This window comes from Dermacentor variabilis, chromosome 4 (genome assembly GCF_050947875.1).
Source record: "Dermacentor variabilis isolate Ectoservices chromosome 4, ASM5094787v1, whole genome shotgun sequence".
Taxonomy (NCBI): domain Eukaryota; kingdom Metazoa; phylum Arthropoda; class Arachnida; order Ixodida; family Ixodidae; genus Dermacentor; species Dermacentor variabilis.
The window spans coordinates 84266914-84321758 of record NC_134571.1 but is presented as its reverse complement, the minus strand read 5'-3'; the positions used below and the strand labels follow the sequence as shown (position 1 = coordinate 84321758).

The window sequence follows — 54845 nt, the reverse complement described above, 5'->3', positions numbered from 1 at the left end:
CACCGTTCCCCAGCACGTCGACGATGATGGCGGATTTTTCGGCAGGCGCTTCCAAACGTAAGCTGCAGTGGCTTGGCGCTCGTATAGGTGTTAGGACACGAAATATCGGCACTCATATAGGCAGAGTTGCTGCTGCACAGGCTTTAGCAGGGGCGTACCAGAAATCGCAAGAGATCTGACATCTCTCTCTCTCTCTCTCTCACTATATATGTGTATGAATAGGTGCACTTAAAGAAGCACAAATTTATTTCGACGTACCAGTCAGAAACCGGACAATATGTATGGGTCACCTGTCGGAGAATATGAGAATTTACAAGACCTCATAATAGGAGACAGTTCAGTTTCACAGACTGAGTCCTCTCGCACCACCAAAATTCTGGCGTCTCTTGGTGGCGCAATCTTCCTTCGTGTAATTGTCGTATACTTGACTATCACTATAATACTGCTTCGCCTTTCCGGCGAAACTGCAGCCTCTCTCTATTTTCCTTTTTTTTTTCTGTGAGTCCGAGTATAAGCGCTGCTGCGAGTAACTGCTGTTGATGCTGATTTCGAGTGAATCCGGCTCAGCCTCATTTCGGTTCCTGAGTGACTTATACAGGGTTCTCCACGCTATCATGCACCAAGACTTACAAAGAGTAGTAGCGTTACTCCATCCGCCAGTAATATTTTTGTTACTGAGATTTTTTTTCGGTAATTGCAATTAATTATCTAACTTGAGAAGTACTGTTCTAATTATAAAAGTGTGAATGGGACATTTGTAAATACCCCCAAATTATTTCTAACTGCAGTGTTTTCAGCGGCGTACTAATTGCGTACAATTTTTTTTTTCCGACTGGCAAAGAAACCTCACGAAATATGGAAAATACCACGTTACGGCGCTCCCACCCGAATTATAAAGCAGCACCCTCAAATAGGCTGATTGAAAGCAACTGCATTGCCTGTCGCAAACCCGAAGAGATAGCTCATCACTTTGATAATGGTATGGAAGGAGAACCAACAGCAGGTCTCGCGTTTCGCAGCTATTCCTTCCTCTTATATATACGGCACACTTATTATGCGTCTCTCAAGACAGGCTGATCACATTGATGACAAAAGCCCCCTTGATAATGCGGCCAAAGCGCCGCTCTCACCGCGCGCAAAACGCGAACGCCAGTGTAATGGGCATAGCCTGTTTCAAAATCCCGGCTCTGCTCGCACCACATCGAAAGAGTGCGCACGCAGCTACACATTTCGCGCCAGATACTTGCTTCGGACCAAAGCTAAAGTGAAGGTTTTATTTTTCATGAAAGTGTATGCGTACTGCAAAAACAGGTTCGTGGTAAAAAGAATCTTTTGTCGTTACCAAATTTATACTTAAAGCAACTGATTTCTAGGTTTTTGTTCTTACGAGACACGACAAATCCTTTCTTGCGAACAGTTATTCAAGTCCGATTGAGCAATGTCTTACCTAACTTTGTTGTCTCGATGAGGGAGGGTGGGTGTTACGCAACGAGTAAATTATTACGCGAGGTGGTCGTAGCATTTAGATTTTTAAACCACCACTTTTCCATAGAATATTTGGCTACAGTCAGTCGTAAGCGGATAAGCTCGGATTTAATAGATATGTTCCCAGAACCATTATATCGATTAATGTACCGCGAAGGCCAAGGGAAAGATGTGCTAAAACGTGTGAAACGAATGATTGTACCAGGGGGAGTGAAAACATTTTTTTTTAACTACATACTAATACCTTGCCTGTGAAAACATGGCTAGAAGAAAGAGGGGACTATTTACCATGGGGGGCTAATTGTTTGATTTGCAAGAAACCAGAAACTATAGAACACGTTTTTCTTGACTGTTGGAGTGCGATCTTCTTTTGGGATATTATGCAAAGAACTATTAAAAAAGAATTACCGTTAACAGCGCATGGTATCCGTTACCTATCCACAGTGCAAGACAGTATACCTTATGACATGTTCTTTGTTCTCGGCCTTCACAGTATCTCGAGAAACCGCATGGATGTAAGGAATTGTTATATAGATGTGAGAACAGTAAACTCATATTTTGCTGAAAATATCAGTAAACTACGGGAAGTGTTTCAGAAGTTAGCGTATGACGATGAACTGTTGTTATTGATGGATGCCCTTGCCAAAATAAAAGTTTTGTAATCTCAACCGCAAGCTCCAAGCGCAGCGGTGGGAAAGTGAATATTGTCAGATGGTGGTAGCAGTGTGTATTGATGTATTTGTTGATTGTCTGGAAATAAAGAAAAAAAAATCGAACTCATGGCTGAGTGGTAGCGTCTCCGTCCCACACTCCGGAGACCCTGGTCGGATTCCCACCTAGTCCATCTTGCAAGTTGTTTTTATTTATGAATTGCCTTCCGGAATTTTTCGCTCACGGCCGACGTCGACGACACCACTTTTTCTGCGACACGAGCTCCTTAACGCTGTCGGGTTAAAATATGCCTCTTCTAAATGAGCCGAATCGGCAATCAAGATGCCTGCACAAAAAGAACATCAGGTTTCAGTGTGTCCTTATTCGTAAGCCCGGTTAAACACTCGCTGCTGCCTAGATGAAATGTCCGAATAGGTCTCCTTCCGCAGCTACGCAGTACTGCATGAGTCCGCTTTATCGTGACTTTTCTTATAGGCTTGTAGCGCAGCTCAGAAAGAGCAAAAAGGGAGGTGGAAGGGATAATGAAAGGGAACGGAGAACGGAGTGAGCGCTAACTTCCAACTGATGGTTTATTTCGTGGCACAGGAGACTACTTATACACTCAGCGAACCACGTGACATCAAGATATTACACAAAACGAAGCAACAAAACCGATAATAACCACGTGAAAACATGTTCAGACAGCCTGTGGCGCCAGTCTGAGATACGCCAATTCATTGCTTGATAATGATAGTGACGGTGAGCTTACACATGCATGGCCTAGACCTATGATAGCCTTTGCTTCGATGATTTCTCTTGTGAGCTTATTACGACTACGACCTAGAATGACGCATTCATCTAAGAAAGGTCCGCAATCACACGTTTTGCAGTGCTGCGCAAGAAGCCCCCCAGCTGTAACACAATTCTTAGCATTGTCCCAAGCAAGAAGCATTGTCTTAGCAGGAAGTCCGAGGATCTCTGGATTTCAAGTGGCTTCAATTGCAGGTTACGTAAACTGGACCCCACGCTATGGCTACAACTGCTATCTAGCCTTTCCCGCGGCGAAGCAACCTTGTTGTGTCGCTTGTGGCTGGAAGTAGCGTTCACGAACGCATACTCCTACCGTATGGGAATGGCCGAGAGCCCGATGTGCGACTCCTGTGGGTACGAGGAGACCATCGAGCACCTATTCTGTACCTGCCCTCGCTACGATGTCCAACGCCTCTCTCGTCGGGCAACTTTACGCAGACTGGACTTGAGACCGTTCACCGAGTCAAAGATACTCGGACCGTGGCCACAACCGTCACTGGCTCGAAAAGCGATTCGTGCACTAGTGCGGTACTTGAAGTGCACGGGCTTAACAGACCGTTTATAGTGTCATTGTGTATGGTGTCCTTCCCACACGTACTCAGTACTTACTCTCTCCCTTTCTTCCTCTTTTTATTCCCCTTTCCCCCACCCCCAGTGTAGGGTAGCAAACCGGACGCTGTTCTGGTTGACCTCCCTGCCTTTCCTACCCTTGTTTTCTCTCTCTCTCTCTTAGCATTGTAACCATGTTCGCGCAGCCTGTCATTCAGACATCGGCCAGTTTGACCAACGTAGGGTTTTCTGCACTTAACCCGCCGTGGTTTCTCAGTGGCTATGGCGTTGGGATGCTGAGCACGAGGTCGCGGGATCGAATCCCGGCCATGGCGGCCGCATTGCGATGGGGGCGAAATGGGAAAACACCCGTGTACTTAGATTTAGGTGCACGTTAAAGAACCCCAGGTAGTCAAAATTTCCGGAGTCCTCCACTACGGCGTGCCTCATAATCAGAAAGTGGTTTTGGCACGTAAAACCCCATAATTTAATTTGTTTTGTTTTCTGCACTTGAGTGGAAAACAATAAACAGCACAATGTGTGCAATTAACGAACTTCTTTTTGTGATTCTTATCACCAGCTAGGAGGAGCCTCCTTATTCGGATTAGCGAGCTTGCAAATCCTCATAAGCTTGTTAGGGGCAGAAAACACTACACGAATATTCGCTCGCTTGGCGATTTTCTTAAGATTATGTGAGACGGTGTGAATATAAGGAATGACGCTTGTCCTACCCCGAGTGCATGGTTGCAGGATTATCTTCGTTCTGGTTGTCTTTTCTGCATTAGGGTAAGGACAAGCATATTTCCTTTGATTCACACCGTCTCACATAACGTTAAGAAAATCGCCAAGCGAGCAAATGTTCGTGGAGTGTTTTCTGCCCCTAACAAGCTTATGAGGATTTGCAAGCTCACTAATCCGAATAAGGAGGCTCCTCCTAGCTGTGGCAGGCATCCGATATCCTTGCCTTGAGCTAATCTGACGTCGATCTCGATCATGTAATCACGATTTTTCACATACCTCCAAAGAAAGAAATCGAGTGGAAAGAGGTCAGGTGACTTAGCCGGCCAATTTACAGACCCATGCCTCCCAATCTATTGAACATGAAAAGTCGCATTCAGTTTCGTGCTCGGCTACTGCTGTGTGCGGGTGCCCCATATTGCTGATGCCGCAGAATGGGAAGACGTGACAGCGAGACTTCGCTGAGAAACTCATCAACCCGTCTTTCAAGGATTTCGTCCACGTAACGCTGTGCAGTCAGTGTGTGATTGAAAATTGGACCGATTTGATTGTAAATGACCAGCGCAAATTCCGCACCACACATTGAACGACCACTGGTGCTGGTGCCGACTGCGCTTTATCCACTGTGGATTTGAGTCACTTGAGTAGTGTGCATTATGCAAATTTACCGGGCGTTTCTGCGAAAATTGGGTTCATCTGTGCCCATGATGTTATTCAAGAAGTCCGGTGACGCATCGGCTTTTTTGAAGACCCGATTCGAGAAATCTAGGCGACTCTACAGGTCCCAATCTTTCAAGCATTGGTGCTGGTTAAGGTGGTACGGGTGAAAGGCCGCCATTCAGAATCCTCCAAAGTGATGACTTGGAAATTGGTTCCCATGGGCGGCCACGTACCGCACGCTAGCATGAAGGTTCGAGGCCATAAATGGTAGAAGATTCGTGCGTATAGGCTATGACTCAAGGATGGCATCATCCGCCGCTGTTTCTTGAAGCTACCGGTTTGTCTCAGGTTTTCATAATTTCTGATGACAGTCAATGCGTTTGGTCTACCACCACACTTCCATGACTGATATATGTATTTGCGGCCTTCTTCTTGTTTCTATTTGCAACTCCCAAGGCAAAGATCATGTTTACCGTCTGCTCATTAGAGAAACACATGACGAATGAGACGAAATAGAACGCACCTTCAAACCTTTGCACTGAAGTTGTCAATTCGCTTTTGTGGTGATAGGTTTTGTGGTAAAAACAAAAACTAACATCCGTGCACGCTAAGACAACTGCTATCACAGCTTGTTTCCAACTAACACCAAACACTTCGTGTTGCTTCGGCCGGGGCGCGGCTGACAAGGCACTAGCTCGATCACGGTGTTTTTCTTTATTTCCTTTATCGAGTTCTGGCTAACCCAGAGGGAGCCTGTTCGAGGGCGCTGCTTTATGATCCGGGTGAGAGCGCAGTCACCTGATATTCTCCATATTTCGCAGGGTTTATTTATCAATCGTAAAAAATTAGTACGCAATTAGTACCTCGCTGAAAACACCGCCGTTACATGCCCCTTGGCAGTGCCTAGAAATGCTTCATTAATACTCTGATTATTAGGATAGTACCTCTCGAGTTAGATAATTCATTACAATGACCTAATTAAATTTCAGTAAAGAAAAAAATTACGGGCATCTACTTCACTGTACTGGAAACAATATGCACTAGATCTTTGTCGAGTAACGCATTGCTCTTCTTTTAAATATTGCTGAAAGTTCATTGGGACACCCCGTATATATTTATGACCTCTGCGTGCAAGTGACGTTGTTTACATCGCTAATAAATGTTATAAATTATTAGAAACGTTTTTCTTTTTTCATGAGTCGTTAGCATTGTTTATTGGAAAGAAAAGCAACACTGAGACACTCACGTGTCTTTCACGTGCATTTCACACGCCGCTGATAAAAGGCTCTGCCGAAGGAGTCACTGAAGTCTATATGTTTCCTTTTTTTTTTCAGGGTCAGAAAAGCACGCAAAGCAATTTGAGGCGAGGTGAACATACAGCAACATATTCATTCTCTAGGCAGGTTATCCATATCTTTGGAAATAATTGTTAATTGGCTACCTCTTTCTGTTTCAAAAATATTATGAAGTTCGTCCTGCGTATATATTCAAATATATTGTGGATGTACATGGCGTTTACAGATGAAAACAACGTTTTAAAATTAGAAAATTCGGATGAGGCTGCCACCGCTGAGGATTCTAATACGCTTGTCCTCCTATTGCCAGGATTTGCAGAAATAAAACGTAAGTATGAATTAAAAGCCAAGCACGTCCGCGCCAACAATGATGTAGTAAGCTATTAGCCACAATAAATAATAAGTACACCGGTACTACCTCTGGTTAACCTCCCTGCCCTTTCTACGCATCCGTTTCTCTCTCTCTCTCTCTCTCTCTCTCTCTCTCTCTAAGTGAAAAGGTTGAGGCAAGTCAAAAGAAACCTCAAATGATGTTGGTGAAAAAGCTCTAGTAATGACACTTTAGGTGTGTGTGTGGGGGGGGGGGGGGAGAGGGGGAGACTTCGGCATCGTCGGGAGGCGGGCGGGGGGGAGGAGGGCTCGGGCCCCGAAGCTCCCTCGTAGCCTCGTATATAGTGGGTTTCAGTTGACTCTACCCAGAGTTTAAAAATATGCATATGCACTCTACGACAACGCGACCAAATGGATGTTTGTATGTATGTTATGTTCGTTTGTACGCGGACAGTTTGGGAGCGCTGCAATCACGGCGGCAAGCGGGTACGTCACGTGTTTCTTTTTTTTTTTTTCGCGGGCACCCCCAGCAAGCTGAAAAACACTAATTCTTAATACATAGAATGTGAGAAACTGCCTAATGGGACGTCTTGCAAAGCACTCTCCACCTTTCTGATTGGAATTTCTTGCCTAACTGCGTTGCTTCAGAAGTTGGTTAAATAATCTTGACTAAGTATCTAATAATAAAGCGAAATACGAAAAAATGGCGTGACACACTACATACAAAATTTAGAAACAAGCATTAGGTTTACAGGAAATTACAGGAAACTGAAATCTTTGTTGCAACTGTTCGAAAGATTTCGCGGTTTTTCTTGTAGCGCAAAAGCACAAGGGCGTAGAAGAGAAAACAGACACACACAGGCGCTAACTTCCAACAACAATTTATTTCCGAGACGGACGCCAATTTATACCCTCATTTCTTTTTCTCGCTTTTTTATTTTTTGTTTTCTTAACAGTTAAAAAGATAAGAAATAAAAAGCGAGAGGTAAAAGTAAGTGTATAAAAGTGGCGTCCGTCCCGGAAATAAATTGTTGGAAGTTAGCGCTTGTGTGGGCCTGTTTTCTCTTCTACGTCCTTGTGCTTTTGGCTACAGGAAAAACTGCAAAATCTTTCGAACAGTTGCAATAAGGATTTCAGTTTCCTGTGATTATATCGCATACCTTAAAAAGCTTCCTGTATATGACTGTTTCATTCGAAACATTGTATGCACGTAATGCTTTTAACCCCGTTTTCCACTGCTCTCATTTTACAAGTATTTTTGTGTGTTTTCTGGAGGCGCCGCTCCCGAGACCTTCGGGGATGGAATTGGAGTCAGCTAGACGTTCGGAGGAGACAGACGTCACCGCGTCAAGCGCTTCGAGGAAGCGCAATTGCCTCATGTGCTACACAGGCAGCGAGGACACCCTGCTGTACTATGCTTCAGGAAAAGATCTGTCGGATGACGGTGACTACTTGAAAGTTGTAAGGCAAAAACGAAAGAGGAGAATCGTCACGGCTTCCTCGTCTTCAACAAGGACGACGGCGATGGCAAAGAACATGATACGGCTCATACCATCCTCTTCTTGCCCGAGACGTCGACCGACGACCTGAATCGGCTAGACTGGCAAGCCATATCTGTGACACTAGAGTCTTTTGTTCCGAGTGAGGTTAGGGATGAGAGAATTAACACCCGCAAGAACGTCCTCGCGGTCGATGTCAAGAACAGAGCAGCGTTGGATATCTTGAGTACAGCCGAAATGCTGGACAAGATAAATGTTCGCAACATAATACAACAGGACAGCGATACTTTATCAGGAGTCATTTATGATGTCGATGAGTCAATAAACGACAAGGACCTGCCTATTTTGATTAAATCCGCCACAACGGTTGTAACTATTATTGAAATCCATCGCCTAGGAGAATCACGTTGCGTGAATGTAACTTTCAAGGGAGGAAGCTTGCAGTCACACGTGAAAGTTGTATTTTTTCGTCATTCAGTGCGACCTTTAGTTCCAAGGCCACTTCAGTAATTGTTTGAAGATTGGTCATGTCAGCGGTATATGCAAAAATTCAACTTCAAGTGAGGCAATTGCTCGGGCCACCATGAAGCATCGTCAAAAGACTGCCTGAGATACAAGACAGAGCTGGAAGTCCTTAAACAAATGGTGAGAGACAACTCGACGCGCACAGAGGCCGCCACCAAAGTGCGACGGCATCGTGCCCGCCGCAGACGATCTTCGTCTGCTAAAAATACTGACACCGTCCTAACAGAGACGCTACTTCCTGCAGCTGGTGCTCCCAAGGTGATCAACCGCACTGACAACATGGTGTCTGGTGACGCAGTGCATACCTTTACTGCAAACCTGGCCTGCACTTCCGGCATTAAATCCTCCAGCAGAACAAAGACCGACGGTGGAATACCGACGCACCAATGACGGCATAGATCGGGTGCAAGGTCAAGACAAGCAAGTAATCGAGATAATTACGTCTCTAATGAAAGTCATTCGTGTGATGATAAATGACATGCAGACGTCATCTTCAAGGAGTGCACTGCAAGTGTCGGACGGTCTGGATCCGGTTCTTGCAAGCCTCGAATTGCAAGCACAAAGGCTGTACCGCCTCAGCCATTCTTCAGACAAGTCAAGGAAGCGTCCATTACGCAATAGAATGCCCATGGACTGAAATCCCGTATAGCTGATTTCCGTCAATGCGTTTTCGTCAATCGATTCCTCATTATTGTAGTCTGTGAACCGAAACTACAGAAACCTGTTCGGCTCTCGGGATATGCACCTTACGTGCCACTGACTTGTAATGACGTCCATTAGCAAGGTGATCAACTACATACGGTGCGAACTGACCTATGTTGTTCATCCAGTACGGCCTCATGGCAGTAATCAATATGTCTGTTTGACCGTCAAAAAATACAAACTTGCGTTTACTCTATAGTGGGCGCTTACCTTTCTCCATCAAGTCGTTTCAATAGGCAGAGGTTGAGTGACATTTTAGATACGACTCCTAGTCCATGGATTGTTGTTGGGGACTTCAACGCACATCATTCACTTTGGGGAAATATCAAGGTAAATTCTAAAGGAAAAAACCTCGTTTTCGTTGCCTGCGACCATGAGCTTTGCTTTCCAAACGATGGCAGTCACACGTTTCTGCGCGGCCGGACGTACAGCAGTTGTTTAGACTTCGCTTTTTGACTCGCGATGTCTCACTCACTGCGTCCATTAGTTGCCACATATAGAAACTCACGGAGAGAGAGAGAGAGAGAGAGAGAGAGAGAGAGAGAGAGAGAGAGAGAGAGAGAGAGAGAGAGAGAGAGAGAGAGAGGGGGGGGGGGAAAGGCAGGGAGGTTAACCAGAGAAAAAGATCCGGTTGGCTACCCTACACTGGGGAGAGAGGGGAGGGGAAGGTAAAGTGGTAACAAAGTAGAGATAAGGAAAGGAAGGAGCCTAGACACACAGTCACCATCGGTCACTGGCACCGAATACTGTCATCGCACAGCACAGTGACACTTGCCACACTATCAACATTTGTTCAGGCTACAGCGGAAGCGACAGTTCACGGAAGCGACCACATTCCTTCCCACCTGAAGATAAAAGGGCTAACCAAATCGACTTTATCAAATTTTCAACAAACAATCAATTGGTCCGTGTTTAAATCACTTATGGAAGACGCATGCAGCAGAGGCTTTTCGTCCACACGGAAAATTCAGATCGCCAAGGCCATGCAGGATGCTATGCGTTCATTTCGATCATTAGATAAATACACAGATTTTGAGGCAGAAATACAGATCTCCGTGCGACCCGCCGGCGAGCGGAGCGACGGTACAGGCGAATTAAATCGGCTTACGACCTTGAGAGGCCAGGCTCATTCAAAAGAAAATTCAGTGTCGCATTGTTGTATACTGCAAATTCAACGCTGGAAATCATTTTGTGAGTCCCTCGATCTACGTAAACCTCTGACGGTTGCCTGGAGAACAGTCCGTGGACTTCGAACAGCTTCTCAAGATCTGTATGATTTGCCTGCGATCCATTTAAATCCCTAGCCCTCCATTAAGGACGCCGAGAAGTCGACATATCCAACGATTACTGCGCAAGGATCGCAGGCCCGACATTCCAGCCTTGCACACCTATTGCTTTTGTCCCCCCCTTTCTCCCGGGATCCTCGTATGGACGCTCCTTTCTCCATCGAGGAACTAGATGCCGCACCCTCTGGGTGCAGGCGATCTTCGCCTCCAGGACCCGATATCATCACGCACACTGCGCTAGCAAAAATTGGTCAAGAGGCCAAATATGCACTTCTTGGCCTATACAACACAACATGGCGTGACGGCTTGGCCCCTGCGACGTGGAAATCGAGCCTCCTTGTTCGACTCATTAAGCCTGGCAAATCTCCATTGGAATCGTCGTCTTACCGTCCAGTAGCACTGGCCAGCTGCGTCGGCAAAGTAATGAAGAGAATGATCCTTACACGGCTAGAATGGCACTTAGAATTTTACAACGTCTATCCGGAGATAAAGGCTGGCTTTCGACGCGGACGCTCGTCAATAGATAGCGTTATTGATCTTGTAACGTGTGTACAGCACCAGAAACACATGAAACGAATTTCGGCGGCCTTATTTCTTTATGTTAAAGGTACCTATGGCAATGCAGATCACCATGCATTTCTGGACGCCTAAGAAGCTGCAAGGATTGGCGGACACGTCTTTCGCTGGATATGCAGCTATTTGAATGGAAGATTTTTCTTTATTTTGACTGAAAACGGACCAACGTCGTTTAGCTATACAAGCCGTTGTGTACCGCAAGGCGGAGTACTCGGCCCTACCCTTTTCAACCTGGTACTCATTGGTCTCGCCGATTGTTACCGCAAACCGTACATCTATCCGTATATGCAGACAACATTTGCATGTGGGCTTCAGGAGGGACACGTGTCCAAGTCCGCGCACGACTTCACAAGGCTTCAACGGCCGCGTCAACATATCTAAGAAGGCAAGGCCTGGAGCTTTCACCGGAGAAGTGTGCGCTCGTTGCTTTCAGTCGCAAAGCGATGGCCCCATATGTTTTGCAGATCAGTGACCAAAATGTACCATACAGATGAACGCATCGATTTCTTGAGGTTATCGGTGACAGAGGCTTGTCTTGGAGTCCTCATGTCTCGTACATGACAAAGCGTTTGGCCGCCATTGCGGTCCTTCTCGCATTTCTCGGTGAGAAGTCCTGGGGCGCAACAGTGGCATCAATGTTTGAACTATATAAAGCACTATTTTTGGGCTTCCTGCTGTACAGCTTACCTGTCCTAAGAAATACTTGCGCTACAAATATCCGCAGACTCCAGAGTGGGCAAGCCCAAGCACTCAGAACTTGTCTTCCCACGGGCCTCCCCTCCCCGCCTTAAATTAGGCGGCATAGCCCCCCGCCCGCGCCACCACTCCTCACAGACATTCCTCAAGCGCCGCCAAATCAATCTTGAGACTTCACAGCTATTCGGCATTTTGCGGCCCTTTTCACTCCTTTTGGGTGGCGGGAGTTATGGGCATCTCCTGGGGTGTGAAGGCCAGTTTTCTCATCGATTTGGTGCCCGCGCGATTAACTCGAGCTGCGTTCAGTTGTCACCATCTAATGCAACGGTCACGCTCATCGCTCATGCTTCGTTAGTTCAGCCTTCTTTGTTTAGACCGATCCAGGGATCAGGATAAAAATTCAGTTCGTATTCAACTGGTCTGTATGCTCGTGGAACGTGTTGCGGCAGGAGAAAACGTCACAAGCGTTTAACTTTTCATTTTGTTTCATTATTTCCTCGATTGACGGCTGGCCGTGAAGCTGACAGATGCTCGGAACCATATACCCGTGATATGGGTTAGATAAGGTGGAAAATAAAATCATGCTAAACATCGTCCATCATGAAACCCTGCAATAACCGTTAAACCCATAAGCAATATCAATGTCACTCGTTAACTTGTCTCGTAATTCCCTAATTGTACAGCACTTTTCGTGCAAAGTTGGCAGCTGGAAACAATTGTCGCAAGGATTTGAAAAATTAAGCGATGTACTATGTGGAGGGAGCCGAGGCGTACATGAAGTAGAAGCAGAAATTAACAAATTTAACCGTTGTTTGTGAAAGTATTTATGGATCAACGTCTGTTCATTTAAAAGGGAAGTAGAGAAAACGCCGCCGGAAGTGGAGAATGATTCCGTGTGTTTTTAATGACGCTTCTACAGTTATCAGTCGAGCCGCCTGACGTAGCCACTTCTCTCCTGTGGTTATGTGGGGGTTTTTCTAAGCTTCCTAGGCGCAGCTCGTCTAGAACCGCAGCGTCATGCGCTCTACGCGGTTGTACGGGACTGGCGCCACGCATCGTTACAAAATTTACCAAATAACAGTACGAGTCGGTTTTGGAGCTTAACTTGGTAGAGCAGCAAACTAGGCATCCAAAAGAACTGTAATTGCTCCAGAAATACATATTTCTCTATAATTATTCCAGAGCTAATTCAAAAAACGCTACTAGAAATCTTTATTTTACAATTTCGCTTGTTTACTTGTTCTTGGCAGTGTTCTTACTGCATTTGTTTCTTGCTCGAGTCCATTTGATGCGGTTCCTTGTTTGCCAAGCAAAGGAGAGGTGTATCTCACAGGCGTACCTCTGAGATACAACTCATTTCATTTCTCTTTTCCGGGTTTACGCGTCTTTATGGCGAACGGTGGGCATTATTCACATTTGTACTAGTAAAGGTACCCCCCCCCCCCTTCTTTGGCATAGAGAAGTTACCTTGGATTGCCCCCCTCCCCCCCTCCGAAAGAAAATCCTGGTTACGTGCCTGCTTTCCTTCTTGAAATAGCCAACAGCCCCCTGTGCTACACATGCAACAGCGATGAGACGCTCGCACATATTATCTGTGTCTGCCGGCGGTATAGCGCCCAGAGACAAGTGATGTGCAGAGCGCTGGACCAATTGGACAATCGTCCGCTATCAGAACTGAAAGCTTTAGGTCAATGCTCCCAAAGAACATCCGCGCTGAAAGCCTTACTAGCGCTACTAAGGTTCCTGCGGTGTACGGGGCTTCACGATAAACTTTAACAGCGCCGCCCCCTACCGCTCCATAGTGTACGCTGTTTGTTTGTGCTCGTCTCTCTTTCTCTCTCTCTATCTCCCCCTTCAACTCTCTCTCTTTTTTACACCCCTTATTTCTTCCCCTGTGCATGGTAGCGAACCGGAACTACCTCTGGTTAACCTTCCTGCTTTTCTATGCATCATTTCTCTCTCTTTTAAGAAGCCAGTAATTCATCAACACAAATGTTACTTTGCCACAACATTTGTTATGATATGATATGCTATATGCTCAACCCATACATTTGCTATGGGTCGAGTACACAGTTCTCCCCGAGCAGAGGGGTAAATTCTGCTTTGTGCGTAAAACACATTCATTAAGCTCATGAATTGCTTGCATGCGTAATTTACTGCAAATGTCATAATTTGCCCCTTCTCTCTGAAGTTTACCTACATATTGCCGATAAGGCGCCCTTTATTTTCCCCAAAACAAAATGTCTTGTTTAGTTCACCGAGGACATCGCTGAAACCAAGTAGGAACGTCTTATGACGGCGCTCCAGTAATTATTTGCAACGCTTCTAACTAGCACCAGGAAAATAAAAATTTTGTCGCATATTCCACTTACCATGACCCTTCCTCCCATTTCCACGAAATATAAACGTGCTCCTTTTGCACAAGAGGTACGCCGGCCACGTACATATTTATACTGATCGATCGGCAACTCTCGTGTTCCTCTGGAGCCATGGTTTTCCCAGCAAAAGCCACCACCATCAGTTTCAAGACATGTCACCCAACGACACCGATGGCTGCAGAACTCGCATCTCTTCGCGCTGCACTTCGTCTCGTCAGCCAAAAACAACCTCGAAGACGGTCAATATTCAGTGACTTCATCAATTCAGTGAATTCATGTTCATTTGGCGTAGACCACACGAACAACTGGTATTCGAGATTAGACAACTAATCCATACCTTGACTGAGAAAGGACTATGGAGCGTTAGTGGGCGGCGTTCTTTGTAATGTAAAGTAAAGGCACCCCCCCCCCTTCTTTTGCATAGAGAAGTTACCTTGGGTTGCCCCCCCCCCTCGAAAGAAAATCCTTGTTACGTGCCTGATTTCCTTCTTGAAATAGCCAACAGCCCCCTGTGCGACACATGCAACAGCACATGCAACATGCACAGGGGAAGGGCTAAGGGGTATAAAAAAAGAGAAAGAGCTGAAGGGGGAGATAGAGAGAGAGAAACAGAGACGAACACAAACAAACAGCGTACACTACGGAGCAGACTGCAGGCTTTGCTATCAGCCCTGCGGCGTAGACCAACGAACAACTGGTATTCGAGATTAGAGAACTAATCCATACCTTGACTGAGAAAGGACACCACGTGACATTTCAGTGGCTGTCAAGTCACTGCGGCGTCATAGGGAACGAACACGCCGATAACGCTGCTCGGTTGGCTCTTCAAGGCGACGAAGAGAAGCCGATACCATTATCAAGGACAGATGCCTCTAGAAAACTTCGAATGCTCAGCCGTGATATCACGTTTTTCTTGTGGAACGCAGGAAGTTTTCAAAACAACCGGCTGCACAACCCAGGCTCTTCTCTACGCCTGCCGTTGCGAAGCTACCGTGCTTTGTCGGATATGGCTAGGGGTGGCGTTCACCAAGTCTTTTGCTTTCCGAATCGGATGGGCCGACGCCGCCTCGTGTGATGACTGTGGAGACTTTTCAACACCTTCTCTGTGACTGTCCTCGCTATAATTTACACAGGCAATCGCTCGCAATCGTGATTGCGCGCTTTGACCGAAGATTTCTAACAGAGGAACTTAATTTAAAATGCTGCCATCACAAGCCATTGCAGCAGAGGGCGACGAGGGCACTGTTGCACTTTTTAAGGGCAACAGAATTGGACAAGCTGCTGCAGCCTTAACAGATGTTTATAGTGCTGCAAGTGCTACTGTGTTGTGCGGCGACAGTATGCGGCGACAGCGACCGACTGTGATTTTATGTCTATGCTCCTTTCTTTCTTTATCTCTACTTTGTTATCACTTAACCCCCCTCCCCTCTCTCTCCAGCGTAGGGTAGCAAACCGGATCTTCCCCTCTGGTTAACCTCCCTGCCTTCCCCTTTCTCCCCCCCCTCTCTTTCTGAACAGGCAGTCTAACACACAAAGGCAGTGTTTGATCCAACCGCATTTAACTTCGCACAGAGTTTCCATACCGTACCACCAATTTTCGCAAAATGTGGTCTTGGTGGCTTTTATAATTCTCCTAAGTCAGCAGGCTCAATTCTGTCCCGCGCATTAGATACGTTCGTAACACTTTAGATGGTTGCATACGTAATTTATTGCGAAAGCCTCAATTATCCGTCTATTTTCATGTGGTGGTGGTGGTGGTGGTGAATTGTAGCAACAGGCGGGGTTAGCCTGGCGATCAAGGCCGGCAATTGCTCCGCCCGAGCGTCTCTTACAGCGCAGCTGAAGGGTTTCACCATATGTACATCAAGCCAGCTTCTCTTAAGAATTCGATAAGGAGACGTGAAGTTTCTTTGCCGGCTATAACTGATCCCTCGGGAAATATAAGGCGGTGCAGGCACGCATGCAGAAGGTCCTTTTTTTTGCAGATTCTTCAGGAGAGCGTCCCTTTCATCTTGGAATTTCTTGGCAGGACCAAAAAAAGTGCTCAATGTCTCCTGTCTCGTTGCATGCCGTACAGTTCGGAGAAATGATTCGCCCCGTCTTAAATAACCAGGCCGGTGTAGTAGCAGATCATGTCCTTATTCGATATAGAAGTATGGCTTCCTCTCGGTGCAATCTCTTGGTTACGCAGGTCACATACGGTGGAACCCAAAGCGACCCAAGGTGATTTCGGATGTCAGATTTTTTCATCTGATTACTCTTTGGAGCCCCGACTTTGAGAGGATGATAGAGCGCTGCGTATGCAAGCGCATCAGCTTTTTCGTTGCCAGAAATACCAATGTGGGAGGGAATCCACAAAAACTTTACTGTAAAGCTTTTTTTGTTGAGTTCTTTCACGATGGCTAGTGATTTGAGTGGGAACTTGAGGGATGGCAGACCAAGGTATATTTGTAACGCGGCCTTTGAGTCCATAAGGACAACCACATTGTGCTGAGGCAAAGTCTTTAGTTTGCGCAGAGCAGAAGCTATTGCTACGCTTTCCATAATTGTCGAGGAGGCTATACAGTCAAATTACAATACAAGTATACACACTTACCCGAATCACTTACAAGTATACACAGATGGCTTTGACAGGGCCACCTGTGTATACTCGTAAGTGATTCGGGTAAGTCGTGTTCCAATGTTCCAGGACTAGTGAGTTGGCTTCTGCAGATGGAATGCAGCTCTTTGACCGCAATCGTGGTACACTTAAGATTTTAAGATTTTAAGTCTATAGTCCTTTCTTTCTTTATCTCTACTTTCTTATCACTTCACCTCCCCCTCCCCTCTTTACCTACACATCACCAATTACTTTGTCCTTACAGTCACCAAACATAAAGAAGTTGCCACATTTAGTCCAGTGAGTACATCAGGCGGATCTAACATATTACGCATAAAAAGTAAAAAAATAAACGAAGAGGGTTCAATAATTATTCGTAACGCTTCCAAATAAGCCAGAAACGTTGAAGAAACGCGACACATTGCACTTAAAATGCTGCCTATTTCTTCAAAGTATAAAGTATTTGAACCGCGGAGTTCTCTTGGGACATTGGAAAACCTATGCTACTAACAGCAGCGTGATACTTTCGAATACCTGCTTACAATTATTTTGAAGCTGATTTACCATCGCACATTACCTTGGCGTATTGTTACCTCTACGTTTGCAAAATTTTACCTCAGTTGTACTTGTAATTATGCCAGCGCAGACGTCTAAGTTTTACGCCGCTCGTAATGAAGACTAATAATGCTATGGACCGCTTGCATGTGCATTCTACTCCAAAAGGCGTATTTAACCAACTCATTTGGAACATTGCCTACGTATTACCCATACCATACGCCTAATTTTCCCCAGATATAAACAAGCTGCCTCGCTTAGCTCACGGGGGACAGCGGAAAAACTAACTGCAAATCTCGTATGATGCACGAAAACACATGAAAAAACGATGGTTTAGTAATTATCTGCAACACTTGCATTTAAATCAGGAAAGTGAAAGTTATGCGACGCATTGCGCTTAAAATTATCCCTATTTTCGTGGAATTTCAAATCCGTATCTCGTGCTGTTGTTTTAGGAGTCTGGGAAACATTTCGAATAATGGCGGTACGACACCGTGGAACGCCGCGGAAGGAGCAAATTTCTACAATGGCTGTAATGAACCTACACAGAATAAACATTTATCGCTTGTCACTTAGAGCATTGTTTCGTACTGCGAATATATATAAACGGCGTATCCCGCATAGCTTAATTAACAAGGATACCGGGGAAACCCAACTAAATGACGTGTACAACCCATAATAATTGGGAGAAAGCGAGTATTCAGTAACTGTTTTCAGAGCGAAGCAACTTACATAATTCAAGTTTTCTGAACATGTCACTAGAAGGTAGCCCTCATTTCTTCAAAATATGAAATGTCTGCGGTTCTTGCTTCTGTCGGGAAACAAGTAATAGTGTAGCTGTTATTTAGAAACACTCTAAAAATGAAACCGACAAAGTCATAAGTGACACATCCTTTAGGAAAAAGTCAAGTGAGTGTTCTATTGTTATCGAAATGGCTCTGCATATTCGACCAATGTCATGTTCACGAAAATATCTACGATAAGTTGTGATTATACAATGAAATTCGACAGTTATACCTGTAAGTGGTTTGATTACATTTTTGATGGTGATAAGATACTGAGTCTGCAACGCTATGTAGGCTATCTCTGGACGGAGATTCAATAGTTCCAGCATTTGATAATCCAACGATTTCATGCCGCAAGGCACACCAGTCGTTACGCGCGGCTGATTACAGTACTTCACCCGGACCTCCCCTTCACCCGCAGGTTAAATATAGCAAGCAGATTGCGTTCCCAAATACGGATATAGCGGTCCTAAAAACGCAGGCATGATGCGAGTAGCGCGAGCTGTACATTTGTTAGGGCGGGAACTGCCCAGCGCCAGGCCTTCTCCGCAATGCGAGCGTGTATGGCGAATCCTACGCGTCGTCTGCTCCAGTGCGTCCCGAGAAGGCACAGAAGACAATCCTCGTTGCCCATGCAGGGGATACATGGTATAAAAGAAGCATTATTTGCGTGGCCACTCTATTAAGAAAGAAAATGTAGCTTCAGCTGTAGTTTTGTAGGACTTTCCAGCGTGCAGCCGAAAGCGCCTCCTTTCAAAAGTGGCTGTGGGGCGGGGGGACGAATGACAGTATTTCCCCCCTCTCTTTCTACAGAGGGGGGGGGGGGGGCAAGTGCCGCCCCTATCAATAAAAGCGTATGATTACAAAATATATGGTACAAGGTGTATAACTCCGTTGTTGGGAACTATATGCCAACAGCTGCCAGCCTCTTTCGAAAATCCCTATGGCTATCATCATAAAGACGCTAAATCCCCCAAGTTCGCTCCAAAAACCCTAAATATAGGGATAAATACCTAAAGGTGACATCACCACAATGTGCGCGAAATGCGATAGCGGATGCGGAAGTGAAAGAACACTCGTCAAATGGCGCGTTGGTGCCGGAAGCCGTCGCGAAAATCGCCATTAGGCGTCGTCGCGCCCGAGAGCACTCGAATAATCAAACCAGGAGTCATCAAAAACAAAGTGAGAGAAAGACAGACAGTGAATTGGATGCAAAGAATTGAAACAACAACGATCATGGAGATATACAAGAATGGGAAGAAAGAAATTAGAAAGGAATATCTGTACGATAACACAAAGGTACACAAAGGGGGCGCCTTGCTATATGAGACTCGAGCAGGTTGACTAAGGACAAACAAATGCCGGAGCAAATATTCGCAACAAGATTAGGCATGCGTCTGCTGCAACGAAAATCGGGAGCCCACTCAACATGTCCTAATGGAATGCGAAGGTATCCACCCAGTGAGACCTGTATAGGTAACGCACGCCTTCCAGAAGTGCTTGGATTTAAAGTGCACGGAAGGCATCAACGGGTCTGCAGTCGAGATAAGCAAGACACATTTGGAGTACTGGTAGAAAAAAAAAGTCGCAGTTTCGCCCGAAAGGCGAAGCATCGATAGCTATAGCAAATTAGTAGATACCTAACGAAGTAAGGATATTAGCTTTATCGGCCGCATAAACTTGCAAACATTCGTTCACTAATTAACAAGCACGGTAATTAACTCGCGTACAGGTAAACATGAACACATCTCGCTCTACGACCGCTGAAACACTCTGTAAAAACGGTGAAGGGAAGAATCGCGGCAGCAGCAGCGAGCGAATTGACCTTCGTTCATCTCTCGCTTCAACGCGAACGAAATGTTGAAAGCACAGCGCATCCGAAGCTGCCGGAACTACGCGCACTCTGCAAACATCGCAGATCGCTTTGAAGATGAGGCCCGCGCGGGCACGCACTTTGGCCACGTCGGTGGGCCGGTATGTTGTAGCGATGCCTTTTCCGATTCTATGCTTTTTCAGGCTTTTCGCGCTTGGCCAGTGGTCAGAGCGACGGTCTGCCCACATAATAAACGGGATCAGGCGGCCGTGTGTGGTGGATGATAAGAATAGCATAGAATAACGCATAAGGCATCGCTACAATATAGCGGCCCAGATCGGTTTCAAGATACACCGCGCCGTAAGAAGCAGCCGCCGGAGAAGAACGCAGTCCCCCCTCCCCCCCCCCCCCGTGTATCGTGCGCGATAGGAGAAGGCACCCGCTTTCACCTTGCTCTCTCGCCCACACGAGATTGAGCCGCGTTCGCCGGCTCACTCTTGCACGCTTTCTTTCGGGCATAAAGCATATACGGCGCGCGGCAACGAATTTGTCGCCCTTGGAATTTATACAGAACCTCACGGCGACGGCAGAAATGCGCCTGGAGTGTCCATACAATTGCAATTAAAGCAGAGAAGAGATACGACCGGATCCGCTACAGGCATAGGTAACGGTACATACAAACGCTTAGCGGAAGAAAGAAAAAACGATTAAGGAGATGTGTAGAGAAACGCTAGAATAAAAAAAAACACATGTATAGCATACCTCATTAATTCAAGCAGGCTACGGGACCATTGTCACCGCTCCGTTTTAATAGGGATGCCAGTAACTCATCATCTTCGAGTACTCTCTAAAACAAAATTACACCCTGGCCACATAACAATAAACGTCATCCGTCTTGTCCACATTTCCTTTCTTTAACGCCGCGAGCCCGGTACTTCCCAGTAGCGAACGGCATGCGCGTTATCAGCATGACAGAGCATTCTCGACAGGCAAGTAACGAGCGCAGCGTTTACAAGAAAATGTGGGCAAGACAGATGACGATTATTGTTGTGCGGCAAATATACGTAAGCTGTAAATATATATAAGCTTTTCTTAGAGAGTAAGGTCCCTAGATAAAACAAGTTACACTCTAGTGCATGGCTTTGAAGTTCGGAGCGCGGGAACGCACCCTTGATCTCATTCGCTTATCTCAAGCTCCAACAACCGCGTTTTGGTAGCGGTGAATACGTCTTCGGTGTGGCGTCAGTGACTGCGCACCGAAGCCTATAAGCCACCTAATAGCTGGATCTGCAGCAAAGATGAGTGTAGGGACCATCAGCTGTACGCTGCCAGTGGAAAAGCGAATTCACGTCTGGTATTCATGGTGACCATGGCAATCGGTCATCATCAGAGGGAATCGGCGGAGCGCTATCTATCTATCTATCTATCTATCTATCTATCTATCTATCTATCTATCTATCTATCTATCTATCTATCTATCTATCTATCTATCTATCTATCTATCTATCTATCTATCTATCTATCTATCTATCTATCTATCTCACGCCGATGCACAGACCCAGGTTCCGTCAACGCGCTTTCTTTAACTGAATAGATATATAACAGGATATATGCATGACATGCACTCATGACATCTTTACGTGACATCATTGACATGACATGAATGACACCTGGTAACTCTTTGCGTAACTCCAAATGATGCTGGATAGCCAGCTACCAGCAAAATGATTTGGATAACATCGATTCCCACATTACGTCAGTTATGCATAATTTTTTTTCTTTGCCTTTGCAGAAACAAGGACTCTGTGGTGGCCAGGGTGCGGAGCCATCGCAGCGATGAATCAAGAGAACACATTAGACCTCGTATTCTCTGACATTCCGTCACTATGTGGATATTAGCCGACATGTAGGACGTCCTCACCTCAAGGCAGCAAATTACACTAGCCGTTAGCACCACATTTAACGGATAGCTGATACACCAGACGAAACGGTCATCATGGATGTCACAATAAGCGTACTGGTCATTGAAGATGACATTAAACCCCGCTTTGTTGTCTGGCTCTTTCGCAGTACTTCTTGTAGTTCTTGCTATACTAGTAAGTCAGGAAATCGGCCGTCGCACGTAGAAGCTTTCTTGATTTGCAAGCTTCCATAGAAGCTACACGAGCTCCCATGACTTAAATGAATCCCTCACCTGTGTACAGCTTGGCGTTTCTTCGGTATACTTCAGCATGCTTGCAATGTGCCCAGACTTTTACGTACTTACCAGCACCGTTCATGATTTCAACTAGCCTACACACTTCATTTCTTGTATTGTGCGTTACCCGCGTCTACCAACTTTGCTGGAAACACCCCCTTAAGCGCCTCCGTTGACCGTTACCTTGCAGTTCTTCTACAGTACGAGCAGCTGCGAGAACACGATTGGTGTACCGGGAGACTTACTCGCGCTCCTGTCATTTGTGACACCACGTGGCTACTATAATGAGGAGTCCTGGAGCGATATTTTCAGCCAATCACTCTTGCAGATATTTTCAGCGGACGTCACCTGCTTTTGTCAGTGGGCAGGCGCCCATTGCTCCGTTGATGCGACGCGCCGAACAGCACGTCAAGCAAAACTGAAACTATCTCCCAAAGCCATCGACCAAGGACGACAAATGAAGCAGACGGGACACAGCGCAAGAACACGGACTACTTCGCGTCTGAAGCGGCGACACATTATAGGTCGATAGTTTGAGTAGGTTGCATGAAAAAGATCTAATCGTGCATTGCGGTCTAAGAGTCCAGGCTCGATCCATAACCAATCGGTCTACACTTATTCATTATTGAAAAGAAAAAATAAAGTAACGTATTGTGCCAGTACTCCTTCAAACTGCAATTCGCTTTCCGCGCTGGCGGGTTTTTACCATACTGCCACCGTCAGACTTCACCGGAAGAGGTTGGCTTGACACACAATTCGGCTTCCCTTGGGCGCCAACAATGGATCGATAACCAACCATCACAAACAGTCGTGCCGCGTCTGCGCGAAAGGTCGGACTCAAGCCTGATAAAGGCTGCAGCCATATCGTGTGGGCAGCACACAGCTCATAATGCTGCGACCATCTCGTCTTGTAAGCACAAATTAGGGCAGCCTTTTCTTCCCGCAAGCCATTCCGTACATACGCTGCGCCTCATTTTGCCTACACTGATATTTTTGCAGCAAAGTCAGAAAACACAAGCACAACGAAAATTCGCTGTTTCAACATTTTTACTATCATACCAATTTCGAGCGAAAAAATTTCATTACATGCCAAGCGCATACAACAAGCTGCGACAAAGGGAGCTATTTACACAGAGATATAAAGGTGGCGCGCGCCGATTGGCGCCTGTCGTATCGTTAGGAAGCAGTGCCGCGATGGGAGCCTTCTTCGTTCAGGAGTTCGTTGACCTGCTGGTCGGAGATTCGGAACGGCAGCGCCAGGTCGGCCACGAGAGAGAAGTGGTCGGACGCGTACGCGAGCGAGGGCACCCGGCCCGGTCCGATCTGGTCCTCGGTGGGGAAGTCCAGTCGGGCCTCGAGCTCAAAGTCGGGCCTAGTGTAGAAGATGTAGTCGATGGTGTGACACACCTCCCCCTCGCGCCTGATCTTCCACGTGGTGTACGGCGGCTCCTCCTCGCGGACGCCTCCGCTGCCAGGCCGGACGGCGTAGCTGCTCTCGAGCGGCAGGTCGCGCTGCGCCATCAGCGTCCGGTAGACGGGCTCGCTCGGCTCGGCGTTGAAGTCGCCGGCGATGATGACGGGCCTGCGGCCGCGGTGGGCGCGCACGAAGTCGAGCAGGTCCTTGCCCTGCTCGTTGCGCAGGCTGGACAGGAGGCCGCCCTGGCGCGCTTTGAGGTGCGTGGTGACCAGGCAGAGCTCGGCGTCGTCCAGCTTGCGCCGGAAGATGCACAGCAGCGTCACCTGGTTCGACTGGCAGGTGAACACCTCGAGGACGCGCTTCTCGCACCGCAGCAGCTCGAACTTGGCGCGGTCGTAGAAGATGGCGCAGCCGTCGGGACCGTTGTTGCCGCGCACGTAGCAGCACGGCGAGTCCGGCTTCGGGTAGAAAGTGCCGTCGAAGCCGACGCTGCCCAGGCTGGCGCTGAGGAACTTGTAGTGGTCCACCTCCTGCAGGCACACCACGTCTGGCTGGTAGCTGAGGATCTCCTCGAGGATGCGCCACCGGCGTTTGCTCCAGTCCAGGGCCGCGTCGGGACAGCATGCGAAACCGTCCGCCTGCTCGGCCAGGGCTGCGGCAGGGAGAAATATGTTGTTCGAACGCGGACACGTTAATTACTCCGAAGGCTTCTGAGCAGTCTAAGAAAATACGCATAACCTACTGCGCCGACCAGCGTTACATAATTTTTTTTTCGTTTATTATTTGTGCACCTTCGGGGACTAGCTATACCACACAGCGCCTCGAAAACATTCACAGCTCTACAGACCGAGAACGTTCATTTCAGTCCACTGCGCATGCTACACCGGTTTGCGCACAACTACAACGTGTGGCATATTTTTCATCGTTCTTCCTTTCTTACTCTGTTCCCACACCTTCTAGTATTACAAGAAACGATGTTTGACTATAACACTAAACCGTGAACGCGTCATCTGCCCATTCACATTAGAAGCGCCTACAAGTGTACCAGAAGTTGCGGAAAAACTTTGATCTCTCCTAGCGTCGCAATGTTTGACGCACTCAATGGCTCAAAAAGTAACCTCGTTTAAGACGAATTTCCATACGTTAGAATTCTGTCACGAGACACGTGTAATGTCATTCACCATAAGTGACATTCATACCGAATGTCATTGCGGTCTTGCGTTCCCTATCTACACGGGTATTGATCATTTTTGCGGAGCAGTTTGTTCTAGAGAAACGAGATGGCGCTTTCGGCGGCGCGCCTGACGCAGCCTCAGCGACAGCGCACGAACACGAAACCATTACCCCTTCCACCTTGCTTCTGTCCAACCAGCTGTCGGAAATTCAGCTGATTTTTCTCTAATGCACTGTTCGCCAATCGTACTGGATGGAATCATGTGGATTGAAGAGGTATGCAGTAGCTGGCTGCAAAAATATTAGCTGGCATATTACGGAATGGAGTGTATCTGCATGGCCAAGTTAGCGGACCGCTGCTGCAAAGGTACGTACGTGTTACCGGCACTTCCAGGTGTACGGCTTTCCACGAGGATGTGGAAATTGGGTCGTCCCCCAGCGTTGTATTGCTAACCTTCAAAGAAAGTGCTTCAGTCCTGGAACGTCGGCAAGAGTGAGTACCGCCCGTTAAACAATAACAAAAGGAATGGCGCCACGTCCTGTCATAATAAATTTCACGCACAATACTTGCACACAGCTACCCCAACTGGCACGGAAACTTCAGCCCACTCTATCGCCAACGTGTCGATAAATGAATGGACGCACACTTGAATATATGCGCACCATATACGCGCAATAAATGACAGACTACGCCAATAGCACACGAATGGTCGAAGCTGAATGTTTTGTGACGTTCCACAAGATTAAGCGAGTTACTAGCGCTAATTCATCTTTGCTACAAGGTATTACAATTGTGGGGATGCGCGACTCTCACGCGTCCCCTGATATCTTGTTTTCCCGCATAGCTCCTGCAGTGCGGCTTCGCCGCGCGGCCTGGCGCCCGCGATGGACGGAGTGGTACAAGCGCAGTGCGAGAGATGGCGCGAGTGTTGCGCTGCTGCTAGCTGCTGCGGGGTTACTTGGGTGCGGGAAAGACTCGGCGCTCCCTCTTTGGCGGCGGGACGGAAAGCAGCTTGGATCGCGCGTGCGCAATCCAAGCTTCTGCGAGACTGTCTCGCGTGGTCGCCTTCGAAAGCGCCACCGTTCGCGTGACCGTACGCGCGAACGACCAGGCGTTGGGATCCAGCATGGGGCGAACACATTCGCTCGCTATCCGGTCGCGGTGAGTCGGACTTCTAGATTTGTCGCGCGCCCATCGGCATGTTTTGTGGATAGCAACTCGGCTAGCAGGCATTGATCTTAGAAAGGAGCAATAAATGCCCTTGTGATTGTTTGCACTACTGTGTTGTCGTTCCTTTGTCCCAAGAAGACTACGGGGGTGAGAATCCCACACAATGTACAAAACAGCTACGTTTCAAGCCTTGCGCGCAGCAAGAACAAATCTATCGGAATTGAGCACACCCGTGAGCGATTAGGCAGAAAATAATCAGATGGTGACCGCACCGAGGAAATTTACCGAGTCAGAAATGTGACAAGCCGCTGCTTCAAAATATTTTCCAAATAAAGAACGAAGAGCAAAACAATGTAACCCTGATTCAATTCAGGAGTGGGAAGTTTGGATAGCTTGGAATACACACTCTTAGACAAAGGCACATCCTTTGAGGTGTATATATGCCACACAACAATAATCGTCATCTGCCTTGCTTGCGTTTCCTTTCTTGAAAACGCTTGAAAAAAATCCGTTACTTTCCTGTCGGGAATGCTATGTCATGCTGACAACGCGAACGCCGTTTGCTACTGGGAAGTACCAGGCTCGCAGCGTTAAAAGAAAGGAAATGCGGACTAGACAGATGATTATTGTTGTGTGGCAAGATACGACCCAAAGAGTGTAATTTTGTTTTAGAGTGCACTGTAAAGATGTTTACACCCCTCAGGGTGTTCTTTTCGTACTGGTAACGCGCTTACCGTTAGGGTCTTAAAAAATTATAGAGGCCGACAACGGAGCTCTATCTAGACGTCCGGTGACAAAACACGTAGTTGAAAACTATGTAATCATTTTGACAGCCTTGGGCGCGCAGAAATATCCGACAAGAGAATTTCACAGGGAGAGATACGAAACTCTCTTGCGGTATATTTCTGTGACACAACCAGCTGCTCAGGCGCGTCCAGTGCGAGTGACCGCGCTCGGACTGTCCACAAGGGCAGTCGGCGTTGTCTGCTGTGCATCAAAGTTGCTTTTCGATGCGCAAGCATTGCAGTATTCTAGTTGCGGTGCATTTCTAGCTGCACTTGAAGATTTTGATATGTTACGGGGAAAATCTTACAAATTGGAAGCAGGACGGCGGCCGATGTCACAGTAATGGGCGATGACAAATATACAGTGCAGATGTATCCGTCCCAATACAATATTAAAATTGAGCACTTCCGGTTTCAAGTCATTAGTCGCAGGCGTATCTGAGATATTCCTATCCGCAGAGCTCGATATGACTCCACACAGATCTACGACGCAAGCTGAACAATTTCGGGGTGCTTTTCGGGGGATCTTGCAAAGTGAAAATTATTTGGCCAACGCACACCGCGGCATACGCGTTCAAGTCAATGTCCTGTACAGACGTCTCTGTTCTCTAAGGAGCGGGACATCTGCCTGGTGTTCTTTTAACAGCGTCAGTCGTTTTTTTTTTGTTTTTTATTAGCGTCAGTCGTTTTTTAACAGCGTGCTATCGCTCGGTCCAGCGATAGCAGTGCACTTGAGAAAAGAAAACAGAAGTATTAAAATGCGCGTGTCCGCGTATGGAGGGGGCCCCATTTCGCTCCCGAAGTAAGAGCTGGCGCCGTTACGTATAACACTTATTTTTCCTCGTTCTGCTCATATGCGGCTTTGAAATGAAGTGAACGGTCAATTTAACACAAAAAAAACCTTATTTAGCCATTCCACAGAAATTTACACAGGCATTTATCCGCAAATGCGATATATTACATCGGTAAACGATTTATAGCAAATAGTGTGGCCAGAAATCGTCTATAGACAATGTATGAAAAATTTTGGTCCGGAAATTGGTTCATTAATGTTCATAAGAGGTGTGTACGAGATATGTAGGCAAGAAGAAGGTCATTACAGGCAGAGAATGTGTAGCCTATAGGCTATATAGTGTAAAGGCTACCCGTCGAACTACGTTCAAATGTAAGTCACATAGTGCTCTAAACATCGCATTTACACCATTAACGCTAGCAAACGTTTCGTAAGCAGTTCTGTGAGAATAGGTTAGTTTGTGCGCGGTTGAACACAAAGCTACAAAATGAAAAAAAAAAACAGTTCTGGGATTTTACGTGCCAAAACCACGATCTGATTAAGAGACACGCGATAGTGGGGGACTTCGGATTCACTTGACCACGCGTGGTTCTTTAACATGCACCTAAACGTAAGTACACGAGCGTTGTTGCATTTCGCTCCCGTCGCAATGCAGCCTTCCGCGGATGGGATCGAACCGGCGACGTACCTCGAGCTCAGGAGCGCAACTCCACAGCCACTGAGCTGTCACGGCGGGTAAAACTTCCCAGATATGTGCAACTATTTCCTTTCAATAGGTGGTGCGCCAATAGTGACGGCACACAAGAAGAAATACAGACAGGACAAGGCGCTTCCTGTCTGTATTTCTTCTTGTGTGCCGTCACTATTGGCGCTCCCCCTATTGAAAGCTATGCACCAACTAGCCCCACAACGTGTTTTAATGTGCAACGATCTTGGATAGCATGAATAAAAATGATCAGACGAAGTATAACCATCGCAAGTGAAATTGCGCCTTGTTGCACATTTCCGCGGCACATATGACACGCAAGAAGCTTCAGACAAGAAGGCAGGTATTGCGCACAAACTAAGAGACGAGTGCGTGTGAGCACGGACGCAAGCGCAATACCTGCCGTCGTGGATTACGGACACGAACTATAGCCCACATCTTGTTCAGGCAGTGGGCCCTCACCTTGTGAGAGCAAGTTCCACTGCAGCACCCGCACGGTCTCCGGACCGGGTTGCTCTTGGTAGCGTCCCGTGAAGTTACGTTTCAGCTGAGGGGGCAGCGATCGCAGCTCTTCGCGACAGCGAGCGAGCAGTTCTTCGCGCGTGACAGAGCGCTGCTGTTCCATCTCCAGGTCGCAGTCAGCCTGGTCCTCGTTGGCAATCTTGGGGGCCGATGTGAAGCTGCCCATTCTGCGCAGAGAGAGAAGGCATAACTTGAAACGAGCGCCGCAAAGGTATAGCCAGTAGCCGAAGGAATTCTAATAGCCGCCACGAGTAATCAAAGCAAAGAGAGCGAAGTCGCGGGAATACGGAGACTTGGAAGTAATCAACAGATGGGCTAAAAGGAAAGCCTCAACCATCATTTAGAGTCCAACGTGGTAAAGGTTTCGACAAGCGAACGTGTCCTCGTGAGAGCTGACCAATCCAAGTCTCCTTACCGGAACGCTGGTTCCAGGCTGGTGCTTCCCTTCGTTCGCCCTCAGTTCATCACTAGTGATTTCGTGCTACAGGTCTTGCTATTTTGACTACAGGCTCGATATGCAGCAGAAGAAAGAATGCTATCCCCCCAGACCAATCTACAATAAGTCTACAGTTGACTTAAAATTCCGTAGGATTTAGTTATACATGGATTTAAACGCGAAACATACAGAGGTTTCCTTTGCGATTGTAAGCTCAGAGATCTCGGAAACGTTTATTGGAGCTGCCTGTAATGTTACTGGCACCATCGCACAATCCCTGCTGACGAATATGTCAGGTAGGTGTAAGAAGTAATTCTACACGCATGTAAGAGTTGACTCAGCAGGCCATAAAAGCATCAGAGAACGCTACACCGAAACGCTTGCAACAGTTCGTGTAACAAGCTGCGGCCTGCAAAGCATGTCCGCATACTTACCCGATCACACGTTGACACAGATCTTAACTTCTGTTTTTAACAAGCGTTTCGATTTAATATATATGTGCCTCTTTGGATTAATGAAGAGAACGCGGACCGGGAAGGGTTAAGTTGAAACGACTCTGATGCACACCGTGTTGACATTGTCCACTTTGGGCTGTCGGAGGTATCTAGTCAAGCTGCAGAGCATGATTTTCCATTCCCCTGGTGTAGGGTAGCCAACCGGACGTTATTATGGTTAACCTTCCTGCCTTCTGCTTTTCTCTTTCCCTACTGCCATGACGTAATGAAGGTGCGAGGGCGCGGCTATCGGTTCCACTTTATGAGACGGCCAGATAGCACGGTCGTTCGTATATCTGGGTGTCATACGCGCATGAGCGTGGTTGGCCCAACTGCGAGCACACTACTGGTGTGGACTTTCTCGAAAGACAAAGAGTTATACAGGCGTCTAACGGTGCAATTTTGATGGCGGTCACGGCCGATTCGGATCGAATTTCCCGGTCGTGCTCGGCCCGTTTGCGCGAGCTGCGCGACGGAGGAAAGGCAGACGAGAATTTCGATCCGGATTGGGCTTGATCGCGATCAGAAGTGGTCGCGTGACACCGCTGTTATACACTAGGCAAGGTTTGGATCAGGACGAATTTTTCTTCAACTACGAAGCTTTGTTTCTGAGAAACCCCGGGCGGTTTCCTTTGTAGCTTCGTGTCACATACGGATGGATGTCAATCTTTCCTTTCACGTTAGAACTAACTAGAAAACACGTTTCCATTTCCACTTTCACCCTGTCATGTCGGCGTGATTTCGCTTGGAATCCAATAGTTAGTGGTTCACACCGTCTTTCGCAACAGGATAAGTAGCGGTGTGCAAATGCACTGGCAAATTGTCCCACCACCACTCGGGACAGCAGCTAATATTTCCCATCTCTCTCTTGGTTGCGCATCAAGCCGAACAACTGCTCTACTGCCCTGTTTAAACCGTCAATCTGCCAGTATCTCCGGACACAATAACACGAATTGCTGCGCACCTGAACATTACGCCATTTAGACTGCGCCCGCGTCGAGATGGGCTTCAGCCAAGGATGCGGCGAGCACCGCACCTTATCTATGTATGTAGATCGCCTAGCCAGAAAACCGTCCACATGCCAGATTCATAGGAACGGGCCACTGATACGAGATATACGAGGCACAGACGAGTGGCAACAGTCGAAGACGAGATACGCCGTTCAGTTGGCGCCCATGGGGACTTGTGCACCGCGATTGGCACACAGGACACTTATTTTTGTTCGCTGCATTTCCTTCCACCAGCATTTCATGGCTATAGACTTTCGTCGTGTAGCATCTCAGCGAAACGCGTTTGGAAAGTATGAAAACCAACGCAGGTGGGCCAGTGCTTCTCTCACATTGAATTTCGAAATACCAAAGCATTGTATGTACACGAAATCGTACCCTTTCCAAAGTTACACCCGCCTCGTCTATTTTGGTTCGTTATCGCTATCTGAGCCCGGTATCGCGAAAGGTCAACACGAGCCGCGTACTCTACCGCAGCCAGGATCGTTGACGTCAGCTTCCGCGTCGGTCATGCGCTACGTGCAACTTGTCAGGCCAAAGGTGCGCGATAAGGGCCCGTCACGCGCGCACGCGATAGAGCTGATAACTTTTTTTTTCGGGATGTTATCGTCCATTCTTTCCCCTCCAAATGAAACGTGCAGTTCTGTGCCAAGTCAAGCGCAATGCGGATTCGTGCTGCACCACTTGAGCTGGGCGCCGCAATGTCGTTTCCGCCGACTTCGGCGCCTGCATTTGCGCCACTCCTCCGACAGGAGGAGGAGACAAAGGAGAGGAAAGACAGGGAGGTTAGCCAGTGTAAGTACCGGCTGGCTACCCTGTGCTGGGGAAAGGGGTAAAGGGAATAAAAGGAGAAAGAAGAAGAGGGAAAAAAATGGAAAAAAAAAGAGAAAATTCACACAGTAACGCGAAACTACGCGCTACAACGTTCAAAGGCGGTCGCACAATTCGCAGTTCCTTAAAAACTTCAACAAAGCCCTTAAGGCCTTGAGTGCCGAAGCCCGTCTGGACCAATGTCCTAGAGCTTTTTCCTCTGTAAAGGGGCGATTGTCCAGTTTTGCGAGAGCGGTCACGAGCACTTTTCTTCGCACTGCGTAACGGGGACAGTCACATAGGAGGTGTTGAATCGTCTCCTCGCAGCCGCAGGTGTCACAAGTAGGGCTGTCGGCCATGCCAATGCGGAATGAATATGAGTTCGTGAATGCCACGCCGAGCCACAGGCGGCACAGAAGTGTTGCTTCCGCTCGTGGCAACCCTGGTGGTAGGCGGAGTTGCAGACGTGGATCCAATTTGTGGAGACGTGCGTTCGTGAAATCACTGGTGTTCCACAGATTCTGCGTAAGCTCGCGGGCGAGGGAGCGAAGACTTGTGGCTGCGTCTGTTCTTGACAGCGGTATGGGTATAATCTGGGCACCATCATGAGCCGACCGGGCAGCGTCATCCGCACTGTCATTTCCTGAAATTCCACAGTGTCCCGGTATCCACTGGTAGATGATGTTGTGTCCCTTGTTGATTGCGTGATGGTGGAGCAGTCGGATGTCTGCGACAGACTTTTCATAAAGTCGAACCCGTATATAACAAACCCGTATGTGAAAAACCGTACGTGAAAACCCCGCATATAACAAACCCCGCATATAACAAACCCGTATATAGCAGACCCGTATATAGCAGACCCGTATATAGCAGACCCGTATATAGCAGACCCGTATATAGCAGACCCGTATAAAGCGAATGAGTTTTTATATCGAACAGGCGGAACTTACTGGCCGACACGAAAACATCTCCCTCATAATGAGCTGAGCATTGGATATATCGATATCGGGCGTCCGCTATATCAGGCGAAGACCTGGCTCGCCCAACGCTTTAGGATGCACTTTCGCGGTTTATGTGCTGCGGCTGCATTGGTGCGCTACTGATAATGATGCAAGAGGACTGGAGCAGTTCGGTCTACGCAATCTAGCGAGTCGAGAACTCCTAGTGGCGCTGAGGAACACTAAGGCAGAAGCAAAAATTACCGTCTGCTACGCGTAGTTACGTTTTGAATGCATGAATTGCTTCCTCGCTTCCTTTCTCCACAGCAGATAACAAATCCTCAACACAAAATAGAAGCGAATTTGGCTACATCAGATTACCTAATATATGAGACTATTTTTAGAGCATAAGCCTGCTCATTAGAAGTCGGTTTGCCTGTGTATCGTTCTGCACTTCACCAAAATATGGAAACGCACTGCTGTTGCATGACCGTGCCTTACTGAGTCATGACGGGTATGTAGGTGAAGTATGCACTGAACTTCCAAATAAGTTATCGTACAAACAACAGCGACGAACAAGCGCGAAGAAGGACAGCAGGTGAACACTAGGTTGCGCCCTCAAACTATTTCCGCTAAAACGACACCATGTACATATAATACCGGAGCTCAGACATCAGCTTTTTTTGTTACTTGTTTCATTCGTGGAACACACACACACACACACACACACACACACACACACACACACACACACACACACACACACACACACACACACACACACACACACACACACACACACACACAGGGTGCCCCAGGTAACTTTAGCCAGAATTTAAAAAATATGCGGATGCCACGTAGCTGGACAGAACAAAGGTAGCGTTGATTGCCGTCGCTTGGAGATACTCAAATTACTTTTTTGATTCCGCCTAATGAGATAATTAGAAATTAGATAATGAGAAATTGTAGAGCAACGTGAAAAACTCCCGATGCAGCTTTCTGTTGCTCGATGCGTGCTACATAAAAGTTTTTTCCAAGCGTGAAAGAATCTCGCAGATGCACACAGAATTGCCGCCCGACTGGCCGCTGGATGCACTTTACGTGTATTGACGGGCTTCTTTCACGCTCGGAAAAACACTCGGGTAACGAGTATTGAGCAACAAGAAGCTGCGTCGGTAGTTCTTTATGTCGCTCTACAATTCTCTCACTGAAACTTCTTAACTAATCTTTATATTTGAGAAGTTGATTAATTAAAACTAATAATCTAATTAGGCGGAATGAAAAATAATTTGTGTATCTCCGAGCGACGACAAACATGACCTTGGTTCTGTTCAGCTACGCGGCAGTCGCATACTTTTAAACTGTGTCTAAAGTTAGCTTGGACACACACACACACACACACACACACACACACACACACACACACACACACACACACACACACACACACACACACACACACACACACACACACACACACACACACACTATATTATATATATATATATACACACACACGCGTGTCAAAACTAGCCTGAACGCTACTGATTGTTTCAGCGTGTTTTTCAAACGGCTTCTCATTTCAGCGGGTTCTCCATTCAGTACGTCACAAACAAAGCCAAGCTAATGTTATCGCCACTCTCCCCACATTTAGCTGAGCTTTACATAAAGTGGGGCACGAGATGGAAGGAACGGAACTGGTTCGACGCACTGTTATGTACGTTACTTAGGTTACAGACGTACGACAAGCACTGCGCGAGACAGTCAGCCATACCGTGGCCTCCGCGATCAGCTCCGGCGGCGCGCCACGGCCATACTATCCTTCCTGGCAAATAGGGCAGCGTGTGCTATCTCTTTCCAGGTGTGATAGGCAGCGATTTCTTTGCAGTAAAAGAACGTGATAACAATAAGGTTAGTCGTAACGTACAGCCTTCCGCCATTTTCGTTCCTTTTCTAACTTTTTTTTTTTCATTTTAATCTATGCCTCCCTAGTATACTGCTATGAAATCCACAGCAAACACACCTCTTCCGCTGCTCTCTTTAGTCGTATGTTATGACGCTAAAGGATCCCAGCTCACAAACAAGATACCACCCCGTCGCAAGAAATGGGGAAAGCCACCGAGGGAAGAAAAACGGCGCCTAGGTCCTGCGTCATCGTTTCTATGACTCTGCACTTGGCAGCGATACAGCGTTGGGGAAAAATAGCGCTGTAGCGATAGTCGTGGTACGACGCTTGCGAGGCAGTTTTTTCTTTTTTTTTTTTTAAAGGAAAATACGACAACGGGCACTGTTCATGACGAGGCGCGCAGGGTCAGGGACCATACGGGTGGGGAGGCCTTGATCGGGATTTTGCAGTAAAGAACGAGAAAGACAAGAGGTTTTTGGCTTGGCTGCGCGAAACGCGTAAGCGTCGATAACAGGCGATAGCCGCCTATCTACCACCTCTCAACGATATACTCCTCTACGATGCAAGAATCAAAGGTCGACGGAATGGAGATAGTGAGAATTGCTATAGTCCAAAGAAAGATGCGCAATCACTCGAGAGTCAGTTGGCAGCGTAACCTTAGAGGAGAGCACGAGGACCGGAGGTTACCCTCGAACAAAAATATGAAAAGAAAATGAGAAAGAAGCAAAAGATTGCTGCTGGACGACTTTGCTCGTTTAGCAAGATAAGAAAGTTTCACTCGCTACCTTATCTAAGCGCGCTGTCATCTCTTTCTCGAATGCTGCAAGTCAGGCGACAGGATGTTGAAACGAGAGGTATACTGCGGGCAGAGTACAAGAGGCTGTGTAGTACGCATACTCCCAACCTCTCATACAGAGAACCTTCGGCCATTATCAAAATGACAACAACTGCTGCTCTTCTTATCTCTATCTCTCAATGCGGAGCCGATTGCGCGATAAAATACCGTCTACTAAACACCAAACAACGAATGTTTGGAAAGAAAGGTGCACAAAAGCTCTTACACTTAGTGGCTGTCATCAAAACTATATACGCGTAGGTTGACAAGAAACTGGCGACTGAGAATCAAAGAAAGGCAAGAGATTCAACTAAGTCAGCCCAGCGTTACAGGAGGAGTTTGATAAAATACTCTGATTAATGTATTCAGTCTCTTAACGCGCTTTTTGTGTGACTTGGAGATGAGAAAAACTCACGCAAGCGGGTGCAAGCTTGCGTGATTTTTCCTACTTATGTTGTGTTTCTAAGGAATAAACCTTCAGTCATGGGTCAGCGCTCGCGTTATGTCTTTCTTTGTCTTGTTGCTTCGTTCAGGCTGTAAGATGCAATTGTACCTACTCGCCCAGCTAGCTACCGTACTTCAAGAGAAAAAAAAAATCACGCAGGAACTGCTGTGGGAGTTGTCTAAGTACACGTAAGCATTGTGACACTTGCTCACCTCCACACATCCCGGTGTCATTATCAACGTTGTGAAACATGATCCGGCCAGTGCAAACGACAACGCTGTGGCGAAACTAATTGGTGCGGATTGCGGCGCGAGGTGCATTGATAACGCAAGCAAAGTACTGCAGGTGGCGGCACTTCAGGTGCGCTGACGACGTTCCGTTCTTTACAAGCCGTTATCGCTCTTTAGCGCCTTATCCATCCACATCGAACAGTTATGAACCGTGATCAACCGTGCTCCGGCGGCGGCTGCGTGTACGGCACGGCCGCGCGGACCTTATCTTGAAAGCGATCTGCGATGCGAACAGAGTTCGCGGACTGCTGATAGCTCACCGCGCTGTATTTTTGCCGCTTCGCGTTGAAGAGAGACGCTCGGGCCCTTATCGTGAAGGCGATCTGCAAAAGGAGGAGGGGGAGGGGGGGGCGTGTGCCGAGCGCTTCGTGAGCGCTGCGTTCTTGCCGCTTCGTTCGCGTTGAAGCTAGAAGCAGCACGAAGTCGCTCGCTCATGCGGGCTCTGTATTGAAAGCGACCGCCTTACGGCTCCGATGGACGGAAGGACGTTTTTCTCGTCGGGTAGGCACAGAAGCATAAAAATGCTTACGCATTTAAATGCCCAGTCGCTGTCGTTTGATCATGGCCCAATGTTCTCCATGACTGGGATGGGGAAAAGAACAGTAAAACAAAAAAAAGCAAGATACCATTCTCCCACTAACCCTTATATCCAGTAAGCCACATGAATATATGAGATCCCATATCAGGAACCAGTATGTTTGCGTAAGTACACCATTATCGGATCATATTATCGGATGAATACTTATGGTAACATGATGCAGTCGTGCAGCATACTTTTTTTTTTAAGGAAAGTCCCCAGGACAGCAATGAATTGCTAAAGATATGACGGACTACTTTATCTTCTAATCTACCTTGGCTGCGGTGGGAACCGATAAAATGAAAGCGTGGCCTGGAAAACCGCACAGTAATGATCTAAAAATAAGGTACAGGGCACAAAGAGGCAAGACAATTTCGCTGCGCAACATGACAAGGCCCTGGTCCTTGTCACGACGTAACATCCTACTTGGTGCGACAACTGAGCGCACGTCGCATTTATGTAACACTATATAAGCAGTAGAATAAATTTACAAGCTGTATCCGGAAGCTCAACATTTATTATATTGATAGGGACGGCACACGCATCTTAGGACAGCTGATTTTTAAACCGCTGCAATTCACTCTTGTCTTCCATTGAACCTTGTTGCGGCGGTGCATGCCCATAATTATTATGAAACACAAGATACCATAAATTACAGTTCAAATGCGCGAATGTGCACTTCAAACATAGCGAAGCGCCGCCGCTTCAAGGCGCTTTAAAAAAAAAAAAAAAGAGGACCTAAAGGCACAGCGATTTTCAGTTCCCAGCGACACTATCAGCCAGCACATGTATAGCCGACTCAGTCCGAGGCCTACCTTGGCGCCATGCGTAGGGCCGCTCCCAGGTGCAGAGGCTGACGCATCGTTCCCATTCGACTCGTAGCGACGAATCAATTAGCAGCGCGCTGTCCACCGCGCGAAGCATGCGCACAAAGTATACTATGAACCGACGGCTTGCTGCTTCGGCCAATGACAAGACTTCTCTGACATCGAGTCGCGCGCAAAACGCGACGTCAAATCATGGAAGCTGCGAAACCTCGCGAGCTGGGGGCAACGAAGCGAGGCTATATTTAGACCCGCGAAAGCGCCCGCTATTTCTAGCGGTAGCCCCCTTTCGGAGGCAACGGAGGAAAAAAAAGAAAAAGAAGGAAACGTGAGGAAACAAGCAAAACGAGACCGGCAGAGACGGAAAGGTTGCCAACGCGAGCGGTGCAAAACAGCTGTGCGGTAAGCCAGCAAGGTATGGCGCATGCAAATGCGCGAAAGTGTTACAGGGTCGCGGAGGCTATAAGGAAACGAATGGACTGGAGCAGTGGCAACGGAAGCTCGAAACACCGCGCGACAGCTGCTCGGGATTTCGCGGCCCTGCAATGTCGCTCGTCAAGAGTTGAAGGAAGCGTCTCCACCATCGGATCGTTAATTTTTTCGAGGGATTTTAACCGCACAATGAGGTCGCCCTGGGCATAATTAAACGTCCTTGTGTCGCAGGTTAGGCTTATCTCGGCGAGTTATAACGTAGTCAGCTAAACTGCAAGGGCAGTTGAGAACAATACCGTTGGGGAGACGGAAAGCTGCACTTTTTATACCCTTATGTTCAATGAAATTCAAACTTTCTGGAATTTTTAAAATAACGAGATAGCAACAGAGAGAGAGAGAGAGAGAGAGAGAGAGAGAGAGAGAGAGAGAGGGAATTTATTACAGAAAAGACAGAATCTGAAGTTAAGGTCCAACAGCCTGCTACTCTGTTCAGAGGAAAAGGGAAGGGGAGAAAGACAGGGCTACGGGGAGTGATGATAAGGATAGACGGCAGGATGCGATGGTATACACATTCCTACCCGAAGGACCCGTTGGCAGGATTTAATCTAAGCCATGTTAAAGAAAAATTGTAATAGAGCCTCGTTGGCTCGCTTCGTTCATATGTCTGGACAAGGGAGTAGTAACATTTATTCACCAGTAGCTATTAAAGAGACACTAAAGAGGAGGAAAGAAAGAACGATTTCCTTTGTATTAGTAAATATTCTACTATACCAAAAACACCCCTCTTACCGCGAGAAGAGCCTTGGTAAACCAGAAAAGGCGCAAAAAGAAAAAAAAAATACGGAGAGACGAGTGGCGACGCCACCTTGGAACTTTTCGAGCCAGCTAGTGGCGACTTGGATTGTGACGCCGTCCCCACCCATGACGTTAATTCAATTAAATGTGCTTTAAAAAATTAGATTTTTTTATAGGTAAGAAAATGGGCCCACATTGTGTTACATGGAAGCCAAAGGTTTCATTTCGGGAGCTTTCACCAAAAAAAAACGCACCCCAAACACGACAAAAGTGTGCTTTTAAATCTGCGACCTCACACTGACGTACCGGCGCTTGGGTTTCGGCGCCAAGTTCAAAACAATGGAACTACATAACCTTCATTTTCTCTTCTAAATAACCAACGTACTACCCTGAATTTAACGAAAACATAGCTTTCAACGTATCGCTTATAGTCTTAACGGATTGAGTTTGTTCTTTTTTTTTTCGAATGTCCCTTTAATGAACAAGATCGAACACAACCGATTAAGCGACCTTAGTCTGAGCTTGCCGAACGTGGCTGCGCGTTAAACAGCGGCCCTACAGACAGAGAAAAAGAAAGTTAAGACACAAACATACCTCGTCCTTCCGCACAGAAAGCGTTGCACTTGCGCCTGAACTTCCATACCACGACGGTTACTATTCTACAGCGGCTGCGGCGGGGATGTCACGAAAAGCTTCGACACGTCGAACTCAGTCAACACCGAAGGGGCGCGAGAATTCTCGGCCGATATTCTCGGGAAGCCAACAACAGCACAACGCAGCGGATGTGCGCGGTCGGTGTGCACTGTTTCGACGTCCCGGCTCGACTGCGTAGTTGTTTCTCGCTCGGCTGAGTCGGACGGAGGGTGTCTCTCCGGGGTGCGCGGGTTGACGAGCGACCAGAAAGCTCGCTATTCATTGAGACGACGGGAAGTTACGCTCCGCAAACCGACCTTGCGCCGCCGAATGTACGGCAGTCAAAGCTCGGCGGGGGTGCCGTCCCCGCTGTGACGTCAGCAGTATATAGCGGAGCTCGCACACACACACACACACACACACACACGCACACCCGACAAAGAGCGCTAACGTCGGAGGAAGGGGGTGGTGGTGTCGGAGCGGCGGCACTTTCCAAGGTTGCGATGCGACGCGACAGACTGAAACGGAGGCGAACGCACAAAGCCGGTCGAATGTGAGATACGTTCGCCTCCTCCTCCGTGACGTCGGAGGAAACGCACAACCGGACCTGTCAGCGTAACTCCCGCGTCCGTATACACAAACACTGCGCATCGCCTGCAGGAACAGCTAGGCCCGGGAGTCTGGAAGGACCATGTATGGTGTGGCTGATGAACGGCGGCTAGCTCAGAGAAATCATAAGGGCGGCGAGGCAATGAATGAGCTGGCGCGAGATGTGAAGCGTCGTAAATACCGGAGTCTGGAATACGTTTCGCGGGTGCGTCACTTTCTCCCCCCTCTTTCATTTTTCCTTTTCGTTTTCTAAACCCGAAGACTTGTTTCAAGCAGTATTTCGGCAGCAAGCTTGCTGAACTTCATCATTTGACTTCGTCTTTGATGTCACGCAGCGCTGCAGTCAAGCCTTGCCAGCAAGAAGTCGCGATGACTCAGCTAGTATTGGCACTCTGATGAAGTACAAGCCCGAAATGACGCATTTATTTATTTTTTACATACTGCAGACCCTTGGGTCAAAGCAGGTGGACAGCTTCAAGATAACATATAATACAAAAGCGACAATGGAAACTGTTTGGAGATCAGTGTTATAACAGACAGAATGAAGCACAAAATAACAACAATGGAAAGTGTTTCAAAATTAGTGTAATAATAGCGCTACAATAACAGTGGAATTGTGCAACAGTGCTAATAACAGACTAAGAAGATGCCTGGCTTAATTCGCTCCAATCTAAGACCATGCGCACAAAATAAGAATACTTGCAAGCGACAGTCCTAGCAAAATAAGGTGCTCGAGAGTTACCCTGATGGTGCCTTGGTAAGTAACGCGGCTCATGGTTAAGAAGCAGTGAAAGGGAGTCAATTCCGAACTGTTTTTACGACGGTTCGACAATTTACGACAACTGAGAAAGAATAGTCACGGTGAGAAGCCGTGATGATTCAGCCCCAAGATCCTGCCCTGACGGGGTCATGCGTTACTGATGCCGATATTTTGCTAGAATTGTATATCCTACAGGAAATAAAACAGCCCTCTCTTTAAGGGTCTCAAACGTTCTTTAAGCTTAATTTTACTGCGAACATAGGTCAATGCCGCACTTCCTCACAAACCAGTCACGCCCCATCTAAACCAGTATGTCAGACAGTTAGAAACAGAAAATTTCTACATGTAAAAGCTGCACGTTCATGTTCCCGTCTATGTAATTACATATAATTCATCAGTAAAAGACAAGCAACTAGATAAAAGCGGCGTTTTGTTATTTAAGTTTAATTTTACTGCGAACATAGGTCAATGCCGCACTTCCTCACAAGCCAGTCAAGCCCCATCTAAACCAGGATGTCCGACAGTTAGAAACAGAAAATGTCTACATGTAGAAGCTGCACGTTAATGTTCCCGTCTATGTAATTACATATAATTCATCAGTAAAAGACAAGCAATTAGATAAAAGCGGCGTTTTGTTAAAGCTGTGGAAATGCTTACGCGTGAAGGAACGCGTGTCTCGGATTGCCACACATTTCGAGTGTAACGGTACGCTATGTAATAGAGCGATATCTCCGTAAATAGTGTACGTTTTCGCATTTGACGAGAAATAAAGCAGTAAACAATGAACGTCGTATTCACCTGTCATCATAGTCGTCTTTTATACATATATGTGATCCCCGCATGCGTGCATCGACGTCATGGCGCGTGGTTCTTCAGAACAAAGCGTCAAGATACGAATATGAGACACAAAATGAACGCGCAAAGGTAGAGATTACGCGGTGCGCACACACTATCGTGCAATCTAATTGCAAGCGAATTCACTAACTGTCTCACCGTGCCTGATTCGCAAAGCCCGTGTATGAATAGTATTCAAACGTACGTACACCAAGCCACAAAAGTTTACGGACCACGGGATCTCAAAGAACGTTTCGATTCCGAGCAGCCTGCAGCAGTACAGCCAGTAAAAGTGTACACGACAATGTTAGCAAATTCTAGTCCAGGCCCGAAATGCAAATACCAGGCTGCGTTGTGAGGTTGCGGGGATGTTCAGATTTTTCTCAGATTTCATGGTCTGTAATATTCTGTGGCCGGGTGTACGCTTGAATTAATAACTACGCGTAACAGAACAGCGCGGGTCATCGTCCGCTTCTTGGGCTGTGCTTCCCACATTTACAACTTATGAACTCTTGGAAATATGTGCTTTGCCTAATCCACTTCTTTTTAAGCGAAGCTTTCTTTGCTTCTTCCTTCGACTTTCCCACTGCTGCTGCTGCTATGGCTACTGCTATCAGGTACACCGCGTAGGGCGGGGGGAGGGGGGGGGGGGGCTCACCGCGGGTACTTACATGACAGGAGCGAGTCAGAGAGGAAAGACGACGCCATGAACCTTTCACCCCACCGCGTCGAATGTTCACAATGCCTTCTGGAGCTCCCTGGCGGTCGCCAGGTTAGCTGACAGCTGTTATTATCCGTGACTCCCCTCAGAAGCATTGGGGAAACTGCAGCGCTTCCCTTTCTACTAAAGTGCGAGTCCAGAGGGGACGTCGTAGAACTGTAGGGAACGTCAGGAGGCAAGCAGACCCTACTACTATACGACGACGGTTGCTGGGAAACCGGTTAAGCTTAAGTTCAAGGTACGGTACTGTACGTTGCTGCTATTTCTGAAAAATAAACACCATGCATACAATATTTCAAGCGGACAAACTACGCAGGGCGTGCAGAAGCAGAGCCACACTAATTTAAGCGCACCGCAGGGTCCAGGAGACCCTTCGGAAGCGGTCGACCGTCAAATCAACAATTCTGTGCCCCCCGCGTATTGTATTGCTAGAGGTCGCTGAATTGATCCCAATCGCGGCAGCCGCATTTCGACGGGGAGGAAATAGAAAACGCACGTGCACTTAGATTTTGGGACACGTTAAAGAACATCACGGTGTGAAAATTAACCCGCAGTCCTCCGCTACGGCTTGCCTCGTAATCCGAGTGTGGTTTTGGAACCTACAGCCCCATAATCCTATTCCAGTTTAATACTTCTGCCACAATGCGATGTGCCATTTGAGGAACCGACAACGCTCAACCCTCTCAGAAGTTATATGGCGCACAACAACGCCTCAAGCAAACATCTCTCCCTGTGTGTTCTGTGTATAACTACGCAGAAAAATAGCAGTGGTGCACGCAAGGTAACGTTTAACATCAACTCACCACTCTCGTGTTAGCCGAAACGTTGAAGAAATTCATCTTTAGCCGTCAACATCACCTTTAATTATCGTCAATCAAGGCATCCAGCACGGAAATCTTCGCTTATATCGATTCCCACAGTGCGTGGGATCTGCATATTTTTTTTTTCAAAAACACGCCGTCGACGGCGAGGTTTGAGCCATAGAATAACTGTTTTCCATTGCTTTATTTAGTCTTTAACTTCCACAGGTTGTACCATTTCCAAACACTCAGACGGTTTCCCCTCACTGTGACGCATGACAGGTTCTCACGTCACAGCGACTTGCTCGCCACAGAGATACGTATGCTACTGCTGCCTCAGGTCAGCATACTTTCGCGTGTTTATATTTTTCTTTTTGCAAGATTCAGTGCCGCGTAGGCGTTTCCGTTCCGTGTCAGTACTGACGTCTCGGTTGGCGAACCCAACGCGCAAATAAGCAACAGTGGATATCGCACTGTCAGTTTTAGCTATCTTTTTATCCCGCTTTCTTTTTTTCCGAGACAAGTTATAGCGAAATTCGCAAGCTATTTGCTTCTTGCTGAATATCTAGAAGGCAGAGACTAGGACTTTCCCGAACGGTGCGTTGAGAACAAATAAAATGTATTTAGCGAGCGCTTTCCGGAGCCAGCTGGCAGCACGCACATTTAGCGAATACGTGCGAACTACTACGGAAATCAAGAACTGCGAAATAACGATTTTTTTTTTATTGGGCTTGCGTGGCACAGCAATATGTGGTGAACGTCGGCGCCGGCACGACCTTCCATTACGCGAAGCTCTCGGTAAACAAGCGCTGTGTTCGGGAGGGCACATAGTGGGACAAGAATTAAACGTGGCAACACGACGTTGTTGGACCAGCATGCAAGCGAAACCCTGAAGGCAGTGTAGTCGGAACTGATCGGGTAACAAGGAAAGGATGTCGTATCCCTTACCGCTCCTGAACACCTTCGCCCTCCATAATATTTCCCGCCGTGAAGAACTTTCGACGCTTCTGCTTAAAGTATTATATCAAAATCTATTTTTCTCCAATAGCAATGTTTGCTATTGGAGAAAAACTACGAGTGTGTTGTGCTGCACACGGAAGCTCATGATGAAATTACACCTCGTCCACAACTCCCATCAAAAGTACACCGCCGCCTTCCACTTAGTGTGAACTAGATAAGCCTTGCAAATGAAAAGTTCGCCACTTCTAGTGCGAGCCGGCCTTCCGAACAGTGTCGCATCCAGCTATGGTCGCCCGCTAAGTACACAAGAGATATCTGCAAAACACTCGTTCGCAAACACTCGTTCAACCATAGCTATGAAACTATTCCTTGAGGCAAGCCTTTCAAATAAAAGCAAAAGATCACGTGACAGTCAGGGTACAGTGAATGGCGACGCAAACAGGAGGAGGGAGTGTGGCTGTACAGGAACGCCAACACCATCGCGTTTGCAGGTCTACATAAAACCAGACGACGAGGGAAACCTCGAGCGACCCATGGGGTAGTTACCGGAGCTTACTAATACATACCCTAGGTATCGCTGCGTGACCTCCAACAACTGTAACGCAAACACGACGATTACAGTTTCGGGCCAAAGAAGAGAAAAGCCCCTTGTAGCAGCTACAGCTGCAAAATATACTGGCTACGACCATCGGTGCGCGTCGCTCTACAGCTGCTGCTACATTACCTAAATGATGCCGGATCATGCGACAAGACTGTGCGACACTGTACGTCTCATCGGTAATTCAGCGCCGCATATGACTTCACAGGTTATGTGAAAGAGACTTCACAGAAAGCTTCATATTGTTAATTCTTCCCTTCTTTTCCTCTAACTTTCCGTACCCCTTTTTCCCTTCCATAGTACAGGGTAAAGCCAACCAGAAATATCCCGTGCTTCACTTTTCCTGTCTTATTGTTCTTATTTTTCTCTCTGTGTTGGCCATGAGCCTATGACGCTAACGATGGACGCTATAGCAGCCGGTCTTCGACGACCGGCGAACAACGCGACGACAGCTTCACGGAGATAGTGGGAGAGACAAACAGGAGAGCGCGTCCGGGGAAGATCTTAATTTGATTTCAACACCAGGTGGAAACCGCGCGCTTTCGGTGTCAGGGTGCGCGTCGAGACTGTGCCAGGGGAGACTGCATGGCGGTGAGCCAGCTCCCTCGTCGCTGCGTACCAACGCTCGCGCGACACCTTCTCCAGACTGCGCTTTAGCGCGCTCGTCCTTGACACACGGGCTAGCGAGAGCGACCTCACGCGCCAGGGCCCCGAAGGGTTCGTCCTTGCACGCGGTCATTTTGCGCAAGCGCCGTATCATGCATGACATTCGGTTTCGGTACTGCCCCGCACGCACACCAAAACTTTCTGCAAAAGGTGACAAAACCAAACAGGTTTTCTGTCTCCCTTGCTCTCTTGATCTGGCCAAGTATTTGCGACACAAGTTTACGGAGCGTGGATTCCGCGAAGGAGCTGCTTTACAAGGCAGTTTGGGCGCGTAGCCAAGTAACGGCATGTACTTGGCGCTGCCTATACTTGTTTCGTTCGACTGCGCGTATTTTCGCTCGCGCAATAATAATAATAATAATAATAATAATAATAATAATAATAATAATAATAATAATAATAATGCTTAGTTCCATCTCTACGTTGAAATGCGTAAGGGGGGGGGGGTGTAGGGGGAATTACCGTTTCACGAAACTCCCACACCCGGCGTACAGCAGGGGCATATTTACGTACTATAGAGTTCCGATCCATCCGTTCGCAGAGGTATATGACGTGGTCAATGTGCTCACCCTCATTAAAAAGCCGTGGGTCGAGTGTCTTCAAGCGGACACGTGCTTGAGTAGATGCGAGTCTAAGAAAACATATTCCACGGTGCGCGATTCGCCGAGGTACACTACTGTTTGAAGATGCAACTCATAGTAAAAAGGCCATAGTAATAGGTATAGACTGTACTCGAACTGGACAACCTCGTTTTATATTAAACTATTTTACACCTGCAGCTAAACGAGGGACACTTCGCGGGATTTAGGGTCACGAGGTCCTGGAAGGCCGTAAAACAGGTTGTCACGTAATAAAACGTGCAAGGGTGCGCACGCACACACACGAAGACAAAACAAAAAAACATTGTCATGGCGTCAACGGTATTCGAACTCTGTGCCAACAATGGGGCTGGTGAAACTATTACTACCGCTCATCCTTTCATCGAGCCGTCGAAATGTTCCAAATTACGTGTCTTGGCTTTTACAGCTGTTAAGAACGGCCAGCTGCAGTGCAAGTTTTGCCAACCAGTTGCGACTGTGGAAGCAACATCTCAGGAGCATCGCCGCCAACCTCTAGCCACGGCGTGGCGAAGTCGACTTTGTGTCGATATCAATACGCGCATCCTCCACTCTCCGTCGGTTCAGCTAGGATGCGTTGTGACTGAAGGAGTCCGACAAAGCAGGCTTTGTGCGCAACACGACAAAGCGGACCTGATCTCCTACGGGCGGGGGAGCTGCCGCGGGAACGCCGACGGACACTCCTTCCCGCCCCCCGACCAAGACGCAAGACAACGCGCTACCCGGAACGGCTCCGAGTTCTATGAAATTCGTGCGGTGTCGGTTTCGGACCGTCAACACGTGTGTGTGTGTGCGTGTGTAAACCGTGCCGCGGAGAGGCGGCTAGTTTGCGATGACTAAACGAACGTTCGCATCACCTTGTATCGGGAGAGAACCGAGTGTTTAAAAACCGCTGTTGTGCGGCTGCTCAGGACACTCTCTCTCAAACAGTCATGTTAGACTGATATACATACTGTAAATAAACCCATATTCCTCGTTCTCGATGAGAAGCAGTCCTTCCCTTCATCAACGTCCTCAGCGTGGATAAGTTGGACGACGGCATGGGCCAGCTACCTTCTAATTCATGCCCGACTCCAATCTTGACAACGGATCACGAGCGATGGGATTGAACCCCCAATCATAACACAGCGGGAACGTGGCCACATTGGCTAGGGCAAGTTAAATGTGTGAAAATCATCCGGTCCATCGGGATATGTGGGACGGTCGTTTCTAGACAACGAAATCTTTGTTGTACAGAAATAAACATTCCACGCAGCTCGTCGAAATAAGCGCGGCGGTGAGAAACTTGAAGAAATAAATACTTGCACGGCGCATCTTCGCACTGTGCCGAAGTGGCACGCTGGAAAAGCAATAGCCAGGAGCGGCGGTTGTGACGAGCTGCGTTAGCGATCGCGATCTTTTTCGCTTGATGCAAAGTTTCACAGATTCTTGCTCATGCGGGGTAACTTCGAGCGTTTAGTGGAAACATCCGTGTTCCCTTAGGATAAAGTATTCGACGCATCGGTGATAATATCGACCTCTGAAGCCAGCATGAAGAAAAAGATGAGCACGAAATCACTACGCCCTTCAACACTAACGTAGTCAGCCTTAAAAGGATATAAAGACCAATACAATATCAGTCCAGACCGGCAAAGTATACTTTAAAAGGCCTATTTTCATTTATAAAGGGAGGGGGTAGGACCCACTTATAACCGCAGAAATTCAAGCTCGCGAACATCCCATTCATGAATTTCGCTCTGTGGTAGCATCGCCCCCCCCCCCCCCCCCCGGTCACTGCAACGTCACGAATTTGAATGTGTGTTCTCCCTTTTGAACTATTAGACAAAAAAAAGGAAATAAAAATGAAACTTATTAGTTTGAGACTGGGACGTTTGTTACTCTGGAATTCAATGTAACCATTTTCTGATAATCATTTAACTAGCACCGGCGGTGCTATTTCGGGCGACGTAAAATTCCGCCATATTGTCGAATCCGCCACCTTTGTCTCTGATTGTACGATGAGACGGCTATGTCTTCTTCGATTGGCTCAAAACGCCAAGATGGCGGAATAATGCGACGACAGGGCGGAACGTCATGGCGGCCTGGTACTGGAGCTTACAGGCGGCGAACAGCGCGCGCCTTTGGTCCTAGCGTCTCATCTGGCTGGTCAAGACTAATCTCTCACAATGGGAGCTTGCAATTTCAGAAACACTTCACCAATACAAGTTAATAATCGTCCTCTTTAGCGCCCCGTTAACCAACTACGTTGGCAGTTTTAACACGACGACCACTTGAGTCGCGCGTCAGTCATGAAAAATGAAGATTTTCAATCACAGGGAGGCGCATTCCGCAAGGACGGCCAAACAATAAAAAAAAAGTTTACAAACTTTGGGGTGTATATTTGCCACTGAACGATAAGCTTCATCTGCCTTGGCCGCATTTCCTTTCTTGAAAACGCTGCGCTCGTTACTTTCCTGTCGGGAACGCTCTGTCACGCTGATAACGCGCATGCCGTTCGTGACTTGGAAGTACCGGGCTCGCAGCGTTAAGGAAAGGAAATGCGGGCAAGATAGATGACGATTATCGTTGAGTGACATACACCCCAAACGGTGCAACTACTTTTAGAGCGAAGAATGCACGCGCACGCGCCTTCCTAACGGTATTTTCCGCAGATTCACCGTTTTGACCGGGGGAAAAAACCACCGCGATCTCCCTTTCTTTCCACTTCGGCAGTAACAAAACGACAGACATACTACGTCGCCCGTCCTTTCTCTGGATAAACAGCGCCGCTCTTCCACCCTTTCTTGCACTCTCACGCGACAGGCAGTGCAGGGCATGCGACCTCGACGTCCGTGAGGCTCCTCGTCACTTTGCATGCACCGCAATGTAGGTCAGGCGGCGGGCGGCTTATCAGCGTCACAAGGGCTGACCTTGGCGGGCAGGCCTCTGAGCTCACTCTATTAATAATATTGGTGCGCAAACGGTTAAAGCGGGTTAACGGCAAAACGAGTTCCCTGGAAAACTACGAAGTGCAATGCGGTGACCCTGCGTTCGCTTTCGACGGTGGAAAAAGGAAAACAGGCACAGCAGAACGCCTGCTCTTCGGTAACGGATGCATAACGGCGCATCTCAGGATGAAGCTCTCAGCCATAGCGTTGAACGCAGTCTAAACACGTCTCTCAAGCTACGTGTCCGCTAAACTTGTACGTCACTCACAGGAGGCTTTACCGACTGTCACAGGGACCTGTAACAGCTATGTATAGGAGAAACAGGTTGTTTAATTAATGCCCAATGATTCAGTAAGACTTGCCAATTACGATTCCGGACGGTATAGAAAAACTACGGAACAGAAAAAAAAGGCGACGAAGTATGTTTCTTTTGTAAAATAAGCGCGCTACCACGAGAACTGTAGGCAATTTACAGTCTGGTCAAGGCCTCTCGTAAGTCTTACGGTAGCCCGTCATTCGAGTCAGAAATGCCGGACGCAACACGCAAATCAATGGCAAATCGTGCCAGGCTCTGACATCGCAGTCGGACGGCAGGCAATCGGCGAGAAGAGGAGAGCTGTTTGCGAGAGCGCGAGCCACGGCTGCGACTTCGCACGAACACATCGGAACGTTTTCGCACCACGCTATGCTTAATCATCATGACACGGTCTTCAGACCCAAAGTGGGAGTTGCACGAAAGCCTCCACGTTCCCCTTGATTGCACGCCACTGGGCTACCCTCTACTTTTATTTAATGATCATCGAAGCATTAGATTAAAAGGACTTTCAGACGGCCTATTTGGTGCGTATATGACATGTCTGAACGTTCATACTAGGCTCGGAGCAAAAGGGCAGACACGGGACACGCGCTACTGCGAACTGTTTCTTCGACAAAGTCGTTTTGAAGCATGTATGACACGCGCATGCGCAGTTGCGATAACGGAAAACAAAGAAATAATGATTTGACTATCTGTTAGACACCTTGAGGAATATGAATTACTTCGCGCACAAAGAAATAGAAACAAGCGCTTGACCCGCGTCACCTTTTTTTTTTTTTTTTCGCGCTGTGTCTGCTTTGTTGCGCTCTTTAATCATGTCAAAAGCCTGACAGGTTTGTCTATTAAGCAGCCTGGTATCACAATGTTCTAGCTAAATACATATACACCCGAAAACTAAAACAAGGCAGCAAACTTTTAAAAAAGAATAACACAAACGCGGCCTACCCGGCACGCATGTTTTCCTGGGGAGTTGCGCCACAGTTCAGCTATTACAAGCTCAGTCTTAAAATTTTGTAACTCATCAGCAAAGTTGCATCCCAACGGAAAACTGCCGTCTACAGATTACATTTCTTACCCTATAAGTGCTACCTAAGGGAGGGAAAAAAAATCACCAGAAGGGTGCTGGTATGTGCAGCGTAAGTAATTACGATATTTCTGGCTTTCTTGAATACCTGTTTCACTCCGACTTGAAATCCGGTTAAGTCAGTGGCGAACCCATTCCCCAACACGAGCCAGAAATAGTGACCACGCCTCAGCCCCCACCCCGCCACCCTTCACGGCACGTATGCTTTTCAAACATGCACCGCTTACTTTCCAAAGGAATTTCCAAATTGGGCGTATGGGTGGTCTTCAAGAATGTGCGGATTTCTCCGCTCGTTCTTCAAGTTACTTAGTTATTTTGAGGCCGTGCGAGTCTTGGTCTGCCGAATCGCCCGATTTGTTGGTTGACCGATTGGTAGACTTTGGTAGAAAAGTATAGACTTTGTCGCTCGGACCATTAAGCGTCCCAGTATCGCAGAACAGCAACACCTTGGGCATTGAGGGATAACGTAGTGAACGGCTACTCGGTACGTATCACTCACTTAATTTAGGAACCGAAATGACGCGCTATTGCTAAATTGCGTGTCGTGGGCTAGGCCAGTAAACAAGCCCAGGCTTTGCTGGCCTAGGCTAGGCTAGGCCAGCAAACAAGCCACTGTCTTATTCGCGAGCGAGCCCCGCTCGAGCAGCGCGAGCATGGCGCAGAAGCGCGTCCAAGGGGAGCTGAAGGACGAGGAAGACCACGGCGCCAATAGTTCGTTAACGTGCACATATAAGCAAGAATGTCCATTCAACCGCACTTCAAGTGATTGCCAACGTTTCCTTTTTTTTTAACAACAGACTGACCGTAACGTTACTGAGGTGTGCCAGTTATCAACAGCGGGTGAACAAGGGGTCTTTGCCAGGCCAACAAGGCAAGCAGTTGCCACCATGACGAAGACAAGTTACCTTGTCGAAGTGTCGGCTTTAGGCAGACGCACCCTTGCTTGCCAGCTGTTGATCATTTCAACTCTCCATCTATCTGTGAGCATCTTGCCTCATGTGGCAAGTTTGCGCACGACTCAACCAAGGAATCAGCGAGCAAACGTTCAATCAATCTGCATGCTGTGGTGGCGGACACGCCGCCCCGCGCGCTTCTGCGACTCAATGCAGCCGGTCGCCTAATCTCTTATTCTCTTCCTGCAAGTCACGTTATCGATAAAACGAGTATCTGCATAGCTACCGGGCCTTCGAAGAGTGCCCACCACCCCCAAACTGGTCTAGAATATGTGTCGCATGTAAGCGAGTACAAAAGTGCGCTGACCTTGCGTCGTGGCAACGCGGGCCGCAGCTTTACGGGATCGCTTCGTGGCAAAGACCGGTTGACGCAAGGCGACGAAACGCCGCTGACGCAACTGTTACACAAGACGCCCTCCGACGCCCGTGACAGAGCTACAAAAACTCGGATATCCACGCGAAACTCGCGAGTCCAGCTTGCGTCGCAAGCACAAGGAAAATGACCCAGCCGTCTGGGCGCGGATGCGGTCAAACATAGCCGCAGCAGCCAGCTTTCCTTGTATATACGAATGCAGCTGTTTCCAGGCGTTGACAGGAAAGCAGCAGACTAGCTAAGCAGGCGCTCCGATCGTTTGCGAGGTTACCTTGAGCATGAATGGATCGCGTAGGAAAAACATACACGCGCTGTGTTCGCCAGTACACGCACGGTTTGAGGTGAACGGGGAAACCCGCGGCATTTATCACGATATGTGTGTCGCAGAGAACGGTTCCATCGCCAGCACGAAAGTGGAATGTTGCACTGCGCTAACACTGTCTGCTACGCCAATAAAACTGAGCATCGTCGCGTTGAAGTAAGAAATCTGGATCTTGCGCGCGCGAGTGCGGGCATAAAAGAAGTCATCTGAACACTTCCCGCCCTCACATATCAATAGCAGTCTTTCAAGTAAGCTTATCACGAATCGCCTTTTCCCGCTTGTTTGTGATGACACTTATGACACGCCGTACCGGGCCGTAACTAAACCCAGGGCGAGCCCGTTTCCAGTAAAGATACGGCGACACCCAATCTCAGCACAGTGACCACCTCACCTGCGTTCGCCCCGCTGCAGGGGCGCCCTGTACAGCTCCCAGAGCGCGGCGGACGACGCCGCCTCATCCTCGGAAGATGCTGCGCCGCGTTGCAGCGACGGCGCCAAATCCTGGCTCGGCTTGGACCACAGCTGTTCCGAGGCGGAGGGCGTGAAAGACACCGGCCTGGAACGTCGCAGCAGGTCCGCCAGGGACTGCGCGAGTCGCCGGCTGCCCACGATCCTGCTACGGGTGCCCATCGACGGTCACGAACGGCCTACCCGCGGCGGCGGCGGCGAAGAGAAGCGAGCAGAGCCGCGAACAGGTGCCCTCCCGTAACTTGGGCGATATCCCCCGCTAGACTACGGATGAAGCCGGTGTCACAATCCCATGTCGTCGCCGGCGCTCCGCGCGGGCCGGGAAGCTTTCCAGATAGTAGAGGAAGGGGACGACGTCATCCTATTCTGCCAGGGCGCGCGCCGTGCACTGCAGCGGTTGGTAGTGGAGGACGACACTCTTCTCGGCGGGGATGGCGAGAAGCACGGCAAAAGCACGACCGGCGCCCGCGGCCGCGCTTTTGGCTTCCTCGACGAGAGCCAGCAAGCGAGCGAGAGCGTAGGGAGAAGGGCAGCTCACGTGTCTCTCTTGGGCTGCCTTGCGGGCCGTGCGCCGATTGCGGGCACGTGAACAGCGGCTGCTTGCGTGTCAGGCCGTAGGAGCGACGGCGCAGGCGTATCGGCACCGGCTGCCTTTCTTTCTCTCCTCCCAGCTGCTGCCCGGTGAGATCGGCGGCCGCGCAGCGAGGGTACGCAGCACGAAAGAGCGCAGCTGGGCCCTTCTCCGTGGGACGGATGCGAAGCGGAGGGGGTAGGCGAGAGCGCCGTACCTTCAGGAGAGTGCGAGAGACAAAGAATACGTCACGCACGCACGTGCCGCGGAATGAACACGTTCCGCCGGAGACACGAGACTTTCCAGCGAAGGCGACGGGGCACATGGCAACCGGGTCTGTTCTGCGGAGCACCGGAAGCGCCCGGATGCCTAACCGGAATTATGTATCCTGAGGCTCGGTGCGAAAACAAGTGGCTAATCTGCTGTTTAATGTACCGTAGCAGTTAGCAGCTAGCAGTATCGTAACAACCATGGTCGATTGGGGCTCTTCCACTCGCAAAAGTGGAGGCCTTCGCATCTTTCCAAGATCCGGCAGTCTGTATTGTTTCGACAGCAGACAACCTCGGGGCTCCCTGTACAGAGGGGACCCACACCGGCGTTCAGCAGAAAAATAGTTTCATTCATTCGACAGCAGTCAGGTTCGCTTGGAGGGCTTGAACGAACAAAAAGCTAGGGTAACGAGCAGCATGCGGCAGCCTCTTGCTTAGTCGTTTAAAAAATCGACAGCCTTTCTGCTATACTGTAACAGTTAAAATCATTAAGTACTGATTATTACATCCTCAAATGTACATTTTAGAAAAGCAACCTTCTTTTCGCGCAATATATTTGTCCAAGATTCAATTTTCATTACTTTCACATGAAAAAGATGGTTTAGTTAGGCAGGCAAACTGAAGGGCCAATTTTAAAATATTGCATTTAGCGTCTTAATTGCAGTATTGACGCCAGGTATTTCGGTGTATTTTCGCGTGTTTTGGTCGTTTTTGTTCGTAAAACGTTATCGAAACTCCCTAAGTCGAGTATTCGGTTCTTCCAGAATGACCACAAAATCCTTGTCTATCAATAAGCTGTTATTAGACCGAGGAAACAATGTACAGATATCATTACGTCACGAGGAGATAGTGCTAGTAGTTCGGCCTTGTGTATCGTTCTTCTTACTTTCCTTACCTCTCCCCCCAAGACGGAACTCATGGTAATGCCGGTGGTTCTGGTACGCCAGAAATGTAGTTTGCCAGTCCAGTTTATTACACCTCCAGTATCTTTTGAATGCGTGAAATTATTGAACGATTTAAAGGGACATTAAAGAGAAATGATAAGCTGTCAGTAAATTACGCTTCTTCAAACACAAAACACACACTCTACATAGAATGAATTTATCCTATGAAGCTTCCTATGAATTTATCTTCATAGGAAGCTCAGTCAGCAAGAAAGCGACAAAAAGAAAAAAGCGAAATACGGGAGACGAAGCCAACTTTAGATTACCGCCTCAGCTATCCGTGACGTCATGGATTTTGACAGCGTCTCGTAGAGCGCAGTAAAACGTTTATCGGTTAAGAATCCCTACGTTGCATTCTATTGGCCAAAATTCTCATGCTCATGTTCAATATTCTCTACACCAAGAAATAACTGATCTCAGAATAACTACCTAACGCATGACTGCAGATATGACAAAACAAACGGCGTCAGATGTCGAAGTGCGCTTCTAGTAAATGGAAAAGCAGATAACCGATATGCAATCCAGAGCAGCGAAAGTTGATCAACTCGGTAGGTTCTCGAATTCGTAAGGAAACAGGTCTTGAAGACAGAAGCAGCTGCCGTAACTTATTAATACATGGTGCGAAAACGCCAATGAAACGGAAGCGGACCTTAAGCGAGAAGTAATTGCCGAGACGCTGCATGGTAAACTTGGACTGCAATGCTCGTCCATTGGTCGCATTCATAGGCTCGACAAGGTAGGTCCCAAAAAATAAGTAATTCTCGTTTTCCGGGACTGTAAGGAGACAATAGCTATCTTCAAAAGCACCAGTAAGCTAAAGGGAACAAATTTTTATTCAGAAGGAATAATCACAATAAGCTTAGAGAAAACTAAAGTTTTTATCGCAAACTTGTTTGGTTTGCCAAGTGACAAGGAGTAGCCGGTGCCACCATAAA

The 54845-nt window shown here is 47.8% G+C and overlaps 1 protein-coding gene across 4 annotated transcripts; it reads right to left on the bottom strand.

Moving 5' to 3' along the window:
• Window positions 1–23158: 23158 nt before the first annotated feature.
• On the bottom strand, window positions 23159–52711 carry cu (NADP/NADPH phosphatase nocturnin). 4 transcript variants are annotated; one of them, XM_075689625.1, is made up of 3 exons: window positions 52050–52711; window positions 28637–28863; window positions 23159–24198 (listed from the first exon to the last, which is right to left on the bottom strand). In XM_075689625.1, exons 1-3 carry the CDS (start codon window positions 52286–52288, stop codon window positions 23306–23308), a joined length of 1359 nt encoding a protein of 452 aa, XP_075545740.1. In that variant the 5' UTR covers window positions 52289–52711; the 3' UTR covers window positions 23159–23305. The 4 variants fall into 4 exon arrangements, with proteins under 4 accessions (XP_075545740.1, XP_075545743.1, XP_075545742.1 ...); XM_075689628.1 differs by lacking the exon at window positions 52050–52711 and adding an exon at window positions 51271–51440; XM_075689627.1 differs by lacking the exon at window positions 52050–52711 and adding an exon at window positions 39080–39141.
• Window positions 52712–54845: the final 2134 nt, after the last annotated feature.

Excerpts from the sequence above, each read along its gene's own strand:
- cu (XM_075689625.1), bottom strand. The coding sequence starts at position 52,288 with ATGGGCACCCGTAGCAGGATCGTGGGCAGCCGGCGACTCGCGCAGTCC. Across the intron at positions 28,864-52,049 it reads CTGCAGCGGGGCGAACGCAG|AATGGGCAGCTTCACATCGG; the intron begins GTGAGGTGGTCA and ends CTCTCTGCGCAG. Across the intron at positions 24,199-28,636 it reads GTGGAACTTGCTCTCACAAG|CCCTGGCCGAGCAGGCGGAC; the intron begins GTGAGGGCCCAC and ends TCCCTGCCGCAG.